Genomic DNA, 72,089 nt, shown 5'->3' on the forward strand with positions numbered 1-72,089 from the left:
TAAGCCTTGAACTTGTCAGAGAAAGGAAGTTATGATAAGAGTGACACACTTCAGAAATGGATGGAAAATTGATTTGGGAAAATGATCTGCTTACTATGATAGGAACAGAAGTTTGCATATGAACAGCATCATGAACAGTGTCATGAATTTGTCTTACAGATCATATTGAGGCAGCTGCCTGTTATAAATTGTGTTTAATCGGTAACGTTGAAATGGGAGATTTTTCTTGCAATTATGAATGTAGGGCTATGTGAGATTTATGAGAGTATTTCAGTTTTATAAGTAGAATCATCTAAACTGGAATTGCTGGGTCGTAGGAAACTCTAAGTTCAGTCTTTTGAGGAACCTCCATACTGCTTTCCAGAGTGATTGAACCAGTTCACATTCCCACCAACAATGTGTAGTAGGTTATCTTTTGGCCCCATCTCACCAGCATCTATTTTGTTAGTTTTCTTGATAGTGGCCATTCTAACTGGGTTAAGGTGAAATCTCAACATTGTTTTGATTGGCATTTCTTTCATGGCCAGATATGTTGAACATTTTTTCATGTGTCTGTTGGCTTCTTACTTCTTCCTCTGAGAAGTCTTTCTTTAAGTGTTTAGCCCATGTGTATTAATTGGGTTGTTGATGCTTTGAAGTTTATTTTTGAAGAGCTTAATTTTTTTTATAGCTAAGTATATTTTAGATAATGAGGCCCTTGTCTGATGCATAACTGGTAAAAAAAAAATCTTCTCCCATTCTGTAGAATACAAACAAAACCACACTAAAGTGACCAGCACAATCATGTTCACTGTAGCATTGCTTACTATTGCCAAGATGGGGAATCAATCCAGATGCCCTTCTGTGGATGAATGGATCAAGAAAATGCTACACAATGGAATTCTATTCTTCCATCAGAAAGAATGATATTGTACCATTCATAGGAAATGGAAAGATTTAGAAAAATTATATTAAGTGAAGTTCTGGGTTCAAACTCAGGCCCTGTGTGCTGTCCCTGCTTTTTTGCTCACGTCCAGAGCTCTAACACTTGAGCCTCAGCTCCATTTCTGACTTCCTTTGGCAGTTAATTGGAGATGAGTCTCAAGGACTTTCCTATCTGGCTTCAAACTGCAATTTGCTGATCTCAACCACCTGAGTAGTTAGGATTACAGGTGTGAGCAACCAGTACTTGGCTATAATTTATAATTTAAACTGCATTTGGTTAATTTCAACTCTGTTTAATAAATTTTACAATATATTGTTTTCTATTTATTTTGTTGTTTGTGTCTTGTTTTTCTAAACCTTAGTGGATTGATTTTTATAAAATACTCATTTTAATAACTAGGACTGATTCTACTGCATTTTGGGCTGTTTGGCTATTTCTGCTCATGATGTTAAGTTCTATTGTTCCTAAAATATTAACTAGCAACTATTCAATTTTTTTAGAAAATTGTTTGGGCAAATTCTATTCTGTCTAGTATGATGAATTTCTCCATAAAAGTCTGACTGTTCTTTTGACAGATATTTTGGAAAGCATTCAACCAGGGACCACTTTATGCTAAATTAAAACTACAATTTTCTAGAACACACAGCTGTTAGAAATTAGTTGAAAATATACATAAGAGCTGGCTCTTACAAGCAGGTCTTTCAAACAATAAAACAAAATAGCAATAATAATTAAAATAGCAAAACAGGTTTGGGAACAAATGCAACCTACAGAGTCCTGACAGTCAACTCAATTTTTACAAGTACCAGCCATTAAAATTTCCTTAGTGCCATGACTGATTTATATAATTTGATGAGATTGATTAAGAGAATTCTTCCCAATTTTGGTTCAGGGCAGCTAAAAGGGAAATATGATGAAATTACAGGACAAAAGAATCCACTGATTGGTTATGAAAAAAGTTAATGATTGATGTGAATTGCCAACAGAAATAATGGACTTTCAAAACATTGGTTTTGGAGAAATTATTAAAGTTTGGGTAGTTTCAATCTTGGAAATGAAATAAAATGAAATCTGTAAAATTCCACCGTTCATAGATAGATATGACTTAATTATTTACAGAAATATTGGAGTAAAGATACCAGTAAAATTCCATTATGCAAGATTGGGCAAGAAGGAAAGAATCTGAGTGAAGGTGGTGTTACTGAGAATACTGGGAGGCAATGATGAGAATCAAAGTAGAGTTTGAAAGAAAGGCATGAGCAAATCCTCTAATGCATCTCAATGGTTCTAATCCTCTAAATGCTTCTAATATTAGGAAGAAATCATTGCCATAGTCAGAGAGTCATGCCACCAACACCTCTGTACTACCAAGTTATTAAGATTACAGGAAAATGTGAGGTGCAGGGTGACTGCAACTCAGATACAAAGTTAATCTGAATCAAGGAATGATCTAGAGTTATCAAGGTAGGATCAGTTTTGCTTTTACCAATATCATTTTATGTAACACAAATCATGTTTATAATCTGTTTATAATCTGTAAAATGTTCACTAAAATATATAATCCAAACATATTTCAGTTTTCATGGCTATACTTTACACTGACTTAACCAGATTTTATCAAAACTAAATATATCTAAACCTTGTAAAACATAATGCAGGGCTATATATATTAATATGTTTATTCTAAAGTAAATAATTTTCTCATCTGCATAAATAAATCTTATAATTATTATTTTAACATCCTCCATTTTTCAAACTCTACTACAAAGCCATAGTAATCAAAACAGCTTGGTAGTGGCACAAGAACACACCTACCTCAGCACCAATGGAACAGAATTAAAAACCCAGAAATGAACCTACAGACCTATAGCCATCTAATCTTCAATAAGGGAGCTAAAAACAATAGAATGGAAGAAATTTTGTTGGCGAAATTGGTTAATCCCTTGTAGAAAACTAAAGCTAGATGCTTATATATCACCCCGCACCAGAATCAACTCCAAATGGATCAAAGACCTTGGAGTCAAAGCAGACACCCTGAAAACATTACAGGATGGAATAGGAGAAACCCTAGGTCTACTTGGCATAGGCTGAAATTTTCTTAATAAAGACCCAGAAACACAACAAATCAAAGAAAGGTTGGACAAATGGGATTGCATGAAGTTGCAGAGCTTCTGCATGGCAAAGGACATAGCTGGCAAGATCAATAGAAAGCCCACAGATTGGGAGAAGATCTTCACTAGCCATACAACAGAAAAGCGTCTCATATCTAAAATATACCTGGAACTCAAAAAATTAAATCCCCCAACAACAAATCCTCAAAGAAAAAACTGCCCAATAAAGACTTAAAAAGAAACTTCTCTGAAGAGGAAAGAAGGATGGCTAATAGACACATGAAGAAATGCTCAACCTCCCTAGCCATAAAAGAAATGCAGATCAAAACAACATTGAGATACCACCTCACCCCACTTAGAATGGCTATAATCAAGAACTCTAATAACAACAGATGCTGGAGGGGATGTGGACAGAAGGGAACCTTACTGCATTGTTGGTGGGTAAACTTGTTCCACCACTTTGGAAAGAAGTATGGAGGTTCCTCAAAAGACTCCACAAAGAGCTTCCCTATGACCCAGCAATCCCACTTTTGGGCATTGATCTGAATGATCACAAAGAAGACAATACTAAAGCTACCAGCACAACGATGTTTACTGCAGCATTATTTACCATAGCTAAGATATGGAACCAACCCAGATGCCCCTCAGTAGAGGAATGGATCAAGAAAATGTGGTATATATGCACAATGGAATCCTATGCCTCCATCAGAAAGAATGACATTGCCCCATTTTTTAGGAAATGGAAAGACTTGGAAAAAATTATATTAAGTGAAGTAAGCCCGGCCCAAAGAAACATAGGTCCCATCGTTTCCATTATTTGCAATAACTAGTATATGAATATGTTAATGTTAGGCGAAATGAACCCCAAGACAAGCACTCAAATGGTCTGTCTTTCTTGGTATTGTTTCTAACATATTTATAAGATGATTTCTTTGTTGCTTTGTATGTCCCTCCCCCACGGCATAACCACTGTTTTTCACTGTATTTGATGTTGGTATAATTTGTGGAGGGAAAGGGAAAAAAATTATTTAAATAGGGATATAGGTGGACCCATTGCAATAATGAGATGTACAAATCATTATGTTGAAAAATGAACTTTACAACTTTGGCGGGGGTGGGGGTGGGGGTGGGGGGGGACGGGGGGCAGAGATGGGATGGGAAGGGGAAACAAAGGAGGAGGCAACAATGCTTGATAAGAAATGTACTCATTTCCTTGTTCATGTAATTGTAACCCCTCTGTACGTTATTTTCACAATAAAAATTTTATTAATAAAAAAGATTAGGACATCTTTATGTATTTTCTTACCATGTAGCTTGGTGATAACACAGGAAATGATTTTTCATTATAACTTTAAAGATATCAGTCCTTACCAGTGTATTTAATATTTTCTTATTAAATATAGTTGTGAATTCTTTTCTGTACCTGTAGTCTAACTGTGGCTTGATTTCTATCTTTTCCTAAAATGGATTACTCTACCAGTTCATTTCAGTAAATTCAAACTTGAAGTTCTATACCTTTGGTTATACAATTTTAGGTATACAATTTAGGTATGTATGCCTGTTAGTAAAATCAGTTACTACCCAATCTGCCATCATGATAACAAAAGTTTCACCCTAAATGAATACTTTTCTTTATTAGTTTATCATCATCACAGTATGGAAAGTATGCCTTGGCTTTCTTGAGTAATGACCACATTAGAGAAAAAACTTGTGAAGACAATTAATGATCTTTGATTTTTACTCCCCATTCTCAAACACTGCTGGGTGTAACCATTGTTTAATATCTCTTACTTTATGCCTTTTTAAATCACTTCAAATTCCTGTAATTATTTTAAATATATATGGGATGTATACACATACACATAAACCACAGTTGATACACATAGAACTTACAATAAGTTCAGTCACCTCAATAAATCAATACATTATTCAATAATAATGTCAGAATATGAGATCTCCTTAATCTGTTCTTATAGATAATTTATTTGAATTAATTTAAGAAAAGCATCATAAGATTTGTCAGTGACAAATATATTTCTACGTTTTGTAAAGATATGTAAATGTGGGATTATGTATTATGTACTTTATACAAAGGTATTTTTTTTTTCACTTCTGACATGGTCCCTAAGCTCTTGCCTTTAAAGTTTCCCAAACTTCAATGCCATCATGAGCCACTTCCTGCCTGCCATGTCTGATAAAACCCACATCTCACAGAGTATATTAACTACATTCAAGGTTGGGAGTAATGAAGACTCCTATTTCAGCTGTTCCTAGCACTGCCTATAAAGAGTCCCATATGTATAATGTCTGAAAAAGTATTCAAAATTGGGGAAATGAGAACAAAATTTGGGAATGCATCATTTTTATTACTTAATGTCTGAGACTACCGAAAATCATGTTAGAGAAAATATTTAGTTTGTTGCTGTATTTATCATTAGATTAAACTTTGAGGAATGAAGTTACTAAATAATTTCTGTCCTAGAGAACATATTACTACAGAGGTTATATTTAATGGTAATGACAGACAATATTTAGTTTTCTAAACTACCCTATGACTCCTGGCAACTATAAATTTTCTAGCTTCTCAGATTATGAATTTTAACACATGCAATTACTGAAAAGTAACTAATTGATAAGCAATACATAGACATCTGAGTCAAATTTGGGATGTTGCTTCTCCTTAGTCCATCAATTTTTCAGGGTGACCTAAATGGGAAAACAAAACAGAACAAAACAAAAGAACCAAATAGATGATGCAGCTTATGAAGGAAGAATTCTATGTTCGACTTGAATCTTTCTTTTTTTTTTTTGATTTTTAATGCCCAGGCTGACTTTTGTGTGTGTGTGTGTGTGTGTGTGTGTGTGTGTGTGAAAATACTGTACAGAGGAGTTAAAATTACATGGGCAAGATAATGAGTACATTTCTTACCAAGCATTGTAGCCTCCTCCTTTGTTTCCCCTTCCCATCCCTTCCCATCCTCCTCCCGCCCCTCCACCCAATTCTCCCCCCACCCCCCGCCCCGACCCCGCACGAAAGTTGTAAAGTTCGTTTTCGACATAACGACTTGGACATCTCATTGTTGCAATGGGTCCACCTGTATCCCTATTTAAACGATTTGTTTTTCCCCTTCCCCTCCATCGACTTGCATCTTAAATCCTTTGTAAGCAGGATTACATTCCATGTACAAAATAGAAAGTGGCTGACAAAATAATCCTGGAGTTCTAATGTAAAATTGAAGTGGGGACATTGGGCCTGGCTGATGCCATTTTGGCCACATGGTGAATGGTAGGATCTGACTTCTGATCTTCCTGGTGGGAAAGGTGAAGCCCTCCACTCCCCACCTCCCAGTTGATGGGCATGCCTGACTCCCTGGAGGCATGGGTGGGGACTTGGATGATAGGTTACTAAACTTGTCAGTCTAGTGCTGGGACTTGAGTTTCTGGTGACCCTGCCCCCTGCCCCTCACACTGTTTAGGCCAAGACCAGCTCAGGTCCCATTGGGCCATACCTTATGTCTCCTGGTCCTCCAGCCTACATGTTGTCCCACTTTGGCCCTCCAATGGAGCTGAATCGGTATGTTGGTATTGTTTTTGTTCTTTCTTTCCTTTCCAGCTCTCATGGCTCAATTTACTAAGTGTTAAATGTATTTGCCGGCTACAGATATTTGAGGCATCTGCAGTTGCCAGCCTTTTTATAAAAACTCCAAATTAGACCCCTCAAAATGTGGCTTCTCTGTTTTCTTGTGGCTGGATTTGTATCTGATTTACAGTACAACAAAATGAAGTTGAAAGTGGAGAAGACCAAAGCGTCAAATTTATCCTAGGGCAAACAATTCAAATAAATCGAAAAGAAAGAGAAGGCTGTATGGGAAAGAAGTGGGGTAAATGTAAAATCAGGACTAGCATTCCATAGCAGAAAAGATTGTGAAAATGCTTCATCTACAGGAACTGGCTTTGGTATCTTCATGGAAATTTTGCAATGCAATTTTCTGGGGAAAATAGAAAGTCATTTGGTGATACTGAAGTTTGAAATCAGAGTTTTTGCACACTCAGCTTGCATGCCTGCACCCCTCCCCCCTTTTGCTTGTTATTTTGCAGATGGAATAGCATAGGCTTTTCTGCCTAGGCTGGCTTTGAAACTTGATCCTTCAGTTCTCAGGATCTCAAGTACTCAGAATTATAGATGTAAGTCACTAGTTCCTGGCTGAAAATAATTTATTTTAAAAAATCTCAATGTTCTAAATGTATTGTCTATGTCAATATCACTTTATGTATGTTTTTGCTGCCCTATAAATCCTTTAAAGTGGGAAAATAAGCAACAAATGTGCTCCTCAATTCCTAGTGAGATTTAGCATGAGAATAACTTCCTGTTAGGTTATGCTTGAAAGTATACGAAGAATTACACACCTCAGTTTTGTTTCTCCTAATGGAATAAAATGTGCACTTTTACATCTCTCTCTTGAGAGACTATTTTAGGATCACTGGAGAATTCTAGGATAAAAGAAACATCAACTTTTGTAGTTTTATTTTAAAGAAAACTTATTTTTGAAAGCATGAGAATTTCTTTTTCTTTTTTTTTTTAAGTTCATGCGAATTGCATTGCTTTGCTGTGGCGGAGTCCTGACCTGTTCCTGACTCATTCCCCCTCACCCCCAACCCACAGTCTTTTCTGCTTTCCTTTCATCTTCTTGTTTAAGTTGTATCTCCTGTTCAGGATTCGACCTGAAAATTTCAACACACTTTTCAGGTTTCCTTAAATCAAATATGGTTGCGATCAGATAACTAGAAGGTGGAGGAGCTAAAAAAAGGAGTAAAGGGCCATGGTGAAAAGAAAAGAACAGAAGCACAGTGAGACAGCCAGAGCAGGCAGCAGCAGACTGGAGAAAGTCTTCATGAAGTAAGGGGTTTGACTCATGAGCCACTGCTCAACTCCTTTTGTATTTACAGATCATTTGAATGAAGAAGTTTCTACTAATGAGGAACCTGTGTTTAAAGATTCCAATTCTACTTTCCAAATAAGAATTTTTTTGTCTCCATATTATAGAAATAGAAGGTCCCCTCACTCACTAGAGTGAGTTTCACATTAGATGACCTTCTCCCATTCATTTCTCTAAATTCCTACAGTAGACAAGTAGCTATTCATGTTTTAAACTGACTATGCATTTTCATTTCTTAGATTTTCTTCTTTAGTTTTTAATCTAGTAATCTTTAACAGTTTGATTTAATCTTTGTCATTTAATTAGAGAGGGAAGTAACGCATTTAAGCTTTGCTTTGTTTGCCCAATTTAAGGACTGACCCACCTACCTTCTCTGTTTGTTCAAATTCTCATTGAAAATCTGCTTCTAACCCCCCTCCAACCCCACAAGGGGTTCAGAAGGTGTCAATTCAGCTATTAATTAAAGATAAAGAATCTGATCTTTGTTTCACCTTGATAATCAGAGACTCTTTGGGAGGTCTATTAAAATTAGTTTTCAGTTGGTTGATTACAATAATATTGAGACAGGAAATTTTCTAATGCTATACTTAGAAATGGATCAGGAGACAGAAAAAAAATTCTCTTTATTGAAGGAAACAAAAGAACTTTAATCAGAGTTGTTTATTCTGTCCTCTGAATAATAACTTGGAACCTTTATCATTAATTAAACTTAGTTAATTCCATTTTTCTTAACTTTGGAATATGCTTTGGAAATCTAACTCTGAAAAGAGACTTGAAAACTACCATTATAGATACATGTTAAGTCATATTGAAGTAAGGAGGTCAGGTCTGGCTGGCTCCATATTGGCCACATGGTTAGATGATAGGGTCTAGCATCTTGTCTTCATGCTGGAGGAGAGAAATGTCACCTGTCTTCCAGGTGATGGGCATGCCCGGAATCTGGAGGTGGGGGGGAGGGCATTTGGCTGATAGGTTACTGAAAATGTAACCTATGCCTGGGACCAGGAATTTTCGGTGAGTCTGCCCCTCTGGTCCCAGATCAGCCTAGCAGCTGTTAGTCCATGCCACATGTCTCCGTGATCCTGTCCTGTGTCCTGTCTCCTGGCTCCTCTCTGGTCATCATGGTGTCTCAATTCAGTTCTCCATCAGAGCTGATTTGGCTTTGTTGGTATTGCTATTGTTCTTTCTTTCTCTGTAGCCATTTTCCTAGGTATGTTATCTTCATTTGGGGGCTGCAGGCCTTTATAACAATGGGCATCCTGCAGCCTGCTAACTGTATAAAGACTCCAATATTCGATATTCCAAAATGTGGCTTCTGGGATGATTCACCTTACAATAATATATGCTGTAAAACTAGACAGTAAACTTCAAAACAGAGGAGTCAGAATGATTAGAAAGTTGGTAAACAATGTGGGATCTATTTCTTTCTATTTCCTATGAAGAGGGTTGCTATCATGGTTAAAGTAAACTGCTTATCCAAAATATCAGTAAAACAACCACTGTAAACATAGGAAATTTCTCACAAAAAAATTAGCAGAAGTCCAATCAACCCATAAAAAGAACTCTTCACTAGTAATCAAGAAATTTAAACAAATAAAAATTACATTGAGATATCATCTTACAACAACAAGTTTGGCTATTAACTAAGACTAAAGATAAAAAATTGTTCATAATTGAGTATACAGAAAAGGATAACCTCAACATGTTGTCAGTAGGAATGTAAATCAGTAAGTCTCATTGAAAACAATATATAAATTCCACCTGAATGTGGAAGTTGCCCCAAACTTGAAATTTGAAATGCAATATGGCCCAGCAAGCCCAACAATGAGTACTTATACAAACAAAATGACATCAGTGTCCAGAGACACCAGACTTTCTGGCTCATTGCACCACTGTTCACGGCAGCTGAGATATGGAAACCACCTGTGTCCACTCACTGATGGAAGAATGAAGAAAATATATGTGTGTGTGTGTATGTGTGTGTGTGTATGTGTGTGTGTGTGTATGTGTGTGTGTGTGTGTGGGTGTGTATGCATATATATGCACAGAGAGAAAGATGGGGGAGATGACAGAGACAGAGTTTCTACTCATTTATTAAAAAGTATAAAAATCTATCATTTGTAAAAACTGGTAATCTTGAGAGAATTAAGCCAATAAACCAGGTAAATATGGACAAGTACCCCATGGATCTCATTCACATGTAAAAGTTGAGATTAAGTCAATGGTTATCAGAGGCTGTTGAAAGTAAAAGTAAGGGGAGAGTAGGAGGTAGGTCAATAAATAAAAGTTACTTCTAGAGTGACTATAGAAAGTTTCAAAAAGATTTCAGAACTTTTCTTGATACAGAAATGATCAAACATTTGAGAAAATAAATATTTTAACTTGATTTAAACATTATGTGATATATCCAATAAAGCAAAGTTTGGAGAAGAGATGATATAGAGTGATTAGAGTGATATAGAGTGATTAGGGGTGAATATCCTGATTAAGGAATGAAAGTATGATTTTCATTTAAATGGAAGAACTTTAGGGAAAAAAAGTCTTTTTCATACATCTTATAAAGCAACAAAGAGAGGGATAAAATGTAAAGAATAAAATTATGTGGCATTTCCAACAAAGTTTACAAAATATTAGAGATAAATGAAAAAAATTGACAGTTTAAAATATGATTTTTTATTCTCATATCAGTTACATAGAGATTTCATTGAAAACCAAGAATTGTTACTTGAGATTTATAAAATTATATTAGTTCTTTTCTTATATTTGATTATATAAAAACATTATATATTTTTAGCTAAGTTTTATGTCATCAGGAAAGGTGTACTTTTAAGAATGGTCTTCATAGGGCTGGGAAGGTGACTTAGTGGTAGAGTGCTTGCCTTGCATGCATGAGGTCCTGGGTTCAATTCCTCAGCACCACATAAAAGAATAAAAGCCGGAAGTGCTGCTGTGGCTCAAGCAGTAGAGTGCTAACCTTGAGCTGAAGAGCTGAGGGACAGTGCCCAGGCCCAGAGTTCAGGCACCATGACTGGACCCTAACCAAAAAAAAAAAAAAAAGAATGGTCTTCATAAATTAAGGGTGTTAGAAATAGAGACTTCATTTTAGCACAAGATGATTTCTACAGATATTTGCTGTGGAATTTTAAAGCAGATCTATGTGACATTTCTCTCCTGTGAGTTTTTTACTTTCATTTGTTTGCTTGGTTGTTTTCATAGCCTTTTTTATATTTCATTGTGTGCATCTCTGCACTTGTTGATAACACTTATTTATTCATTCAAATATGCCTAGCTAACAATGCCATAGAAAATTTAGCAATTTAAAAATAAATTTGTTTTATCATGAGAAGTTATGTCAGTAAAAAACAGTATATCGTTCAATTTTACATAATCAAAACTTATACTTGATTATTGCTATGGGCTTCTTGTTTAGCTTTCTCAGCCCCCCAGTGCTCTGGAAAAGGGATAAGCAGGCCATTCCAATGCTGTAATTTCATTAGAATTGATTGGAAATTTTATGCTACTTTCCTTTTGTTCTGATGGGCAAGCCCCTTGGCTGAATAAAAATTGTAACTTGGTACAAACCTGTACTGAACAGCTAATGCCTATTATATGAGGAGTAGTTGAAAAACTGTGAGAATAGCAGGTGCAAGAGACTGTGAAACATACTCTAAGACATACTGTAAGACATGCTCAGTGATCATGCCATTCACAAGAAAACTCACTTATGTTGCTTTCATCCTCACCAAAAGTCCTAATCATTCAGCTAAAAATGGCTCACCTATGAAACTGCAATGGCTAGAGTGGATTCTGCAAAGATTCCCTCCAAGATTTTGTGTTGTAATATTATTTTCGCATCCACCCTCCAAACTTTAAGTGCATTTTCTATCCAAGAAATCTTCAGTTGAATAAATATCCTCAGGTTATCTTTTACAAGATTATAATAGAATATTTACTTACATGTGTGAGCACAAAGGGAAATATTTTGAATTGGGAATACATATTTTTAATGCACTGATAAATGTTAAGATCCCTAAAGACAACTTTATCTACCAAACAACGAATGCAGTACTATAAACAATGTGTTTCATAAATTATTGAATTGGTAACCCATTGGTAATAGGCTAGTGACTTTTATTCGAACTCACAGACTTGATCATACATGTGTACAGGAACATATTTTTTATATATATCACAAATAATACTAAAGCAGTGTTGAAAGGAGTGCCATAATAAACTTCTATACTTTTAAATAACCAGCACAGTTACAAGAACCTATTAGTGAGTGACCTACTGGTTGTCATAATCTCTCAGAATCCTGCTCAGCCATTTATTTAACTGAACATAGCCTACATTGAAATGGTTTGTTTGTGATTTTTCAAAACTCACAAACCAGTCAGACATGAGAATAAAAAAAATGATAAAGCAAAAAACCTACAATGTTGATAATTCATAAAAATGGCCAAAGATACTTGAGAATTCATGCTATGTTGTGTGCGTTTTCAAAATAAAAGAATTTATACAGTTTATAGTGAAAATATTTTTTTTTAAAAAAAACATAAGGGTAACATGGGAAGGATGCCTTCTCCTTTGTTCTGGATAAGACAGAGAAGTCCACAAATGATCAACCGTTAGGAACACAAGCTTGATCAATGAATAAAATTCAAGTTTCAACATAGTCTCCTGGAGGTAACACAAGACTAAGTAATGGAAAAATCACAGAGTTAAATAAACTAATAGTAACAGAATGTGAATTGTACAGTAGTCTTTGACTTATTAAGTTAGTCTTATACCTGGCATGTATGATCACAGTTTCTGTGGATATAACCAAAATTTTGATGAAAATTATCTTTTATCCAACTACTAAATCCTTCTAATTTCAAATGTTGATTATTATTTTGAAAGAAAAATTTAAAGTAGGGAAAAAAGACACATAAGAGAAAACAGTTAAAGTTTATTTTTGCATATTCTACAGAAAAAGTCAAGTCATTGTTTATGTAAAATACATAATTAAATCTAATTTAACTAGTGCTTAGAGAAATGTAATCTTACTTCTTGAAGAAACACCTTCTTTCAGAAAGTTTACTCCATATTCAACTAATAAAGATAATAAAGATTCATCCAGGTATAAATTATTAAATGATTTCTTCACTGAATAATTAATATTATTTTAGTCATGAAATGGAAATAAAGAGCCACTTATGCTAATTGTATAGCTTGCAACTTTTTTCTTACCTTTCCTAGTTTTCACACAGCATTAAATATCACTTTACAGAAATTATATATTCCATCTTCTTTGATTTTCTGCAAAACTCTAGAAAAGTATAACTTAATTGTTTTAAAATATACTTGAAACACAAGCTCATATAAATAATTAATTAATATCGTTGTGGCCAGGTATAAAAAATTGGGATATGAAGGAAATTTTATATTTGCATGAACTAATCTTATCAGTTAAGAGCAATCAGAACAACTACATTGTCACCACTGGAAATTATTTATTAGAGCAATTGTCAAAGATAGGATAGATTTATTTGATGAAATCAGTGGGTAGCAAGTAACAAGAAATGTACTTATTACCTTATTTATGACTGTAACTAACCCCTCTGTACATTACCTTGACAATAAAAAAGTGTTTTTCAAAGAAACAAAAAAAATTACAAATGTAAATACTGTCCTATATAAGCAAGGTATAAAACTATGATAAAACATTTAAGGATTCATTGTGGTAAAACATTGTATCCTTATAATTAAAATATTTTATATTTATTGGGAAGAACTTCCTACTGCCTCCTTAAATATACTGTTTATTTGTTTAAATAAATATAATGTCTGCACTTTTTAAAAGTATTAATTTTCCAAGTTTTGATAGTCAACTCATCCTAAAATAAACTTAAAGAAATTGGAATCCATCCTTGTGCCATTCATCATATTTCCCTTCCCAGGATGGAAAATCACTTCCAATTCCTTTATATCTTTGCAGCATTTACTTACAGGGACACATTTAGACACAATATATATTTTCATTTCTCTGGTCAGATGCATAAATTTTGGCATACCCTATATACCTCTATTTTATATTTTTAGGAAACTTTATTATCATTTTATAAAGAATATCATCACTATTTTATAGTTTCATTCAATTTTTGTTGTATGCTTTTGTCATTCTTTTGTCTTCCCTTTCAGATTGTGAAGAACCTGAATTATGTTGTATTAATTTTTTCATAATATTTAATAGTTGTACAAAGGGGTTTCAGTTCAATATGGCAGTATATGAATAAGATGCATCTTGATCAGAAACTCTGAATACCTCACTATAGTTTGTTGACAAGCTGTACACAATTTGTTCCTTCCTTGATTTTGATCCACGTTACATCACTCCCCCTACAGCTGCAAGTGCAAAATCATTATTTCCATTTATAGGGCATCTTAAAAGCAGTGATTTTTAATTCTGATTCCATATTTAAATTTCTTTAGATACTAGATAAAATTCTCACATTGATACTTTTAAGAATTCTAATGGGAAAACATAATGTTGAATTCAATTTTCTGACTTTGTGTTTATGAGTTATATTAGTTCTCTATTGCTATTATAACAAGTAGTCGAAGAAAATCTAGTGGCTTAAGAGTTAAGAGCTGTAGCTCAGGAATAAAGCACTTACCTAACATGTACAAAGAAAGTTAAAAGGAAGAAAGGTCAAAAGTCAAGAGGAAGAAAGTCAAAAGTCTGATGTGGAATGAATGGGGCTATTCAGTAATTCCCTCTTGCAAAAGCTGAGCTTTAATATAAGAAAGTGAAAGTCCATGACCCAAGGCTGGCTACCTCTCTTTTGTTGAAGCTTTTGTTTGCTTGTTTTGCTCAAGGCAAATGCTCTACCACCTGAACCATAGTGCCAAACCCCAGGCTTTTTTGGTTACTAGGAGATAAAAGTTTCAGACTTTCCTGACATGACTGGCTTTGAACTATAATCCTCAGCCTCCTGACTGGCTAGGATTACAAGCTTGAACCACTGGCTCAACTTTCTGAATAGCTGATTGGAGTTACAGTGCCAAAATGTGTAATAATGTGTATAACCAATGCATTCTATTAATTTAAATCAGAAAAAAAGAAAGAAAGACAACATGAATCCCTTACTTCCTGGCCAAGGCACCAAATATCTTATCAGAATGTTTAGGGCAGCTTAACAACTTCAGTCTTAGTTTTTGGCAAGAGAAGAATTGAGGCAAGGTGCACTATAATAACAAAAGCGATGATAGACAGGTATATTAAAAGAGAAATGTAATAGAACCAGAGCATGTGATATGCACGTGTCATAGGAAAATGATCAGTGGAGCTTATGTCTGACAGCTGGGTCCATCTTCAGACATCTTCCTTGTTACAGAGTTTGGCATTGAATTAAACAGTGATAATTAGATGGCTTACTGCTTGTTGGGTCTCCTTTCTGTTTTCTATAATATTGTGGCAACAGATTTAGTGTCTCTTCCTTATTTCCTCATTCTTTTGTAGCCCCCTTCTTAGTAGTCAAGCAGGTTTTGGTTTATCAGCTTCTCCTGGCATTCACAAGCTGTAGAGGCCACAGTTCCCTGACTGGCTGCTTGAATACAAACTCATTTCAATTCCATCTCATTTATTACTAGTTGTACTGTTTATTTGAACTTATACATGGCTTCAAGTCTACACTGTAGCAGAGGATGGGGCTGGCAGCAACTCTCTTCTTTTTAAGGCCATTTGCCTTTAGAGCCTTCATTAAGGAATCCTCCAGGTAAATGAGGAAGTTCATCCACAATTATCAGGCATTGTTGCCACCTATTCCTGACCTTCATCACAGAGTTCAATTCACTGCACAGTAGGAAAGAACATTTCTGAGCTTCAAGTCACAGAAGGGGCCTGAATCCAAGTAACTTAGTAACTGCCACTACATGGATTTTTCTTGGTTCAGTGAATACTATTTTCTTTACATATATTGGCAAAGACATTACCAAATTTCTCACCTGGAACAGTCATCTATAGATCTGACCAGAATTTCAGAGTAAATCAATATGATAAATGCACACACAAGAATCAGGACATTTTATATCGTGATTTTTATTGATCTTCATTTCTCCTTAGTCTAGAATTTAAATAGCCCCAGGAGGATGGGATTTAGCTTAGAAAATGAACCAAAAGGGCCAGAATTCTTTTTATAAGAAAAATGTTCAAAATAAACTGAACAACAATGAATAATTAGCCATCAATGTCTTATTTTTGTCAAGGTTTGTAAATACTGTTTGAATATGATGTGAATTGCTTTCTCTAATTGTAATTAATTTTTCTGTGGATTCTCTGGAATGCTTCTTCACAATGGAAGCTTTGGAATGGAAATACACTTGCATGCCAACATGTTTGCCCAGCTGTGCTGTAATTATCTTAAATAGGAGCTGATGGAGGAGAAACAAACAAAGAAAGACTTTGTCCCCAACCCCAGACATTGAAAACAAGACTAGCCAAAGAAAAAATGACATGGGGAATGAAAACATAACTCATTCCAAGTTGACTAAGTAGGCTGCTCATGTTTGAGTGAGATTTTTATGTTATAGATAACTCTAGGTTAAAGCTTGAAATAAAACTTACAGAGAATTTCAAATGACCTTATCTTAATTTCTTTGATGGTCTAGATAGATAGATAGATAGATAGATAGATAGATAGATAGATAGATAGATATGGGAATTGAAAATAATTGTAAAGTTTATTTTAAATATTTGCCCGAAATAGCTGAGTTTTTAAGAGATGTATTGAAGTAGGCCCTGAGAGGAGACTCGAACTGGTACAGCTTCTTTCCAGGCTTTGCCTTTGTTTTAGGGATTTTAGGAAAAAAACTCTAAACAGGTTAACTGGACCTTGGCTCCAACCAGCCCAGTTCCTGGAATGGAAAGAATTCCTCTAGGTCCCCCTCCCCTCAACAACCCAACCCACCTTGATTGTTCTGTGAAGGACTGACCAATAAAAGAGATAGGTTGTAATTTGGCTCATACTGGTGACATCAGGAGCTTACCGTAAACTCCGCCTTTTTCACGTGCTTATGGTAAACTCCACTAAACTCCTCCTTTGTGTATGCTTACCTTAAGCTCCGCCTTACCCACTGAATTTGTGAGTCATTTAACCAAAAGTGATAGGCTGGTTTAAACAGCCATTATGTGACAAACTATAACCTCATTGGCCACCTGCGTGTAGTCTAGTATGACTGCAATCTTGTGGGTGTGTGACAATCTCATTGGTCACCTGTGTGACCTGGTTTGATCGCGTGAATTTTGCCTTTAAAAACCTAAGTAAGTGGGCCGCTCGGGGTCACAGTATCAGCTCCTGAGACTGTGCTGTGGCCCTGACGGGTCAGTGTAGGAACCTTCTCAATAAAGTTGCTTCTTTATTAACAACTTTGTTGCAGTGGGCTCTGTCACTCAGGATGACTAGGTGGGCTTGCCTGCCTGAGTAGGGGTCTTCCTACTACAGTATATATTTTCAAATGGTGTAGCTATCTTGCTTCTGTCATGAAACTGACAAGAAGACTCATCTGACAACTTTTTTGAACTCTTTCAGTGCTTGCAGGGTTAATTTCCTGGAATGCAGTCATGTTTGACTGGCAGAATATGGGAGAAATGATAAATGAAGTTTACATTTGTGATTGACAAACACAAGAAAACCTTAAGCTATGTACTTCAGGGTGATGCTATGCTTCTGCCTTCTGCCTTAATAAATAGCTGAAGGGCCAGGACCATCTGTATATTTCACAGAAGATAAACTCAATCCACTCTTTTGATGCCATTAAGTTAGCTAAACCAGATGATAAAGAAGTAACAATTACATTGGAAGCCTTGACAAGAATCATATGTGAGAGATGAAATACATAAAATTTCAAGGGGCTTCAACATTTTAAGGTAGATGGGATGTGCAAGGAATATCTCTAAACTAAAGGACAAATTATTGCACCTTATACCTTCAGCCCTAAGATAGTAATGAAGATCATTGTGTGTTATCAAAGAAGTGTACTACATCCTTGAGAACATGAGAATGCTATTCTAGCTGGTAACTGGATGAGCTGAACTGAACATAAACCACTGTTACCTAACAGACACTGATAAACAATCAAGAGAAGCTGAATAGGGCTATAATCATCAATTCATATTTGATATTGTTGCTCAGACACCTGGGGGTAAGTGGTAGTTTTTTCAACAGATAATTTTGGAACAATAGACATGTATTTAAAGATGTATGGCAGCCATTTCTTCAAACATCCACACAAAAATTCATTTAAAATTGATCATACCTTTAAACATAAAACTTTAAATTATTACAACTTGTAACCCAGACATTAGTAGCTCTTGCCTACAATTCTAAATATTCAGTAGGCTGAAAACTGAGAATGGTTATTGAAAGCTAGCCTACACAGGAAAGTCTGTGAGACTTTTGTCTTCAAATAACCACCAAAAAACCAGACATGGAGCTCAAGGACTAAAGCACCAACTTTGAAAAAAAAGATAAGCAAGAACATGAGGCTCGAGTTCAAGCCTCAGTACACACACACACACACACACACACAACATGCACACATTATAAGGAAAATATGGAAGATAACCTTTAGTTAACTATAGATTTATGTATATAAAACATAAAACCAAAACCATAAAAGAAAACCAAATTATTTACATATTATAAGAGTGAAAAACAAATACTCCTCAAAACAACATTTAATAAAATGAAAAGGTAAACCACACAATGAGATGAATATTTGCAATGATCATATCAAACAAACAAATAATATCCAGAATATATGAAAAAGATCTGTAGTTATTTACATAGGCAACCAACACAATAAAAGATGAATTAATATGGATATATGACATATAAATCTTTCAGTAAGGTATACAAATACTCTATACCTATACATAGGTATATACATATATATATATATAATTTAGTTTTTTAATTCTAGGAGAGAAATGGAAATAAAGATAAAACGAAGCAGCACATCTTTAAGAATAATTCAGACTTATAGTTGATGTCAGCATCAAATATTGGCAAAGATGAAAAGTACTTGGAATCTCACATAGTGTTAAAGGAGATGCAAGATGTTAAGACACTTTTATGCACATGCATATGAACCATTGATTTTCTTTTACTTTTTGAAACAAGAGAAGCAAAGCCATGCATGACTGCAACATCTGTTCATGAATGCCTCTGGCTTCTGCATTGTATTTCGTGCTAGTACTAGGACTTGAACTTAGGGATTCATGTTCTCACTTGGCTTTCTTTTTTATCCCCGATTAAGGCTGGCACTCTACCATTTGAGCCACATCTCTACTTCTGGCTTTTAGTTGGTTAATTGAAGGTAAGAATCTTATAGGTTTTTTTGTCTGGTATGGCTATGGGGCGGGGCAACCAATCTTGAGATCTCATCATCCTGAGTTGTTAAGGTTATAAGGAAGAATCACTAGTATCAGGCTAATAGCTACATTTTTTAAAACTGGAAATGGAAAGTACCCATATATTTACTGGAATAGTTGTTATAGAAAGAATTATAATTCAAGGCTAGCACAGGTAAAAACTTAACAAGACCCTATATCAAACACAGGCCAAGTGTGGTACCTTTATCACAGTTTTCAGGAAGTAGAGGTAGGAGGATGGATGTATGAAGCAAGCCTTTGGCTGGGAGTACAAGAGTTTCCGTAAAAAATCTGCTAGAACAGGGCTGGGAAGGTGGCTCAGTGGTAGAGTGCTTGCCTTGCATGCATGAGGCCCTGGGTTCAATAAGCAAAAAGAAAAAAGCCAGTAGTGGCGCTGTGGCTCAAGTGGTAGAGAGCTAGCCTTGAGCTGAAGAGCTGAGGGACAGCGCCCAGGCCCAGAGTAGAGTTCAGGCCCCATGACCGGAACAAAAAAAAAAAAAATTTAAAAATTTTAAAAATCTGCTAGAACAAATACTATTTTCATCAGGACTCAAGTTCCTGACAAGACTAAAGCCCTAATTTCAAAGCCCTAGGATTATTAATTGTTTTTAGGTTACTATATTAATTATTGTAACATACTGATATAATTAAATACTAATCAACATAAAACCAAACTACTATGTGCAACAGCATGAAAATGCAAGAAAACATCATGCTTAAAATGTCAGACAAGAAAAGAAGCACATATTCTATGATAGGTGTTACATCACTAATGAAAAATTCTAGTACAGAAAAATCTAGTACAAAAAAATAGAATGCAACCTGGTGGTGGCTGGAGTCGGGAGTGGACATGGGAATACTGACTCTAAATTGGCAACAGAGGACATTTGCGACTGACAGAAATGTTTTCTTTTGATAGGTATCTGTGATTATCTGGAGACTCTTTAGAGACTAAAATCAAAGTGATTGCATTTGAATTTGTGTCAATTATACAAGAGTAAATTATTTAATATGAAAATAGAGCAAATGTATTTGAAAATGAATACAGAAAAGACTTAAAATGAGAAAATGATCCAAAAAAAGCATAATAGAGAAGGAAAATTTTTTCTTCACGCATATATTTAGGTTTTTTAACTTTTTAAGAAACAACTGGAAATTAATATTAAGATATCTTCTGAAGTTTGGGGGAGGGTGCAGAGCTTGAGAAAAATAGGATGAAAAAGTGCAGTAGTGCTCACTGGAAAATGATGATATTGAACTATACAATTCATGAATGGAATTGGGAGGGAGGGACTAGGAGAGAATGAGGGAACAGAGAACACTTTAGGAAAGTAAATGTACTCATTACCTGACTCATGTAATTGTAATCCAGTTTTAATTGACCTCTTTAATAACAATAAAGTAAATTAATTTTTTAAAAAAGTGCAATCCTTGCTGGGTGCTGGCGGCTCACGTCTGTAATCCTAGCTACTCAGGAGGCTGACATCTGAGGATCATAGGTCAAAGCCAGCCCAGGCAGAAAAGTCTATGAAACTTTCACCTCCAATTAACCACCAAAAATACAGAAGTACAGCTGTGGTTCAAGTGATAGAGTGCCAGTTTTGTGCAAAAGCTATAGGATAGTGTTCGGGTCCTGAGTTCAAGACCCAGTACCAACATAATCAATCAAACAAACAAAGACAGAACACAAAAATGTTAACAGCTTCAAAATGTGTGAGTGAGAGCAGGAAAGAATAGAGAGCAAATTCACAATTTTAATTTTGAATTACAATTGATAATTCTAATTGGTGACTTCTGTTAACATTTAGATATTTAACAAATATTTCGGAATTTTATTTAAAACATGTTTTTTTCAACAATCTCATGTGAAATGAAAATAAATGAATGTGTAAAATTCCAAAATATTAATATTTGTATGATTCACATTAAGGAATACTTAGAGAAAGCTGGGTGGTGGTGGCTCACTTCTGTAATCTTAGCTACTCTAAAGGCTAAGATCTGAGAATTGCATTCGAAGCCTCATCCTCGGGAGGATGTCTAGAGACTCTTATTTCTAACCAGTCAAAAGCCAAAAGTGGAAGTGTTGCTCAAGTGGTAGAACAACAGCCTTCAACAAAAATGGTAAGGGACAACACCCAAGCCCTAAATTCAATACCTAATCCTGGTGTACTCACACACCCAAAAAAGGTCAAAAGGAAATGAAGGAAAGGAGGAGGAATGAAGGAAAGGAAGGAGGAGAAGGAGAAAGAAGAAGAGGAGAAGGAAGAAGAAATAATATTGATATACTAAGAGAAAGATACTAACTAATTCCTATATTAGAAAATTTTTAAAAAATTAAGAAAAACAATTGCTTTAGGAGTCTCAGTTTTCACATTAAGAAACAATATTAAGTGCATGTATGTAAACTTAATTACATGGAAGTGATGGGATAATTTGGTTGTAAATTAAAACTCTAAGTTCAATAAAAAATAAGAGAAAACAATTCAGTTAAAGCCTGCTTCCTTGAAAAGATTAATAAAAATGATAGATCTATGACTAGACAGACAAAAGAAAGAGAAAAGAAAACTTATTAAGACTATGAAGTTTCCAGAAAATATTGAAAACAATAACATGAAAATATGCTGCATCCTCAAAATTAATATCGTATGACAATTTCTCAAAAGATAAAACCTAACAAAGTATATTTATGTAATTACATAGCACTAATACCCTTATATTTATTTAAACATATAGCTACAGATTATACCTTTCCTACAATGAAAAATGCAGATCCATATTATTTTGATAGTGGGTTAGTGATATTTATTCTGCACAAATTAAAAAATTGGATAGACAATATTCCAATCTCATTTTTCAAGGAAATAGAAGAGGCAATCCAAAAATTCATATGGAACAATAAAAGACCTCAAATAGCAATAATGCTCCAAAACAGAATGATCAGTGCTGGAGGAATATCAATACCAAATTTCAAATTCTACTGCAAAGGCATAGTAATCAAAACAGCTTGGTACTGGCACAAGAACAGACCTCAGCACCAATGGAATAGAATTAAAAACCCAGAAATGAATGAACGCACACACCTATAGCCATCTAATCTTTGATAAGGGAGCTAAAAAATAGAATGGAAGAAAGACACTAAATGGTGCTGGCAAAATTGATTAATCACCTGTAGAAAATTAAAGTTAGATCCTTATATATCACCCGGCACCAGAATCAACTACAAATGGATCACAGACCTTGGAGTCAAAGCAGACACCCTGAAAACATTATAGGATGGAATAGGAGAAACCTTAGGTCTCCTTGGCACAGGCCGAAATTTTCTTAACAGAGACCCAGAAACATAACAAATCAAAGAAAGGTTGGACAAATGGTATTGCATGAAGTTGCAGAGCTTCTGCATGCAAAGGACATAGCTAGGAAGATCACTAGAAAGCCCATGGATTGGGAGATCTTCACTAGCCATACAATGAACAAGGGTCTCATATCTAAAACATAGCTGGAACTCAAAAAATTAAATCCCTCAACAACAAATCCTCAAAGAAACAACTTCCTGATAAATAAGTGGGCTAAAGAGAAACTAAAGAGGAGCTTCTCTGAAGAGGAAATAATAATGGCCAGTAGACATATGAAGAAATGCTCAACCTCTCTAGCCATAAAAGAAATGAAAATCAAAACACATTGAGATTCCATCTCACCCCAGTGAGGCAGTGACCACTTGTTGCGTGTTTAAACTAAACCTAAGATCAGCAAATTCTGTCTTGCAGAGCAACATGTGGTGGTAATCCAAACACCTGGTTGGTTGTGTGCCTTTATAAGCCCTGCAAATGTTTAGTCGGTGCTCTCCTCCTAGGCTCCACTGTGTCGGAATGTAGGACAAGGCCAGAGCTGCAGCCCATCTAAATAAAACCTTAAAACAGCTGTAAAATCTGACTCTTGGTGTTCTTCTTGGTGGGGGGGTCCTACGACCTGGGCACAATAATCACAAACAAGACATACTAAAGCTACCAGCACAACTATGTTTATTGCTGTATTATTTACCATAGCTAAAATATGGAACCAACCCAGATGCCCATCAGTAGATGAATGGATCAAGAAAATGTGGTATATATACACAATGGAATTCTATGCCTCCATCAGAAAGAATGACATTGCCCCATTTGTTAGGAAATGGAAAGACTTGAAGAAAATTATATTAAGTGAAATAAGCCAGGCCCAAAGAAACATAGGTCCTATGATTTTCCTTATTTGCAATAACTAGTATATGTCTGGGACCTGCAGAAAAGCTCAGATAAGATGATATTAAGTGAAATGAACCCCAAGATAGGAACACAAGTGGTTTTTTCTTCCTTGCTATTGTTTCTAACGTTATTTATAATGTACCATGTGATTTTTTTGTTGCTTTGTATGTCTCTCCCCCATGGTATAACCCCTGTTTTCACTGTATTTGATGTTGGTATAATTTGGGGAGGGGAAGGGAAAAAACAAAATATTTAAATAGGGATACAGGTTGATCGAAAATGAACTTTTCCATTTAGGGGGGTTGGGAGGGTGGGAGATGGGGGTGTAGTTGAGGAGGTAGGAGGGACGGGATGGTAGCCGAAAAACAAAGGAGGAGGGAACAATGCTTGATAAGTAATTTACTCGTTACCTTGCTCAAGTAACTGTAACCCTGTACAGTATTTTCACAATAAAAAAAACTTGTTAAAAAAATTTGGATAGAAACTGCCAAATGCACATCATGAAGCTAACATCACTAGCAAACACTAGGCAAAGATACTCTAAGTAAAGAAAAATGAGAATCATAATTCCTCATAAATATAAAGTATACAATGCCCATATAAAAGTTTGTAAATAAAAAATTTTAAATGTCTCCATGATAGTTTATACGAGGATTACAAGGACATATCAATATTTGATAGTTTCTGTGTGACTGGATGCTTTTCAGCTAAAATCTTAATATTTCTATTCTAACTCATATTGAAGGTCTTAGACATGTAATAAGACATGAAAAGGAAAAGTATCATTTAAATTAGAAAGTAAGAGTAAATTTTTCTCTTGGAGACAATATAATTATCTTGTAGACAATCCAGACTACGTACAATTGTCTGCAAAGTATTTAACAAGATTGTAAGATAAAGAGTATAATACTTAATAATAATTGTGTTAATGCACTTTGACATTTAGAAGTAATGCTTCCAGTGTCATAAGAAATCAAATACTTATAAAAATTATGAAATGCCAGTTAAATTAATGGAGAGAAAAGGTACTTCATATTAGAGTTAATACTGCTTTAGTCATCTTTTCCAAGATTAATATACAATAAAAATACAGTTACAATATCAGGAGAATTTATTTGGATGCCTAAACGAACTTCTGCTCAAATGTGTATAAGAAAAATATAACTTTAGGGCTGGGAAAGTGGCTCAGTGGTAGAGTGCTTGCCTTGCATCATGCATGAAGCCCTGGGTTTTATTCCTCAGTACCACAAAGCAGAAAGAAAGCTGGAAGTGACGCTGTGGCTCAAGTGGTGGAGCGCTAGCCTTGAGCTGAAAAGCTGAGGAACAGCACCCAAGCCCAGAGTTCAGGCCCCATGACCAGCAATATAAATAATAAGTAGAAAAAGAAAAATATAAGTTTAAAATAAAAAACAAGTTGTTGAATCATCATTATTCAAATTGCCTTTAATAAATATTGCAGAGCAATTTAATATAGTCTTTTATAGAAGTGGGACTACCACATTGTTAAATGCAATTGGTTCTTATATATTTACATATATATGTAAATGAAATATATATCAACACATAGTTTAATATTCATGTGGAAGTTTATATGAAATGAATAACAGTTTGCAAGTTAAAGACAGAAAGTTATAAAATTTGAAATATCATACCCCCCCACAATTTCATCTTATACCCACATAATTCCCTTCCCTATTTCACTATATATGGCATGTCAGTGTTAGTAATGTGGGAATTTCTTGAGAATACAAAGTTGTCATTTGTTCTCTTCTTTCAGAAGTCTAGTTTATATATAATCCAGTGTTGATACTAATGATCAATAAATACTTGTTATTTGGTCAGTTGATTTGCCTTAAACAAATAACCACATTTCTTTGTACAAATGTGAATTTCCTTCTAATTTAAGGATATTCTAAAATATAAAGAAGGGATTAACTATTATATTAGCGAACATTTAGCAGGAGAGCAGAAGGTAAAAGTTAGGTGTGAGTGAGTCATACTTCTAGCTCACGGTGTGAGTGTTAATTGAATGTTATTGCTAATATTACACGAATAACAGTGAAGTCTCGTTAAGTGAAGAAACAAAGTGATTATGGAAGTCAAAACAGTGAATTAACACAGGCAGGCAATGAAAGATCTTGTTAGCACACTGAAATATTTTCACAGAAATAAAATTGAACAAAAAAAGTCCAAAACAATGAGGCAAAACATTCTTAAGAGTTTGACACCAGGAAATGGGAATGGGCAAAGTGTGGGGGTCAGGAACAGAAGGAGGAAAGATGAGCAAATACAGTCATTACATTCAATGTACATTATGTAAAAAATGAACTATGAAATGTACTGGTAGGGATGGAGAGCAAAAATGGGAGAATGAAGGAAGGGGTGTCTTGACCAAGAAGCATTGTACTCATAACCTGACTTATGGAATTGTAACCCCTTTGTACAATTACTTAGTAAATAACAATAACTAAAAGATAAAATTATCCCAAGGGAGAAGGAAAAAAGAAGGCTCAACTTATATTTAAAGAGAAGTTGAAGTCAAAAGGTGAATATAATCTTCAATATTGGATACGTTCATGCTCCTAAAGACAATTATCAATTCTGTGTTTTCACTGAGAGATTCCCAATTTGGTAAGTTTTGAAAATTTTGACTCAAAATTATTAATTTTTTTGTTACATTCTTGGGGATTGAACTCAGAGGTTAGGTGGTGTCTTTGAGCTTTTTGGTTAAGCTCTAATAATTGAGACACAGCTCAACATCTGGCTTTTTGGTGGTTAACTGGAGAAAGGCTCACTGACCTTACTGCTTGGGCTGATTTTGATCTTCAATAGTCAATCTCACGTGTGAGAATTATACTGGTAACTGGCTATTTAAAACTTTCTTGACAGATCTTACATGGAACTAGTTTAATGTTCAAAATAAGTTTTAATTTGGATTGCTCTCATGCTTTTGATAAAAATTAAACAGGTAATGTACAATTTATAATAATGGTCTCATATGGGGATGTAATAGTGAACTTCCCCTGGTAAAACTAACATAAGCTAATAAAATATGAAAATAAAGTAAAATAATAAGCTAGTCTCTAAATTTTTTTTTCATTATGTGGACTATTTCTGATTCCTATCTGTTCTGTCATGTGCAGTGTCTTCATAATACAGGTAGGTAGTTGACTGCATTTTAGTTATATTGGAAAAATACTTTCGCTTTTCATTAAAAAAACTTGCCCTAACCCACTTATGAATTTAGTAGTCTATTAAAAAGGTAAAAGCCAGCTGGGTGCTGGTGGTTCATGCCTGTAATCACAGCTAGTCAGGAGGCTGAGATCTGAGGATTGCGGTTCAAATCCAGCCCCAGCAGGAAAGTCCGTGAGACTATTATCTCCAATAAACAACCAGAAAACTGGAAGTGACGCTGTGGCCCAAGTGGTAGAGAGCTAGCCTTGAGCTGAAGAACTGAGGGACAGTGCCCAGGCCCAGAGTTCAAGCCCCACGACCGACCAAAAAAAGAAAGAAAAAGGTAAAAGGCTAGACTGGCTATGTTCTTTGGCCAGTGCAAAAATCTTGTAATGATTTGATAGCAATGATGATAACATGAAGCATAATAGAATATCAATAATGATAAGACTGCTCTTCATGGTTGAGGAAGTGGTTGAGTTTAGCAAAATCTAATATGCTCCATTTCTTTCTTTGTTTCTTTCATTCTCTCCTTCGTCTTGTTCTTGCTTTCATTATTGTAAAATAAGTTGAAGATTGCTATAAATGATTATAACATAAAAATATCTAAATAGCAATTGATGGAATACAAGAAAGGGAATATAAAAATAGTTCTACTATTAAAATGCCCTGGAGCTAATCTCCTTTAATATGTATCATGATAGAAACACTAACGAGTTTCATTCATCATCATGCTCTAGGTCTGTACTTATCTTTTCATTAACTCAAAGTAGTTGAAATGATACCTGTTTGATTTGGTCAGGAATAAAGGAAGAAAGGAAGGAGGAGAGGAAGGCAGAAGGGAGAGAGGGAGAGAAGGAAGAAAGGAAGGAAAGAAGGAAGGAAAAGATAGAAAAGAAATGTCTTTTAAAAATCTGATAGCTTTAGTGTGGTCTTGTTTGTGAACATTTGGGTAAATGGCCAAAAGTGGGATTGCTGGGTCATAGGGGAGCTCTATGTGGAGTCTTTTGAGGAACTTCCATACGACTATGTTTATTGCAGCATTATTTACCATAGCTAAGATATGGAACCAACCCAGATGCCCCTCAGTAGATGAATGGATCAAGAAAATGTGGTATATATACACAATGGAATTCTATGCCTCCATCAGAAAGAATGACATTGCCCCATTTGTTAGGAAATGGAAAGACTTGGAAAAATTTATATTAAGTGAAGTAAGCCAGGCCCAAAGAAACATAGGTCCCATGGTTTCTTTTATTTGCAATAACTAGTAAATGTCTAAGTCAAGCAGAAAAGGTTAGATAAGTTGATGTTAGGGGAATGAACCCCAAGATAAGTATTCAAATGTTTTTTTTTCCTTTCATGCAATTGTTTCTAACATATTTATAAGATGATTTCTTTGTAACTTTGTATGTCCCTCCCCCATGGTATAACCCATACTTTCACTGTATTTGATGTTGGTATAATTTGTGGAGGGGAAGGGAAAAAACAAATCGTTTAACTAGGGATACAGGTGGACCCATTGCAACAATGAGATGTACAAGTCATTATGACGAAAAACAAACTTTACAACTTTGGTGGGAGGATCGGGTCGGGTAGCGGGGAAGTATGGGAAGGGATGGGAAGGAGAAACAAAGAGGAGGCAACAATGCTTGATAAGAAATGTACTCGTTATCTTGCCCATGTAATTGTAACTCCTCTGTATGGTATTCTCACAATAAAAAAAAAAAAATAAAAAAAAATCTAATATTCAGCCAGGCAACAGTGGCTCATGCCTGTAATCCTAGTTACTCAGGAGACTGAGATCTGAGGATCGTGGTTCAAAGCCAGCCCGGGCAGGAAATTCCTAGAAAACCGTAAGTGGCACTGTGGTTCAAGTGGTAGAGCACTCGTCTTGAGCTGAAGAGTGCAAGGACAGCGCCCAATCCCAGATGGTTCAAGCCCCACAACTGAACAACAACAACAAAAATCTGATATTCTATAAACATCATATGATTACAAGTGAAATAAATAAGCTTGATCCTATCCCTATATTACAAGTCCCTATAAGGACTACATGCTGTCTAATTAATCTTATGACTGTCATTACTCATTTACTCTTTTATATATAACTGTCACAGAATGCTGTTATGATTCAAGAAAAGAGTCTTTAAGCATAAATTTACTCTAAGTGCAAACAAAGCCCCTTACATGCGTATTTAAATGTTTTTAGATTCTTTTTTGGATAACGTTTTTTTTTTTGTGATTGGTTTTTGAACACTCCGTGAGAAAGAAAGAATATCAGCAATAAAACATGCGTACATATTTATGTATATGTATATGTGCGCATGGGTGTGTGTGTACAGATCATATTTTCTTTTGTAGTACCTATGGGAGCAGACATAACTAGCTTTCCATCCAACATTAATTTACCCTATCATTTGCTCAAATTTATCAAATACTAAATATTTTGGAGCCAACCCTAAATTGTTCAGAAAATAGCCTCATGTTTCCTAATATCTTAGTAATTACAACCTCCATCAAACAAACTCTTCAAATAAGATGAAACAATACACAGTATGGAGAAACAAAAACCTTCAGTACAAATCTTTTGTCTATTTCTTCTTGCATTCCTCAGAGAAACATTGTCTTGCATATTTGAAGAGAAATTAAATGCAGAAATCCTGGGTTCCAATTTTAGTCGTTTTTTGTACCTCTGGATTTCTTCTCCTTCTTCTTCTTTTCTTCCTCTTCTTCTTCTTCTCTTCCTCTTCCTCTTCTTCTTCTTCTTCTTCTTCTTCTTCTTCTTCTTCTTCTTCTTCTTCTTCTTCTTCTTCTTCTTCTTCTTTTTCTTCTTCTTCTTCTTCTTCTTCTTCTTTTCTTCTTCTCCTCCTCCTCCTCCTCCTCCTCCTCCTCCTCCTCCTCCCCCTCCCCCTCCCCATTCCCCTCCCCATTCCCCTCCCCCTTCTGTTCGTTGTGGGGCTTGAACTCTGGCCTAGGTGCTGTCCCTCACTTCTTCAGCTCCAGGCTAGCACTTTCCCACTTGAGCCACAATTCCATTTGTGGCTTTTGTTGGTAAATTGCAGATAAAAGTCTCACACACTTTTGTGTCTGGGCTGGCTTTGAAATTTGATCTTCAGCTCTCAGCCTCTAAGTAGTCATGATTGCAGGTGTGAACCATCTGCTCTCTCCATTTTAAAGATCTATACAAAGCCAGGTGCCGGTGACTCATAACTGTACTCCTCCCTACTCAGGAGGCTGAGATCTGAGGATCACAATTCAAAGCCAGCCTAGAGAGGAAAGTTCATGAGACTCATCTCTAATTAACCACCAAAAGGCTATGAGTAGAACTGTGGCTCCAAGTGGAAGAGCTCTATGAACAAAAAAAAGAAAAAAAGGGCTGGGAAGGTGGCTCAGTGGTAGAGCGCTTGCCTTGCATGCGTGAGGCTCTGGGTTCGATTCCTCAGCACCACATAAGCAAAAAGAAAAAAAGCCGGAAGTGATGCTGTGGCTCAAGTGGTAGAGTGCTAGCCTTGAGCTGAAGAGCTGAGGGATAGCGCCCAGTACCAGAGTTCAGGCCCACGACCAGACCCCCCCCCCAAAAAAAAAATCTCAGGGACCTGAATTCTAGCCCTAGAATCTCTCTCTCTCTCTCTCTCTCTCTCTCTCTCTCTCTCTCTCTCTCTCTCTCTCTCTCTGTCTGTCTCTCTCTGTCTCTCTCGCACACATACACACACACAAACACACACACACTCATGCAATTTCCTCAAAACTTTGAAATATCTACATTTAATCATGTGGCTAGATCCTGGTATTAGGATCTCTTCTTAATGGACTCTTAATTTCTTCCTGTCCCTCCTGTATTCTTCCCTTTCTCCCTTTATCTTTCCTACTCTCCCCTCCCAGGTTTCCTTCTTCCTTCTTTTCCTCTGCTCTCCAGGCCTGCCTTCTCTTTATTTGTGCACATGTGTGCACATGCTTATGCATGTTGTTGTTACACTTTTCAAATAATATCTGAGAATTTTGTAGGATGTAGTGACAATCTACTTTTTTTTTTCTAATACTCCTGTTCTTTGCTACATGGCAAAATTTCTCCTTTCTCTCTCTCCATTTAAGGATTACCCAGTGATCCTTCTGATTAAATATTTTGTTGGCTGGAAGGTTAGTGCTGTCAACCCCTCTGTACAGTATTTTCACAATAAAAATAATTAAAATTTAAAAAATTTAAAAAGGTACAAATTCTAATTGTAAAAAACAAAAAGTTGGTGACAATAAATGAGATGAACCAGGAGAACATGTCTATGGTGTCCTTTTACTAGGAATTTCATAAACAGATAGACTTATTTGGGATTTGGAGAAGTCTAAGGATCTCCATTGCTCCTGCATTACAATAGAGCACTTTGCATGAGGAGTTCTATAGTTAAATTTAGAAATATTTTAGTTTGCTTTTTATACTAGTTTTAGTCCTTTTTACAATTGAGAATGAGACATTGAACTAATTAAAGTCACCTCAGGTCCAGTACCTTGTCCACATGAGAGAAACCATTATGGAGAAATACTTGATGAGGTTTTTATTAGACATGACTTTTCTTATTTCTAAATCACAACATTTGAGTTAAAACTAAGTAAGACAGAATGTTTATGTTTTTCTTCACTGCCCTAATGAGTGTTCTACGCTATTTGTTGTCCACAAGAAAGCACTGTTATCCAATTAGGAAAGTTTACAGAATACAAGGCTTATCATTATTCTGCACATAATTGAGTCATGCATCTCCTACTATCACCAGTGTTTTATCTCCGTTGGAGATGCTCATTATCATGCATAGCTTTTGCTTTTTTGGCAGAATGGAGAATGTCCTTTGGGGGTTGAACCTCAAAGTAACTTGACATCCTCATTAACTTTTATGTCAGCTATGTTATTGAGTACCTTTATATGGAGGAGTTGGTGCAAATTTTTATGGTTTCTTTCCTCATCCAGTCAAGAGACACAAACATGTTATCCTTGACTACAGTAAATTAGAAGAAAACCAAAAGAACTTATCTACATTTTGAAAGTATTTTAGTGTACACTGAGCAATGATCTTTTCAATTATAAGCCAAAAGGCTTACATGAAAATATAATATTTCACATACTTATTTTGTTTTGTTCTTTCAGGGAATTAGATCCCAAAATGTATTTTAGTGATTTGCCAAGATTACTTTTCTTATTTTATAGCTATAGTTGAAGCATCTATAGTAAATAAACGATTTACCGAAATTGGAAACAAAATTAAAACCACAGTTTTTTCTAAACCAGCTGTGTTTAACAACACATATATATTAAATGTGTATTTAATATATGTTAAATATATGCTAAAGTGTTTTAACCTATATGAGTGTCATATAGATTGAGTAAACAAAGTTGTCCCAATTTTTACTTATTTTCCCAACCATTTTCTCATTTACTGTAATTGATTTTTCTCATGTATGTAGTTGAACATGATACTCTTCAGTTTAAAATGCATTATGCTTATGTACAAGACAAAGGGCATCAAAATCAAAATCAGTGGCAAAAGGGAATAAACAGGAAAAAATGGAAAGAAGAAAAGCAAAGAACTGCAGCTGTATAATAAACCTTTGTCTTGTACACCTGATTTGGGAGGGGAATGGGAAGCACAGAACGGGAAACAAAGAGTGAACCAATTCAACAGTGATACTCACTGGACACTATGCTGGAAATGAACTTCACAACTTCGAGAGAGAATAAACTGGGGAGAATGGGAGTGGTAGTGACCCTGCTCAATACCTGACTCATGTAATTACCCTTATAATAAAATTTTAAGAAAAGATGCAATACTCTTTATCACCTGTATTTGTGTTTCAAATTTTTAGATAATTAGAATCTTTCCACAACCTACCACTAACATGCAACTACTACATAGCAACTACATTATCATGCCCTTAGTTAACATAAATGTACACCCTGCATTACATACTATTTTTTAAGATTATGTGTTTGCTTGCCCAAATGGTTTTTAGAAAACTTGACTGTCATTCCATATATGACTTTACATTCTCTAGTATTTATGATTGTGGTTTTCAAATGGTGAAGTACTCACTGAGCATGTGTTTTCATTGTAAGACTTTGGACACATTTTATTTATGTTAAATTACAGTCTGGAAAATAATCTGTTTTACTTCTTTCCACCATAATAGATGACATTTGTGAGGGTTATAAATGTGGTCTGTAGGTCCTTTTTCTGGGGGTGTTCTCAGTTTATGCTATCAGGGAATGGAGTAGAAGTCTCATTCATAACCAAAGGATCATTGGTATGTGTGATAGGGAATTAGGAAGCTATTGTGGCTTTCATTTGGTATAGTTAGCTATGTAATTCTAGATGAATTACTAGACTTAGGAAAAGTCTTTATAAGATAGGCTAACTTCATTAACCACAGAGTTTAGAAATGTATTTTCTGACTATGGAATAGAAAGATATGCAATGTGTATACATATAAGAATCCTTCTTTCATTATGGGGAATTAAGGTATGCATTGCAGTTTCACAGTATAATCATTTTTCTTAGAGCATAAATTACTTTTAAATTAAAATCATTCAGATCTGTTACATTCATTCTTGAGCATTAAGATAGCATAAGAGTTATTTTCACATTTTTTAATTTTTAATTTTATTGTAAAGATGCTTATGTAAAGAGTGGTTACAGTTACAGGAGTAAGGTAATTAGTACATTTCTTGTCGAACATTGTTACCTCCTCCTTTTCTCCTATTATCCCTCCCCCATTTCTCTGCCCCCACCCCCTGAAGTTGTAAAGTTCATTTCCAATATACTGTCTGATACATTTTAAAGTCATTTTTTTCTTGGTTCTTTGGCTCCATAAACTCTCTGGATACACTTATTTTGCAAATAGAAAATACTTTACTTTCTTATTGCTGTTCATTTTTCTGACTATTTTGGTCTCATAATGACTTTTTCTTGCCCCAATCTTTCAATCATGGCCACACCATATGACATAAAAACCATCAACCCCTTAGCTTCTTGATTCGTAAAGGAATTAAATTAATTTCTATATTCTCTCCTTTAAAAGAAATAGAATTAATCTTGTTTCCTCTTCCTGAGTCTTATTATGAATGAACTGAGTATAGAAAATTATAGACACTTGTAAGTTACTAATTTTATAAATTTTATATATCCACATACATGTTGACATGGGTACATACTATTTATATTAAATATTATTTGTTTAAGATGTAGAAATTAAACAAATCTACCTAAGACTATCATTATACATTGATAAATATAACAAGTAAAGTAATTGTTTCTTTTCAATTTTCCTATATATAGTCAATATGTATAGAATTCACTAACAGAATTTGGAAGATAATAGCTACAGTTATTATTAGTAGTAGTAGTAATAGTATTCTATAATTATAGTTTTAAGAGAACCAATGTTTCTCTAAAAGTGTGATTTTAAACATATATTAAATTATATGAATAAATCATTATTTCTCTGAATGTTATACGATATATGGATATTTGAATAAGAATAAGTACTGCAATGAAACTAGAATGTTTTACTCTATAGAAAGTAAATTTTCAAAGAATTTTCAAAGAACCAAAGACTCCTACAACTCCAAAAGAAAACATTTGGTGTAAAATGAGACTGTTTTGATCTCAGCTAAGTGTTCTTTTTACATTAGCTAGATAGAAAATTAACGTGTCACTTCTTGACAGGAATAGAATACCAGTGGAGAAAATAAAATTTTTTACATTTCTCAATTTTTGAAATTAAATTTTAAGTTCAGCTTTCAAAGTTACTTTTCAAATTCTGTTTTCATGAATATCTTAAATACATGCTCCATCAGAAGATATTTTAATCTCCCTGTAATCATTCAATTACCTCATCAATCTAATGCAGACAGTGCTTATTTTCAATGGTAATTTTATTCAGTGTTTTGCAGTCCAAACATACTGAAAATGCATTAAAACATGAATGTAGAACAGTCAGTGAAAAGCGGCTGAATCAGATGAAATTTATAAGGAAGTGACAACTTCAGTATTCAATTTATTTATTCAATAAGAGTGCAATTGGCAGGTAAAGAGAGAAATGATATGTTACAGTTAGCTTCTCAGTTCACATCTTTGCCCTCTGACAAAGGCCCTACACTGCATAGAACAATACTCCCCCTTTTCTGAGCCTCTTCCCAAAGGTTCAAAAGTTGTGCATCATAATATTACTGGTAACCTTATGAAAATGCTACAATCCACATTTTTCAGTTAAAGACACTAAGTAATGGAAAGGTTGAAGTTACTAGAAATTTAGCACAGCTAATGACCTCAATTCTTGCATCCAGTGTAAGAAGCATTCAAGCAAGACATGCACATAAATAAAAGTGATAAGAAAGTTTATTAGGTAACAAACATGACAGGGAAAGAGATTGAATGTCACAGCCATGCTGCAAGAAGACCACACCTTTGTGCATCTTTGGCCTCCTGTGGGTTTCAGGTCTGAGCATTAGCTTCAAGTAGAAAATAATCAGAGGCAAAGATATGCATCGTTTAAGAATATTGATCACAGGTGGGACCTGGCCAGCCATTATCTCAGTACTGGTTTTGCTAGAGAAGTTGTTATTGCTGCCATCACTTGAAGAGAACACTCTGGTTCCCATGAGATGATTTCTCCCACACCGGGATGCAATCTGATATTGTTCGTGATAATCCTCACTTGGGAGTGATCTGTCCTGCAAGATTCCGCTGTTTCTTGAGTAGTTTTACTCTTTGCAATATGGATGTTATCAATCATTTCTGTCTTTCCTGGCACTCAAGGGGTAGAGAAGGCCTTAGAACAATGTCAACACAAAATAGAGCAGATATTCAAGGAGGAAAATTTTTTTTAATATTTTTATTTAACATTTAACAAAGCCCTTTATGAATACAGTGCATCTTGATCAATGTCACGCTTTCAACATTGTCATTCACACCTCACAACCCACCTGTTCCCTTACTTAATTTTGTTACATATTTAAATCTTTGCCATTTAACTAAGCAGTTTATGTACACAATGTGTCTTGATCTGTCACTTCAACATCTTCACCTCACTTTGACCCACCTTTGACCACCTCTGACCCACCCTTATATTTCTCAATTCTGTTGTATATACAATGAGTTCTTACTGACATTCCCACTCCTCTTCCCCTTACTATTCTACCCTTCTCCCCTCTTACTTTTGTTTTTGTTTTGTCTGTCATGGGGCTTGAACTCTGGGCCTGGACACTGACCCTGAGCTCTTTAGCTCAAGGCATGCACTCTACCACTTGAGCCACAGTGCCACTTCCGGTTTTCTAGTGGTTTTACTGGAGATAAGAATCTCAAGGACTTTCCTGCCTGGGCTGGCTTTAAACCACAATCCTCAGATCTCAGCCTCCTGAGGTAGCTAGATTACAGGTATGAGCCTCTTGTTTATTTTGTTGGGTTTTGACTTAGTCTTTTCAAAGAATGATAGTATTTGTACTCTCTCTAGAGTGTATTATACTTCAATTAATTCCTTTGTTACACCTTGTTACCACTCAGTGTGTTTACGAGTAGATTGATAAGTAAATTCTAACTTCCACAATTGAGGGAAACTATGCAACCTGTGTTTCTCAGGGACTGGCTTATTTTGCTTATTAGAATTTTTTCCAAGTCTTTCCCTTTCCTTATGATTGGTACAATACTATCATTTCTGATGGATAAGTAGAATTCCACATTTTCATGATCCTTTTGTCCTCTGAGGGACATCTAAGATGATTCCATATCATGGTTATATACTTTTTAAGTATATGTTACTAATACACTTTCAACAGACTGGGAGATGGTTGTCTCTAAGGTGAGAACTACAGAATTAACCATTGGGATTTGAATGCTTATTGAGATTATTCATGAGTTAGGACATTTAATGGCATTTTAGGTTGCATTTGTATTTCCCCATTGATCATGGCTAACAGCTACTATCAATAGTGTTAAATGCAGATAGTGATTTAGCCATCAGCCAAGATAAATCCTGCTTGCACTATGATTTATTCTATCTGTTGCCATCCTTGGCAAGAGCAAAAAATGGTAGTCTTATAACAACGATGGTATTTCCTCAAGCAAAACAGTAAGGGAGACTAGATCTTTGCTATTAACAATGATAAACTTACTGGTGATAATCAGAATTTAGAATATATAAGGAGATAAACGAATTTTCGAAGAAAGGAAATTAAAATGAAGACAAACTTTTGTATTTTTTTACATAGATTCTCCTTAGATATTATGATCTCTGAGTTAAATATGAAGAAGAGAACAAGGAAGATGTTGTATGGCTCTCTTACGATCAATTACAGTTCCTCTATATTACTGACTGGTTATATAAAAGGAGAATATGAATCTCCCCATTTTTACAGATCTTGGTAGAAATGAGCAATTTCAACTACATAAAATTAATGTTTTATAGGACAAAAAAGGTGAAATGTCAGTGATTTTAAAAGATTTTCCAAATAGATATGTAAATCTACTTGTGTATTCTATTTCTCTTGTTCTGTTTTTATTGCTATTCCACTCATACCTATTTGATGCTGTTTATATCTGTCTTTTAAGGCACCATTGCTTCAAGTTCATTCACAGTACAGAAATATCTTTAATATTTCCTAGATTATCTCTGATGGGGTAAGTTCTAGGTAATTTTTTTTCCCACTAACATGTTATAGAGAGGAATTGGAAGAGGAAAAAAATATCTCTACCCTTCTGGGGTTTTATACCTGGAATTACATGTTAGTTGGATCAAAAATGAATATAAAATCAATTGATGTTCTCATAAGAAAAATGAAGATACAAGTTCACTGGTAAAGTGAAACACATACATTGACTTAGACAGAGCCATACCTTACGAAAATACAGCTCAATTATGTGACAAGACTAATGGAAGATAAACGTTATCTTAAGAGAGACTGCACAGACTTCTCAGTCGCAACTTCCTGTCCTTGATATGAATGGTACTTTCGTTTTCACATCTTTCACGAGGCAGTTTCACTTCTTGCTTATGAGAAAAATTAGATGTTAAGAATAAAGAACATAAAGGAAACGGGAAGGAAATGGGAAGGCTGATAGTGCCATTCATGAGTATACCAAATACTAGAATTTAGGAATACAACTCCTGTTATGTGTAGAGTGATAACATTTGGTAGTGCAAAGGGATAAAAATATTAATAAGAAAGATGGAACTAGTGGCTCACATCTGGTATTTTTGACTACTCAGGAGGTTGATATCTGAAAATCATGGTTTAAACCTAGCCAGAATAGGGAAGTTCTGAAGTTGGGAGACTGAGTCACAGCCATCCTGGTGCCAAGCTGGGTGATGGGAGTTGTTTACATAGCCATCCTGGAGCCTAGCCAAGATGGGGGGCGGGGCTATCCACCCAGCTCCACAGCCTAGAGGTGAGATAAGCCATCCCTCAAATTGTGGGTAGAGCCAGGAGGGCCCTGCTTTGAGGGACTATGTAGAAACATTGTGTTGTTTAACCCCAGGGAGCCCTGCTCCTTGTGCTGTGTTTGTGTATGGTTTGCTGAGGCTTGGTCTCCACTCATAAACATGTGGCTGTTGTCTTTAAAAGCTTGATGCAAGTTATGTTATGGGCTGTAGGTCTTTGTAACAATTGGCTGCTTGCAGACCTCTAGCACTCCAATAAAGACTCCAAAATTCTACCTCTCAAGATGTGGCTTCTTTACTTTTTTCATGACTGGATTTATATATCTGATTTAAGGTATAACAGTTCATGAGACTCTTATTTCCAATTAATGATCAAAAAGCTGCAAATCGAGCCATGATTCAAGTGGTAAAGTTGCTAACCTTGAGTGCAGAAGCTCAGAGATGGTGCCCAGGCCTTGAGCTCAAGCCCCAGTACTCGTATAAAATAACAGAAAGGGAAAAGGAAAGGAAAAGGAAAGCAGAGAAAGGAAAGCAAAGGAAATAAAAGCAAAGGAAGGTTGAGGAAAGGAAAGCAAGAGGGAGAGAAAGAAAGCAAGAAAGAAAGGGAGAGAAAAGGAAGAGCAAAAGAAAGGCAGAAAGAAAGAAAGGCAGAAAGAAAGGAAGGAAGGAAAGAAGGAAGCAAGGAAGGAAGGAGAAAAGAAAGAAGGAGAAAAAAGAAGAAGGAAAGTAGGAAGGGACAGAGGGAGGGAAGCAAGGAAGAAAGGAAGAAAGGAAGAAAGAAATTAGAAAGATAGAGGAAGAATAATCACAAAAATAGTTTACAAGTAAGAGGAAAGAGGCTCAGTGGTAGAGTGCTTGCCTCACATACATGAAGCCCTGGGTTCGATTCCTCAGCACCACATAAGCAGAAAAAAGTCAGAAGTGGGGCTGTGGCTCAATTGGTAGAACGCTAACCTTGAGCTGAAGAGCTGAGGGACAACTCCCAGGCCCAGAGTTAAGGCCCCATGAAGGACAAAACAAAAACAAAAACAACAAAAAACAAGAAAGTAAAGGAAAAGTAAAAAAAAAATTAAAACTTTATAAAGATACAAAATGCTGGTTGTCTGTGACTCAACAAACTGAAATCCAAGCAACTCAGGAGGCAAAAGCAACTCACATTTGAAGCCAGCCAGGTAGACAAATCCAACAGATTCATATCTAATTGGCAAAAGTTATAAATGGGGGTTTGGCTCAAGTGGTAGAGCATCAGCCTAAAATTCAAATAGGAGCATGTGACCCTGATTTCAAGACTCAGTGGCTGATGTGCATGCAGTCTATATGCACACACATACACACACGGGGGGGTGGGGGGAGGAGAGAGAGAGAGAGAGAGAGAGAGAGACCTAAAAAAGTGAAAAACTTAAAAGCTCAAAGAGAAGAGAAAAATAACTCCAGGGTATTTTCCCCCTTTGTTGAGGAGACAGACATATGCATCCCTATTGAGTTCTATCAACAAAAAAGGATCCATTTTTTTTTTCCAACTGCTGATAGTATCTGTGAGAGCTTTCTGTCCTGATCAGGACTCAGCTTGTGGGTCTCTTGTCTTCTGAGCCGGTTCCTGCTTCTCTGGTGGGTCCTGCACTCCAGCTACATCCGTGGTGCCCTTGGGAGATGGACAGAGTTGAGCGGGTTTGGGTTAGCCTCTTTCCTGGTGGGTTTGCTCACCTAGGTGTATGAGCTTCATTCAGCAGGTAGCTCGCCTGACTCACATGATGCTTCCTATTAGAGGCGGTGGGAACTGAAGAAGGAAAACCCCACCACTGTGGTGGTGGAGAAATGGACCCCTTTCCGTCAAGCTCAGTCTTCATTTGCTGGAGCAAGTTGTTTATGTATTTATTTTTTTCTCCTTTCTTTTAGATTTAAGATTCAGTCATTTTGATTTCCACGAGCCATCGTGTGATTCACTGGCATCTTCCCAGATCTTGTTTATTTCTCTGCTTTTCCTTAAGCCACAAACCCTGTTATTTGTGGTGCTTTCCTGGAGACACAGGAAACGTCGCTGCTAGATATGTGCTGAAATAATGCATCCCTTTGAAGCATGTGTACCTCACTATGAACTGTTGAGTCACCTGGGTTCTGTTTATTTTGCAGGACCAGGACTGGAACCCAGTGTCTGATGGTTATGGTCAAAGGCTGGTGCTCAATGATCCTCTCTTCCAGGCCCTGTTTGTTGAATGATCTCATCTGCTTTAATGGAAACTGATAATTACTTCTCCAAAGTCTTGTATCACTTTATTTTCCCAGAAGCATTGTTATGTGTCCATTTATTCACCAAAATGGAGTCATCTTTGAGATAATCATATGTGATATTGTGCTTTAATTTTGTTCATTTCTGTGGTAGGTAATGAGTATCTTTTCCGATGTTTTTGACCATTTGGATGTCTGTTTTATGAAGTTCCTGTTCAAGAGTTCAGTCCATTATTTTTATTATGCCATCTTTCTTTTTGAAATCTTTATATGCCTAAATAAAAGTATTTTGCTGTATAATCACATTACATACATTTTATTCTATTATGTAACTTTATTTTTAAATACTGATAGCTTTTGATAAGTAAATGTCTTTTAGTTCTGTGTGTGTGTGTGTGTGTGTGTGTGTGTGTGTGTGTGTGTGTGTGTGTGTGTTATTTTGTGTTTAGGACACGAATAGCATATAGTTTCATTTAATGGATAAACTCAATTTAGAAAAAAATGATAAAATTTCTAACAACGATTCATCAGTAAAAACATTCCATATAAAACTTATGTATATATACAAAGCTCATTTATGGTCTTATTTTAAACATGCTTTACTCTCCATGGATTTATATTATACATGAATTTTCAGAAATTAATTCATGTTACAGTGTAATATTTATGAGTGATCACTAATTACCCACTATAATTATGAATGAAATAATTAGACTTCTAGTGCTTTGTTTTAAAATACATACATATATATAATTTTACATAAACCTTTCAAGAGGTAAGGAAACAGATTCAATGATATATATTTTTTTTCAGTTGATTTTTTTTGTTTGTTGTGGGGCTTGAACTCTGGGCCTGGGTGTTGTCCCTCAGCTCTTCTGTTCAAAGCAAGTGCTCTATTGCTTGATTCACAGTGCACTTCCAGTTTTCTGGTGGTTAATTGAAGATAAGGGTTTTACCAACTTTCCTGCCTGGGCTGTCTTTGAACTGTGATCCTCAGATCCCAGCCTTCTGAGTAGCTGGGATTATAGGCATGAGCTGCTGCAGTTAGGAAATCACTTTTATTTATGTGGTTTTACTTCATGGTCTGGAAACTAAAACAAATTGTATTTGTAGCAACATAGGTAAAATAGATAATAGGTAATTCTTCCTATGGACTGGGGAACCTTTATCAATAGAAAAAAATATCATTTTTTAAATTGATAGGCATTACTGAATCTACAAATAAAGAGAGTAAGTTACTAGCCTACTTTATAGAAAGGATATATTTCATGCTTGGGAACACAACACTATTTAAACTTCTCATAAGCAAAACTGGCTACATTTCTTGATTTAACAGTTAATTACACAGCAGCTAATTATTAAGCCTCATAATAAGCGATGCAGAAAAACCACAGTTTATACCCTCTGAAAATGCAAATAAGCACTAAACATTTTTTTAATTTACTTCTGTTTTAAATATTCACATGTTAGTTGATTATCTGATCTCTATCCATTATGCTTCTCTACATTACTACACAGTAAAATAGAAATGAAATTTCTCCTGATGTACTAATTAACCATGAATAAAGTCTGTCATCATAAACTTCCTGGAAGCTTCTTGACATGGGTCCAGCAACAAAGAGCAATAACATCCCAAATCCCAGACTGCTCAGGCATTTAAAAAATGTAAATTGGTTTTACACTTAGGTTTGGAAATTTATAAGTTGTTCCTGAAAAATACATTCAGTGACTGGCGTAGCTACTGTGAGTTAGACAGAATCTTATCTATTTCTGAAGTCAAAGATTCTGTATAATAGATTCATTAAACAAGAAATCAGTAAAGTAAATAATGAGGGTAGTTTGGTTATGAAAGTCTGCTCAATTTTCATATCCCTCTTTGTGCCTTGCAGACTGTGGTGTTTCATCTTCAAAGAATCTATATTTTGTTAACATTTCAGTCTTGAAGTAATGCATTTCTCTTCCCACTGATAATGTGGTTAATATATAACTTAGGCATTATAGAAATTAACACTGCTTGTTTCGCATATGGCTCAAATTAACATTTGTTTTTGACTTTGTCATTTAGCACTTATTGAGATAATTTCCCTGTAATCCTTAAGAGAAAAAAATAACTTGTAAGGTTTACATGTGTTAACAAACATGTTTCTTTACCAGAGACTCAGGATGAGAAGGCTGCGGTTGGTGTTCTGGTGAAGTTGGTGCTGCTCCTCCTGTGTTTTCATAACAGTGTCTGTCATTTGCAAACATCAGAATTGGGAAGGGAAGGAGAATGCTCTGGCTGTAGGCACAGCCAACTTGACATACAGCTAAATCCCTATTTACACTTGATGTCCATGAAGAGGCCAGCATCACCTGTGTGCAGTGAGAACCATAAAGATATAAATGGACAGTTGGGAAGAAATGAAAAAGCTACCCAGAATCAGACATGAGAGGGTCAGAGGAGTCCAAACCCAAAAGTACAAATTCTAGTCCTTCTTAGGGCCATATTAAAGCATGTGATAGGAAGGTTAAGAAAATGGCTGTCAGTTACCACTATCCCTGGCTTAAACAGCTATCTTACTGTAGTCTACATTTGTGATTTTGAACACATCTTGACCCTCTGTGAATATAATAATAACTTCTATTGGCCCGGTGTGTGATGACTCGTGTTTGTAATCCTAGCTCCTTTGGAGCTGAGATCTGAGGATCGATTCAAAGCCAATCTCAGGCAGGAGAGTCCATGAGACTTTTATCTTTAATTAACCATGCAAAAGCCTGAAGTGGAGCTTTGGCTCAAGTGGTAGAGTGCTAGCCTTGAGCAAAACCAAAACCAAAATCAAATGAAAAAAAAAAAAACACCTCAGGGACAGCTCCCATGCCTAGAGTTCAAGCCCAGTATTAGTACAATAATCTTGATGATGGTGATGAGGTGGTGATGATGGTGATGATGATGACAATATCTATTGTTTAAATTTGTTGCTAGGTTTGTGGACAATTTATAATTAATACTTGACATAGTGCCTTGATAAATACTCTTGTTAATACAATTCTGCATCTGTACTAATAGTGTCTATTAGTGTTATTAGTGCTATTATTAGTGTTATTTAGCTAGTGTTATTAGTGTTATTATTAGTGTTATTTATTTGGTTTAATGAAAATTGTTACATGCTTTAAAATTTCCCAGATATTATAAAGTTAGATGAGGCCAGAATTCACTTGTTTATCATAAATTTTTCTCTTACTTTTCTCTCTTCTCTTCTCTTCTCTTCCTTACTATCTTGTCATTCTCTATGCTGTAACTATCCCATTGTTGTAATAGTTTTGCTGGTAAAATTATGTGTAGAGAAATATTTAAAACTCACTACAATAGGTGTAAATATTGTTGACTGAATAAATTTCACTTTAATTGAATAAATTAGAAAGGCCTTAAAATTTTATAAATTTGTATTATCTAGACAGGAGAGTTATAATGAGCAATTTCCACAGTATCTGAAGAAAAATGAGAAAGCTTTCATAACATGTTATATTAGGTTCCTAGGCTTACCATAAAATAATGTCACTAGCTTGGTAACTTAAAGCCACATATTTTTCTAAGCTCTGGAGGCTAGAAGTATGAAATCTTCGTGTCATCAATTCTGTTCTTTCTGGAAAGACTACAGAAAACTCTTTCCTTGACTACTCTTAGCTTTCCAGGTCTCTCCTTAACCCATTGCCATTATTTTCTTTAGACTGAATAATGCATATGTAGAAGACTCAAAAGGGAAAGATAAGACTTCTGTAATAGACAAAGGGCTTTTGAGTTTGCTTTCTTTTTAATTCTTGGATTATATCTTTATTTCTTTCCTCACAAAAAGCGGGAAAATTAAATGATTTGGTAATCATACCTAAAGTCAAGAAGCAACAACTATTTGATTGTTTTTCTTTTTTGTCGGTTGTGGGGCCTGAACTCTGGGCTTGCCCACGTGCAATTCAGCTGAAGGTGAGTGCTCTACAGCTTGAGCCACACTTCTAGTGGTGTATTGGAGATAAGAGTCTCATGGACTTTCCTGCTGGGCTGGCTTTGAAACGTGATCCTTAGATCACAGTCTCCCCAGTAGCTAGGTTTCTTTTAATGCCTTCCTGAGGCTTTTGAGAGAAAAGACTGTGAGCACAAAGTGTAGAAAAAACTTAGAAAGACAAAAACAAAATGTAATTAAGTATGAGGAAGAATAAACACAACTTTGTAATATTAGAAATGTGAGATACTAATGTGCATTTTTGGTAAATAAATACAAAAGAATACATTCTGGCCCAATATCTGATTGAAGATGAAATAGAAAGATATTTTTTAAAATAAAAGAAACTTAATAAATAGTAAAGAGCCAAAAGGAACCAGATATGTCTTAGTGAGATAGAGATTTTTTTTGAGGTACCTTTACTAACTTTCCCCTGATCATCCTTAAAATTCTGACCCTCTAACTTAGCCTCCTCTGGAGACCTCCGTGACCTGCACAGCAATGATACCATAACAACTTTCAACACATCTGACAAATCCAAATTCTTCATTGTACCAAGACCTTTTGCTTCAAAGCAACTGTTGCTGTAAGAATTTTCTTACTGAATCACCTATCAAGTGCTCATTCTATACGGCTGGCATTTCTTCAGCTTGTTTCTGATTGTTTCTGCTGCTCTGCACCAGAAGAATTAACCGATACAAAGTGAAATCTTTAGGAAACTTCTCTTGAGAAAAATTAGTTTTTCACACTTCAGATTTGCCTTCCTCTTTTGTACAGTCCCAGTGATTTTTATCTCTAGTGAAAAACATGTGTGTTTTTTGAAATGCAAAACAGTTCCTGTGCTATTAATTTTTAAAATCATTGGCTAAGTATTCTCTCAATATATATTGATCTCTGCTTCATACCAGACACTTCAGATATGTTATTTCTTCTCTCATATGAAAATTGTGTCTGTTGGCCAGTCTTTTGAACTTATATTATGATTCTTTAGTTAGACGACACACTGTCTGCATTCATGATGGTCAGATTTTAGCAAGAAATTATGTCATCTAATGAGGTCGTTCATAGAGCTCAGGGGATAGGTCTAAAACAATATTGCCATTTTTACTGAAGCTTAATGTAATCTTTATAGCAAGATATTGTGTATCCCTTCTGCATTGCAAAACAGAGCATATTCACGTTGAAGCTGACTCTCATAACAGCTAACTTCAAGGTTAAACAGAATGCTGGTGCATAAGAAGTAGCAGAACCAAAACGTCCAAGGCCCTGCTTTTTTTTTTCAAAAGTACTTTAAAAAGGAAAATTTGTTTGTATTTTTATTTACATTTAATATTTTTGTCATATTGTTAGGGGTCAGTCATTTTTAATCATCTCAAATGACCAAACCAGCCTTCAGAGCATTCTGTCCTTCTGACTACTTGTGGTGTGACCATGTTCATTATAATCTCAAAGGACAAAAAAAAACCCTTATTTAAAAAAAAAGCAGAAACAACAACAACAAAAAATCTTATTCCAAGCATTCCAGTAACATTTTTTTGTGTATGTACTATAGTAGTTGGTTTGTATGAGATGATTAAAAAGGCCAAAGATTTTTTTGTCTATGAAGTTGCTGTTTATTTATTTATTTATTTATTGGCTTGTTTGATGTATGGGTGAAACAATGTTGTCCAACAATAAACTGGAATTTTATTTTGCTGAGTTGTTCTAACAACAAAAATAAATAAAATGAGGTAGCAGAAACATTTATGGACTGATTCTTGAAGAAAGTATACTTCACAGAGAATGAACTGCTGACCTGTGTTCTCATTGAGAACAGAGAGAAAGATCAATTGCTAACAACTAATTAGACTTTCTTGGGTATTTTCCATGGAATGATAAATGATCACAGAGGTGACTAAGGTTCAGAAGAATGAAATACCTTTAATATTGGCATCTCACAAACACAAAAGCATTTGGAATTAGAATATTACCGAAAGGTCAGAAGTTTAAATGAATGTCTAAACTTTATCATATCTGGAGGAAAACATCAGATGGTTCAAATTTAGTGCTATCTGATTTCAAATACATCAGTGAAGAAGTTTAGCAAAATCATGATCCGTATTTTTTTGTATTAGTCACTAGAGTCCAAGGAAACACGGTTGTGATTAATTAAATGTGAGTACTTCATTTTGGTATAAAATGTTTAAGGCTAAATATAGATGGGAGGAGACAGCTGAGCTGAGCAATATCGGCTCATTAATATCCTCTGATCTGCCTTGGTCCTTTAATCTGCCTTGGTCTTCTAATCTGCCTTGGTCCTTTAATCTGCCTTTTGGAATCTCATTGAGCTCTGGAATTCTATGGATTTCACCATTAGAATAGAGTTTGAAGTGATCCTTGTTTGTACCCAGATCTTAACAAATTTTTGTTACTTTTGTTTCACTGTTTTCCTCTCTAAAAAAGCACAATATGGAGTGACTTAACATACATTGTGTGCATATATGAACATATGAAAGATGAAATTCCCTTGTACAACTGAGTGATGATAAAGAAATAATAAACCTCCATTTTTTATCTCTACATCCTAAAGAAAGTGTCTTGTTCAATACATAATTTCTAAAGGAGTAAATATACTAGTAAATTTGCTAGGGAGGAGTTGCTAAAGCAAACTCTATCACTGTATATTGAACCATTTACTCATCTAGACAATTATTAAAACATAGAGCTAACTCAAGTAGCATTTTGCATTTTATTTTATTGAAATGCCTTTTAAAAACCCTAAAAATTTGTTTGTTGTCAGGAAAAGAATATACAATAATAATCTAGAAGAATAATGATTATTCATGTGGCTATTGATTAAATGTACCATATTGTCTGACTAAAGTATAAGGTAATCAGAAAGAGAACAGATTAGTCTTATCAAATATTAATCTAAATTTTTTTTAGGAGAAGACTTTGGCTTTAAAAAGGACTAATATATTAAATTAAATTTTGTCACTGTTCCAGATCAGAAACTAAATAGCTTTCTAAATTATACACTAATAAATGTTTTAAAACTATTTTAACTTTTGGTTTGGGCTTTTTACTTCTTAATTACCCAGGATATCCTTGCTACCTTTTCTGTCATATCAGCTCACTTGAATTCTCTAACTTAGGATAAAATACTTTGAATAATAAAATTAAGCTATTTAAAGACTTTCTTGGTTATTGTAATACATAGCTTTTATACCTTTTTTAAGCATCCTAAAGTAGATTTAAGTTGACACCTAATATTTCAATCATACATATATATACACACACACATATATGCATAAAAACAGACATTATATGTATATGTGTGTATCACACACACACACACACACACACACACACACACACACACACACACACACATTCCTCTCCCTTTGAATGTGCTCTGGATTTAGCACATTGCTTCAAACAAATACAGAAAAAGTAATAAAGTCTCACTTTCAAGATTCAGTTGCTGAAAGTAGACTTTTTCTGTTAGTCTCTTTAGATTCCATTTCTCTCTCTTTCCCTGTCATTTTCTCTCTTTCCCTCTCTCAACTTACCAGGCTTTGAAGAGTATAATCATAAACATTTTGCTTGTGAGCTTAGGAGTAAGCACTTCAGTAGACTGTAACTTTGTTCCATCAGCATCTTGACTACATCCTTATCAGGCAGCCTGACATACAGGACTCAGACAGAGCCATACCAGACACTTATCTCACATAAGTTATGAAATAAAACATATGTATTCTCTGAAATTAATACATTTTTCCTTGGGTTTTTATGCATTAGTCTATAACTACATCACCGCATGCTTAGGCATCTGATTAGTATCTGATTGTGGGATCAGTTCTTACTCTCAAAATGTATTTCATAATTCTTAGAAATACCAAAATTACATTAAATTCCAATGAGACTATGTACAAAGTTGAATATCCTTTCCACGATAAAATCTCCACTACCTATATCAGTGAGTGGTGCAGAGGTAACTGACAAAAATTCATCAAGGGTTAAAAGTTTGGGTTTAAGTAGATTATTATGGTCCACTAACTAAAATTCATTCTTTTACTTAAAAAAAATATGGACCTTGTTATACATTGCAGCAATTGTTCATTTGTAAACTTTACAAGACTGAAATAAGCATATTTGGAAAGAATGATAACTAATCATGATCTTGGTCATCTTGATTGGATTGAGAGACACCTAGGGGATTAGTGAAAGAGATTTCTTTGTGTGCCTTCCAGGTGTATTCAGAGAGGAATTGCTAAGGTGGTTTGAGGAGGGAGGTTCTTATGCTGCTTGCAGGCACCTGGATCCAGCTGGGTTCAAAGGAGAGAGAAGGACAAAGCAGGAAACTTATTAGTGCAGTCAGTTTCTTTCTGTACGTCCTGGTCACTGTCGTGTGAGCTTCTCTAGCCTGTCACATCGGTCAAGCCATGATCGACTCATGCTCTGAAGCCATGAGCTAAAACAAGTTCTCTACCCTTTCCGGTGTTTGATTAGATCTTTTAACAGTCTTTCTATCTACGTGTGACCTAAGGTAGAATTACACTTTGAGTTTAATTAATTAAATGCCCATTGCTTCCTGGAAGAGGTTACTTGATTGTCGATACATTTTTACATTCTCTTGAACCTAATTGTGCTGACATTGGAGATGAATGTGTGATAGCTTGGCTATTGAAGTGACTGCCCTGAGTAGCAGGAATTGCCAACTCACAGTGGATGTATTGGGAGAATAAAACACAAACTACTCTTGTAATAAACCATGGTCATTATAGTAAACCAGCTCAATCAGTTTTAACCTGATTATATCAAATAAGTCCTGGGGAATTCCAAACTTAAGTCCTTTTGTTCAATAAACATCTTCTGTTTTAGATTTTTGCATTGTAACTGAAAGATTATAAAAGAAAGGACCATAAAGGAAAGACTTTAGGCAGACCATTGGTCATTCTAAGCTATCAAATATGAAATTGTTTTCTGAAAGCTAGTAAGAAACTGAGTAAGAAACTGACTAGAATCTGAAAAAAATACCTACCACCTCTACATTCACTGACAAGTTTACTAATACACCATTGTATGATGGTGAATATATTATTACTCAAAATACTGGAAATTAGACTAAGCTATGATTATGATGAATACTAAAACATAACATACTATTCTAAATTCTGATGACATTAGACTGGATATATCATCAATATTTTAAAAATACATCATGGCCATTCATTATCTGAAGAACAAAATCACCATATTTGGCCTGGTGTTGCAGCAGTATCCCAATTCATCATCTACATTGTTGTTTTTCTTGAACATGACCTTTGCACATCTGTATTGCATATCCAATTGCATATCCCATCTTTAAATGCATAAAGCACAACTTCAACTGTATTCACATGTCTAGTTGCAGTCCCAGCCCACCTGATCCTTTCATAATAAAACTCATTGAAGTAGTCTATTCTATTGTTCTCACTTCACCCCACTTTTCCTTTCTTGAACTTGCAAACTGTCCTTGTGGATGTTGCATGTTTTCTTTAAAATCTGCTTCATTCTCAATATTCTAAGTTAATGACAGCCACATTTTCTATTGATCAGAGGTCCATTTGGTGTCATTCGTTATTGCTTTATTTTGTGCATTTCTCATGCCTACTGCATCAGTAATTGTGGAGCTCTGTCTTTAAAGTAAATAGAAAATTCAATCAATTTTCCATTGCTTCCTTTGTTGTTACTTTAGCCCAAGCTATTTTTTGTCTCTTGCTTGGAGTTTGGCAATACCATTCTAGCTGGTGGCTTTGATCCTAGCATCTTTCCTACCACATATTTGCAATTAAATAATCAGAATAACTTTGTCTAAAAAGGATTTTGAGCACTGTAGACACAGTCTAAAATCTTCCTGTGGCTTCTCATATCATTCACAATGAAGGCCTTCTGAGTTCAGTGTACTGCAAGACTACCTAGTTGATACCTTTATAACTATCTCATTGAATCTCACTCTGGACCCTTATATATTCTACTTGAGCCATATTGCTCTTATTCCTGCTTTAAGAACATACCAGGAACCCTATTGCTTTGAGGTCTTTTTATTTTCTATGTTTTCTTTCTATAATGTTCTTTTCTAATACCAATATAGCCTATTATTTCATTAATTTTATTTCTTTATGTTATAATCCATCTTTTCAGTGGGATTTGCTCTGTCCATTTTATGTAAATTTGAACTTTTCATTACCACATTAACACTTTCTTTTTATTCCTTCTAAACTGTCATTATTAAGTAGTTGTACAAAGTGGTTACAGTTCAATGTCAGGTTACGAATTTACTGCTTCCTGACAATATGACCTCCTACTTTATTCTCCCTTATATTCTCCCTTCCATAGATACCCACAAGTTATATAGTTCATTTTTTGCATAGTGTACGTTGAATACAATGAGAACATTTGCTCAGTCTTCCTCCCATTAACAATGCTCCTCTTTCCCCATTAACAGTGGAGCATTAACAAATTCTATTCATCTTTTCAATGCTGTTTTTCATCTTACAACTTAAAATTATCCAGATTCTTGTATATTATTATACAAATTTTATACAATTATTGTAACTTTATATAATATCTATCTCCAAAAATATTATGTAAGCTTGGTGAATTCAGAAACTTTGTATACTATAACTATTAAATTATATAGTGTTCAAATATTCTTGAAATGTCAGCTTTTAGAGAACATAAGGACTCTGAATATGAGCTAAAGGAAAAGAGGTAGGTTTTGTTGCCAGACAGAGACTACTGTTATGTTTCTATTATTACCTACCATCAATTGCTTTGCAATTTAATAATGTTACTGAATGAAGATAAGAATCATTCCCTTTATTACAAAACACCTCACTAAACCTGTTGTGATTAATATTATTTAATATCACTAATGAACTATACCAATGGTTCACAATTTAAAGGGAGGAACTTGTAATATACTGCTAAAATGCTGATAAATTTAAAGCTTTTACCTTTTGTCTCTCTCAGATTACTCTTTTCTTTTAATTAATATGCTGCTAGTTCCTATGAGAGTGGAAGACATTACACTAGGTTCTAAGGAAAAGGTGGTAAATGAGATGGAGTTTACTCACAGATGATTACTCACAGGGGAAGCAAATATACATCACAGGGTTCTTGCTAACTTGGAAGAAGTCTCTGTCATTGAACAGTCTTGGGCATAAAGCATTGCTGGGAAATGCCAATGCACCGAGAGTCTGAGGATAGACTCTCTACCTTGTGTAAAGTAGAAACTACAAACAGCTTTCACTGAGGAAGCTGGTTCTCGCATTTAGATATCACAAAACTTTATGTTTTTCTTTTTAACCAAGTCATTTTTAACATTGCAAGTGTTGTTCTTACACATCATATATATATATATATATATATATATATATATATATATATATATAAAATCCCTGCTTTTTTTTTTGTCGGTTGTGGAACTCTGGGCCTGGGTGCTGTCCCTCAGCTCTTCAGCTCAAGGCTAATGCCCTACCACTTTAGCCACAGCACCACTTCTGGTGCTGAGGAATCAAACCCAGGGCCTCATGTATGCGAGGCAAGCGCCACTGAGCCAACCTCCCAGCTCTTACCCCTGAGCCTAAAATAAAGCCTGTAACAATAAACTTTCTGAAGTCTATTTGTCATGTGACATTTTGCAATCTTCTACCAAAAAAGGCCAAAACCTTGATAGAAAGTCTGTCCCTTACATTTCTCATTTCATCAATGAGAATTGTGACTTGAGTATAGGAATAAGAAAAGTAAGCTTTTGAGTGTTTTATGTTAACATTTCCTGAAGAGCAACATAGGTTGTTATTAAAATTGAGTGTTTACTTTGTCCATGATAAGTGATTCTGTGAAGATTTTGTGACCACCTTCCATCAAATTATTGCATCTGCTGTCCTAGATTTAATACATAACAGGTGACATTCTGAGGGCATGCCACAACAGAGATAGGTATCAATAGTGGTTCATAGATCTAAGGAAAAACAAAGAAGGACATATGAATTTAAAATCACCCTCAGAGATGGAAATAATAAGGAACAAACAGATGGCTAAATCTCTTCATTTAACACAGATTGCACTCAGCCTGCTACCAGTGCCCAGGTAACTAGTGATCACACTGTCCTCATTTTAAATACATCATTATCAGTATTAAAATACTTAATGGAAAGATCAAGGCCATTGGTTGATCTCCTTTTTTCTTTTTCTCTCTAATCAAGAAACTGTTAAGAGGCACTAGATAAGGATATAATTTGAACAGATTAAAACTCTGGCCATCACTTTAATATTAAAATACAAATGAAATTCTTTCAGAGCAAAAAGGGAGAGAATTGTGCCAGAGAATTGTGATCATTTTTGATTAATTTTGACTTCAAGGTCTTTTTTCCATATCTGTTTATGATATAACTTCCAGACTGAATCTTTCAAAACATAATTCTTATGTTTATTACCCCTTCAAAGTGTCTTCTAATTTTATAGCCAAAGACAGCAATCCAATTACTGCTGTCACTCTTCTGCTTTCCTCAGCCATTTCTCACCAGTTTTCTTCTTATAACTCAGTATCTCTAGCCTGTCCTAAGACATAAACTTTCAAAGCAATCATCATATTATTATTTTAAAAAATTCTTATGTTGGATCTTCTCAAGGTGCTATTTGGTAAAATATAATGCTTTTTCATTTATATTCTTTTTCTGTCATTATAAGATTCATTGCATTGAGTTTTATAGCCCATTCCAAGAAAACAGTCTAAAAGCTCTTGTGTAGTAACTTCAAAGTCTTTCTTTTACTCTTCACAATGTTTATTGACAGGCATATGTTCCTCATCCCTATGAACCTGCAGTTCAATAAATTTAGGATATCCATTAACCAAACCAGACGTTAATGGTAAAATTATTTTGACTCAGATTACAATATTTCTCACATACCTCTGATTTGCTATCATCATAAAACTCATTTATGAGGATTATAAAAGTGACTCCCTGATGAATTATGTAATACTTTCACTTACTAGTCTGGAAAAGCCCATTCATATTCATTTTCTTTGCTCTCTTGAACCAAGATACTTCTTCTTAATATTGTTATCGAATATTACATAATATTTGGTAAAAATCCACATTTGGTACATAATACATGTATAATTACATAATACATTAGGCACCTTAAGATTTTACTTTTGTGATGCACTTTCTAAAAATTTCCTAAACTTTGTATCCCCCAAACAAAACACTTTTTAGAGAATATTCATAGTTCTTCATATAGAAAGATTTTTGTGGTGGGTGTAATCTTGTGGTTTTGGGGTATTTTTATCCCTTTCCCTGGGAAAGGAAGCTACATACCACAGAGACTCACAGGATTGCTGAGATAAGAACTCAATGAGAATTCCCCAGAGCATGTTCCTGTCACAATTGGTGGTGTGACCTTACTGAATAACATGACATCATCCTAATGCTCACCCAAATAATTCCAGAATAAATTTGTTTCCTTAGAATTGCAAAATAGTATCACATCCACCTATCTTTAGCAAAATTGAACCTAAGTTGATCCTCTCGTGGATAAGAAGAGATTTCTTACTAGCTGATATTTTTTCTCTTTTAATTATTTTATTTTTTCCTCTCTTATTTTATTTCATTTTGAGATTTCCATATATTCACACAATGCACTTTTAACAAGTTTATATCCTCATCATATTTCCTTTTCTCTCATTCCTCTTCTTTCACTTTTCTAATAGTGTTTGGTGCATGTCATTATGTTTTCTTCAGGTATATACTTGTAGTGTTCTCTTAAACTCTTAGCTTAATACAGGGTTCAATATATGGAACTGGGATGGATCCTGGTGACTCACACCTGCTATCTTAACTACTTAGGAGACAGATCTGAGAGATGATGGTTAAAGACAGCTTGGGCAGAAAAGTCTGTGAGATTCTTATCTAGAATTAATCAGCAAAACTGGAAGTGTAGCCTTGGATCAAGTGGTACAGTGCCTGCCTTGAGAGAAAGCTAAGAGTCAATATCCAGGCCTTGAGTTTAAGACCCAATACCAACACACACACACACACACACACACACACACACACACACACACACACACACACACACACACACATTTCTGTCACTACATGAAAGTTGTACGTAGTATAGTGTTATAGAGAAATTTCTAGAAAAATTATGAGTATAAGAGTTAGTGTGCAGTTCATAGATGTATAAGGTTGAAATGAGTATTTTTTATTGATAAGTTGAGTGTTATTGATTTTTTTTTTTTGGGTCCGGTCGTGGGGCCTGAACTCTGGGCCTGAACTCTGTCCCTCAGCTCTTCAGCTCAAGGCTAGCGCTCTACCACTTGAGCCACAGCACCAGTTCCGGCTTTTTTCTTTTTGCTTATGTGGTGCTGAGGAATCGAACCCAGTGCCTCTGGCATGCAAGGCAAGCGCTCTACCACTGAGCCACCTTCCCAGCCCGAGTGTTATTGATTTTTGGAGGACCATGCAGAATATATAATTTTGCATACATGAAAATTAGCCTAAAGTGTGCTATTAGCTAAAAATGTTCAGGAAAATCAATTAAATAATGACTGATGTTGATATTTTAATATATTTGAACCTATTTGAGACTAAATAAGAACATATGATATGCTTTGTTAATTTTGTTTAGATCACTTTATCTATACTTGGATATATGTTTAAAAGAAGGAAAGAAACTAACAAATGAGGAAAGCTTTAATACATAAAAAAAGAAAGCAGAATGGTAATATTTTTGGAAAACACTCTTATACTTTATATTTGAAAAAAGTGGCAATATAATTGAATAAGTGAAGACTGTTAGAATTGGACAGCCACCTTAGTGAACTTAATGTACTATTATATGGAAGACATTCTGCATTACAGACAAAGCCTCACACATTGAGTATTTTTCTTTTTCAGCTTTTATATTGATGGTAATGTTCAGTTCACTGCCTTGAAAGTTTCCAGGATATGGCTCAGGCTGTGAGAAATCCACACAGACCCTGAAAATGCAAGGAAATGTAAGGAAAAGAGGAGGGCAAATGACAGGATTAGTCATGAAGCCAGCAACAGAGATAGTTCCAACCACACAGAACAGATCAGAGCTCATCAATGGTGACCCAGAAAGTAAACACCCAGAAATGCCTTGGGAAGTGGGAGATAATTACTCTCAACTGATTACAGCCTCTAATCTGCCAATCCAAATTGTATCCAGATAGCATGTCAAGTATCAGATTAATGATGGTCAAGGCATGTGAAAAAGCAACAAAAAACAGCTTATGAAGAAGAAAACAGAATGGATTGAGAGCTAACATGGATGTTAGAATCACAGACAAAGGCATTATCAAAACTATATAACAACCAGGTGCCGGTGACTCACTCCTGTAAACCCAGCTACTCAGGAGGCTGAGCTCTGAGGATCACAGTTCACAGCCAGCCCTGGGAGGAAAGTCTATGAGACTCTTATCTCCAATAAACCACTAGAAAACCGGAAGTGGCACTGTGACTCAAGTGGTAGAGTGCTCACTTTGAGGAAGAGTGCAGGGACAGTTACCAGGCCCAGAGTTTTAACCCCAAGACCGACAAGAAACAACAAAAACTATACAACAGCTGGGCACCTGTGGCTTACACCTGTAATCCTAGCTACTAAGGAGGCTGAGATTTGAGGATTATGGTCCAAAGCCAGCCTGGGCCGCAAAGTTCGTGAGACTCCGATCTCCAATTAACCACTAGAAAACTGGAAGTGGTGCTGTGGCTCTAGTGGTAGAGTGGAGGCTGGGAAGGTGGCTCAGTGGTAGAGTGCTTGCCTTGCTTGCATGAGGTCCTGGGTTTGATTCCTCAGCACCACATAATCAGGAAAACCAAAGTGACACTGTGGCTCAAGTAGCAGAGTGCTATTTCAGCCTTGAGCTCAAAAGCTGAGGGACAGCACCCAGGCCCAGAGTTCAGGCCCTACAACCAACAAACGAAACAAAACAAATGAACAAAATCAAGTAGTAGAGTGCTTGCCTCGAGCTGAAGAGCTCAAGGACAGCATCCTGGACCAGAGTTCAAGACCAACAGCCCACAAAAACAAAACAAAACAAAAAAACAACTATACAACATGTATCCCATATGTTCAAACAGTGAAGCAAATAAGTAAAATTTGTGAAAAAAGTCTGTTAGGCAAGAATAATATAAAGAATACACTGATGATATCAGTGACAACTGAGGTACTGCAGAAGAAAGGTTTATTGAAGACATATTGACAGAAATATATAAATTATCACCCAGGAAAAAGAATTATAATATAAAGAATGCAAATGATCTGTGGGAAAACATCAACAGCCTAATAAATATGCAATCTGAGACCTGCAAAGCAGGAAATGGTTTATAAGGGTTAAAAATGCAGAAAAGTCCCCATGAGACTTTTATCTCCAATTAACTACCCCCAAACCAGAATTGTCACCATTGCTCAAATTGAAGAGCACTAGCCTTGAGCACAAAGAGGCTCAGGGACAGCACACCGGCCCTCAGTTCAAGCCCCACAAAGGACCAAAAAAAAAAAAAAAAAAAGTACTGAATGAGGTCCTTGTAACTCAAGTCTGTAATCATGTTTATTCAAGAGACTGAAATCTGATGATCATGATTTGAAACCAGCCTGGGCAAGAAAGTCCATGAAAATCTTATCTCCAATTAATTGCCAAAGGGCTGGCAGTGGAGCTGTGATTCCAGCAGTTGAGTGCTAGCTGTGAGCAAAATAGCCCAGGCTCAAGTTTCCAGGCACTGAATTCAAGCCCAAGGACTGGCACACACACACACACACACACACACACACACACACACACACACACACACACACACACACACACACACACACATATCTACAAGTAAACAAACTGTATGTTAAAAGACAAAAAATACAAGAGGACATGTTAAATTGTCTCTAGACATTCACACAGTGAGACCAAAGGAGGATATTCTTAGGAGAGGATCACAAAGGCTCAACAGCTATGTGCATATGATCATATATAATAATATTTATTGAACTGAACTCCAAGAGGAACAAGAGGGTTTTGTTTGTTTGTTTTGCTCTTTTTCTTCCTTCATTTTGTTTTCTGTACCTTTTATTAGTTTATTTTGGGAAGGGTAAGGCCGGGAGCTCAGAAAAGGGAGAAAGGGTGAGCAAATGCAGCAGTAAAACTCACCAGACATGATACTGAAAATGAACTATACAACTTTTAGGTGGGGAAGGGAGGGAAAACTGAGAGAGAGCAAGGGAAGGGGTGACACAGTTCAAAAACAATGTACTCGCTACCTGCCTTACATAACTGCAACTCCTGTGTATATCACCTTTACAATAAAACAATTATATAAATATATTTTTAAAGAATATATATTTAAACTACTGAAAATTTTCGTTTGATTGAAAATATAGAACAATAGTCTTACAACAACCCCATGACCCCAAAGCCAAAGAAAATGAAGAGAACTATCAAAGGCACACTACACTTCCATTGCTCAAAACCAGTGATAAAGACATAATCTTAAAAGGAGCCAGTGGGGAAAATAAAAGGCCAAGGATCTTATCACAAATTAGATAAATAATTTATTCCCTATAAAGAATCTCTCAAGAAATTAAAAAGACCTAGACTGAGAGAAAATAATGACTAATCATGTAACTGAGAACTTTTTTGTATCCCAGATACTCAAAACACTCTCAAAAATAATAAAATATACAACCAAAAATGAGCAAAAATGAAACATATGGAGAAAGAAGTAAAAAGGTACTAACATTGTTACTCACTAGGAAGCTGAAAAATAGTCACAACTGGTAACCGTATATGCACATTAGAATGCCTAAAAGTAAAAATGAACACTAGTGTTATTAACACCAACAAATGTTGCCATGTGGCAAACAAAACTTTTATACTCTGGTGGTGAGACTGTAAAATATAGAAATCACTTTCCAAAATGGATTAGCAATTTCTTGCCAAATTAAACATATAACCCAGTTATTCTCTATCCAGTTATTCTAATATAAAGTGAAAAAAAAGCATGTGTGTGAAACAAAAGCCAAGCAAATATTATGGGCTTAATATTGCACCAAAATGAAAATATTTATAGTTTGAATTGATATAATATCAGATGTAATATGAAGAGATTCATCTATGTAGAGAGCAGACCAGATTCTTCCTCAGGGGTAGGACAGAGTGAGTCACTGTGTAGCTACAAGAAGACTTTGGGCATTGGTGAAGTACGTGGCATAATGATTATATCAGAGGTTTTACATTGGTTTACATTTTACATTTTACATTGGTTTACATTTTTTGGGGGGGGTCCGGTCGTGGGGCCTGAACTCTGGGCCTGGGCGCTGTCCCTCAGCTCTTCAGCTCAAGGCTAGCACTCTACCAGATGAGCCACAGCACCACTTCTGGCTTTTTTTCTTTTTGCTTATGTGGTGCTGGGGAATCGAACCCAGGGCCTCATGCATGCAAGGCAAGCACTCTACCACTGAGCCACCTTCCCAGCACTGGTTTACATTTTTTGTACATCATACTCAGTTCTCTTCAGTTAGTTTATTTCAATTGTACCTCAATTAAACCTGAAAAAAAAGGTGTTCCTATTAGATTTCATATTGGTTCTTCTTAACCTCAAAAGGCATAGACATATTTAGAGTTCTCTGAAAGCACATTGTGAATTGTGTCTCTGTATAGTTTGTCTATTTTCAATTAACTCCAGTTTTTTAAAATAAATTTCTGATGGATTCAGAGTAATGTTTGAAAAAATACCTCAGCCTCCTGAGTAGCTAAGATTATAGCTGTGAGCCACCTGCTATGTTGCTGTTTTTTTTTTTAAATTGGATTGCAGCAGTTGTGAAAGCAAGGAAAATCTAATGACAGTCCCTGCTTGTGTTGTGCTTACTGTATTGGCCATGGGGTTTGGAGGAGGGAACTTACGTCTTCGATGGGCTTGAATTTTCCCCAAACACATCACTAGCAAAGCAGATTAGTGTTGATTACTGAATATTGCTCATACTAACTATCTTGTTAGTGTTCCCGCAACTCTAGCGCCAAGGAAAAGAGAATTTAATGTTTTCATGTGTTTTATTTTAATTGAATCAACTGTGGGAATGGAATATATTTTCCTTTTTACATTGAGAGTAAATTGTTGCCTTGGTTCCAAGTCACTCTTTGGTGACCAAACAGATCTCTTGATTTAGATTTATTGTATTTCTACTTCCATGTGGGGAAATTTTGCAGTCAGTATTGTTTGAGGCATTAGCTAGTGAACCCTTTCACTGGCTGACAGCTCATTAAGCCACTGAAAAAAGTGAAGTGACTCCATCACTCTCTTTCTGAATACACTGGTGATATTTAATGTGCATTAGGCTGAGAGAGAGGAAATGTAACTGCGGTTTCTAAGAACTAACTTCTCATTACAGTGACAAAATGTTTCATGCTTCTTCATGTGGATGTGACTGAATGAAAGAAAAGAGAACATGGTAATCTCCTCATCACCCACCAGCCAGATTAAATCATCAAACATGCCCCTGGAGATGTTCTCACAGCAATGTGTGAGATCCATCTTTCAAAACAAATATAGAGAGGCAAGTATTTCAAAATTAGTGCTACTGTGGGGCCTGGAATTTTATCAGCAGCCACTTTGAAGCCACTGTATGTAATTGCGTGAGAGATTTCTGCTTTGGTCCAAACATTTCCTTCCTGGGTGGAAAGCGATTCAACGCCAAGCTGGACTCAGAAACACTGCTCCACACAGCACTTTGCTCCTTCCTTGATCTTCAGTAGAGTCCTGACTTTGAGTGTCAGTTTGTTCTTCTGTCATACTTAAGTGTTAAGAAATAGGAAGAGTACAAGCTACCCTTGGTCTCTTATCGCACAGAGTTGCAAGAATAAAAGGATTTACATAAGCAACAACTTTATTCTCTCATATGCAAAAGAGCCAAAGTTGTGCAGTGTAGAGTAGGCAAAGTGATTTTGTGATATTTGCAATTTGGCTTGTGTCTCTGGAAAAAACTCTGGGGAGCATCATTTCTGGTAGAAGGGAATGAAGAAAGGAAGACAAGTGTGTCCATATGTAATCAATATTTCTGAGATTTTCCCATCAGCCACAGTGTGGTTGAAAGGCATCCTTGGCTGCACAGGAGCCTAAGAAGCTGGGAAGCCATGTTCCAACCAAAATTTAGAAAAATTGTTTTTAAAAATAGTACTAGGGCATGCATATTGGGGCCTTAATATTAAGATAAATTGTTATTGTGAGAAATTATAAGACTGCATTCAAGGCATATCGAATCAATTAATACACAGACATTTTTATTAATGAAATACATTATTCAATCACTTTCTACAAGTAGACTCTCTCATAAGAATAAATGTAGAGAAGGGTTCCATGTCCTCACTGAAGTTTTCAAATACAACAGCCGTGTGTTCATTTCTATCCACTAAAGCAGAGGTCTAAATTGAAGCACTTGGAAACTCAGCTTTCACAGTCAGCAACAACCATGGCAAAGTAGAAAAAGAGCACTGATATAAGTTTATCTTCAATGATATTAAAGTGTTTTTATTAGTGAAGGAGTAAAACATTTGATTTGATTTAATTTGATTTTTGCTATCTAGTTTAATATATAGAACTGTGTATTATAAACATAAGATTTTTTAAAATAAGAAAAGACTTGTATGGGATTTGAGCAAGTTTGTTTTTCTCTTAATAATAAATTTACATAGAGCTTAAAAATTAAGCAAAAAGAACAAATAACCCAATTGAAGAGTGGCCAAATGATTTGAACAGTACTCAAAAGAAGAAATAGAAATGGCTAATAAATACATGAAGAAATGTTTAACCATGAAGGAAATTCAATTCAATGATATCCTAGGCTTCCATCTCACCCCAGTCAGAGTGACCACTGTTAAGTAAAATGATTGCTGTGAGCCTGTAATCCTAGCTGCTCAAGAGGCTGAGATCTGAGTATCATTGGTCAAAGCCAAGCAGGAAAGAGGAAAGTTCATAAAGTTCTAATCTCTCATTACCCACTCAAAAGCAGGAAGTAGATCTGTGGATTAAATGGTACAGTATCAGCCTTGATTGCAAAAGCTCAGAGATAGAGCCTAGAACCTGAGTCCAAATCCAGTACACACACACACACACACACACACACACACACACACACACACACACACACACACACACACTCACACACACACACTCTCTCACACACACACACACACACACACACACACACACACACACACACAGACTATAATGAATCCCATCAGACGCTGTTTGACAAAGAAGGGGAAAGAAGGAGATGAGATACTGGCATATAGTGGAGAATGTGAATTTGTTCAAAATGCACTGTGTACATGTTTGAAAATATCACAATGGACCCCATCATATTACTAATTAATGTATGCTAATTCAAAGATTTTCTTTAAAAGACAAACAATATAAGCCAGGCCCAAAGAAACATAGGCCCCATGGTTTCCCTTATTTGCAATACCAGTATATGTCTGAAAGAAACAGAAAAGGTCAGGTAAGTTGATGTTAGGGAAATGAACCCCAAGATAAGGACTCAAATGGTTTTTCATTTTTGCTATTGTTTCTAACATATTTATAAGATATTTCTTTGTTGCTTTGTATGTCCCTCCCCCACAATATAAACCCTGTTTTCACTGTATTTGATGTAGGTATAATTTGTGGAGGGGAAGGTGGACCCATTGCAACAACGAGATGTACAAGACATTATGTCAAAAAACAATACAACTTTGGCAGAGCGGGGGTGGGGGGATATTAAGGGGAAATAAAGGAGGAGGCAACAATGCTTGATAAGTAATGAATTCATTATCTTGCCCATGTAATTGTAACTCCTCTATACAGTATTTTCACACTAAAAAATAAAAGATGTACTTAGCATTTTCCCACTTGAAAAAAAAAGACAAACAATATGAATAAGTTCATACAACTGTACATTCTTTAAATCTGTAACTACTAACACTTAAAACATTATTTTGTTTAGATTCTGTCTTAATGGTCCTTTTGGATTAGTAAAGAGTAAAACAAAATTAAAAATAAAATAATTAAATTAACATTTTACAGATAAATTTATAAATAAAATTAAAATTTGTCTTTGTATTCTTTGCAGCAATATGACCACTGTTGTCATGATTTGTGTGTTTTTATAACTATGCTTTACATATATCTATATGTATTTTGTGACATTTCTGTACACATATATTCATAAACATATATTTCTGCATATGTCCTCCACAAATGCCTTGTCTGGCAATAATGGGTTGTATATGAGATTCCTTCCTATCTTGTACATACATCAACCTCACATATTTTGATATAGAAAAATGGTCTGATACATTGTGTTTACTATTCTACTGATGGTAATTCAGGTCATTTCCAAACTTTTTACTAAATGTACTCTATTAAATAGCTTGCCTGTGTGCACTTGGTGACATATACATATCATTTCATGGAGTTTGTATGTAAGAGGATTACTATACTGTAATGTGTGTTTAGCTGCTTATTTAGGTATTAACACATTGCTCTCCAATCTATACTTAAAAGTTACAGTTATTATATAACTTTACTATTTTCATATGGCCAGAGTTATGTTTTTTATAAGTTTAAGAAATATTGAGTACTTATTATCTTAATTTGCTATCTTCTGAGTTTTGCCAGTATAACCTTATGCTCTCTTTATGTAACATTATTTTTTTCTTCTGTTTCTGTAGATTTAAAAGTGATTTTGTTTTCTTATATTGGCTTGTAGATAGTGAAGATGGTAAATGATATAAGACTGCTATTTTGTATAGCTGTTCCAAGTATGCTTGTCATTCTGTACTTGTTCTATAAATACTGATTTGAAATGATTTGAAAGTTATATTTTTGTCTCTTGGAAGACTTTTTTTTTCTTTTTTTAAAATTTTTTATTGTGATGGGAGACTTTTTCTATGTATATTATGTATGCACAATTGTTTTTCAAAGAATTTTTTCTTTTTTAAAGTTTATTTTTGTATGTTTGTTATTGTAAAATACTGTAAAAAGGGGTTACAGTTACATGAGCAAGGTAATGAGTACATTTCCTATTGAGCATTGTTGCCTCCTTTGTTTTCCCCCAACTGCCCTCTTCCTACCTCCACAACTACCACCCCCCCCCCCCCCCCGCTGCCTCCAAAGTTGTAAGGGTCTTTGTCAACATAGTTTTTGTACATCTCACTGTAATTTTTTTAAAGAAGTACTCAGGAAATTGACACAGGAGCTTCATGAGTTTCAGTCAGCACAGACTATATGAGACCTATCTCAAAAGACTTTTTTCCTACCTTCCAAGGCTATAAAGTGTTTTTCAACTTAAAACAAATTTAAAAATCTCTTTTTAGTGATTTAGATTTTATGCCATCTGGAATTTTTCTTTTGTGTATGAGGTGTGAAAAAGCAGTCTAATTTTGTTTTTCCATATGGAGACCTAATTACTTTAATACTATTTATTGACTGGAAACATTTTTTCAGTTTCTTCCCCTTTTCACTGCAATTCATACTGTTATCTCTTTCCTTCAATACACACATCACAATTTAGGGATTGCATTATAAAGTGAAATTTTAGATCAAGTCAAGCTCATTGATTTTAAGGTCTAGTCCATTCCAGCAATGGTGAGTGGAACCCAGGGCATCAAGAAAACTACTTCACTACTTGAACTTTGATCCTAATCCTTCCTATTGCATTTTGCTTTTGAGATAGGGTCTTTCTAATTTTGCCAGGATTTTCCCAAAACTTGCGATCCTCCTAATTCTACCTCCTGAATGAATAGCTGAGATCACAGGCATGTGCACCATGCCTGACCATTTCTATACTTTTTTCTTCTTTTTTTTTTTCTGTAACTTCTACTTTGAAGTCTGTTTAATTCTTGATCTTCCCTTTTCCTTTTAATTTGATTTTTCTTCTCCTTATTAACTTTCTTTTCTTCTTTTACATAATAATAATGTAAAATTTTCTAACAGTAGATATCAACTAAAATACTAGGAAAGCTAATAGCTCTTCCCTCCAAAGCTCTCATGAAACCATGGCTGGTTACATTCCAATGAGATCGAGTCTTGTCAACTTTTCTGCACCAGCTAGCTGGACCCATCACCTTCCCTATCCCCAGCTCCCATGTCTCTAGGATGACAAGTGCACACAACTATGATCTTCTACCACCAGGAAGGGGTTTAGAATACTTTTCTTCCCAGGTTGGCTTTGAATGTGATCTTCTTGATCTCAGCCTTCCAAATAACTTTGAATATAGGAAAAACTAAAATTATTTCCATTGGAAATGTAGTTTATCTGACATAGTTACAAACTATAGCTAAGATAATTCCATGATGTCCATGAGAAATCACTATGCATATTAAATAAACTGAGATCTGATTATCCTTTTAGAATTAAGCAAGTCTTGACTCATTGGAATTTTTTAATTAAATGGAAAAAAAAGAGGAATAAAAGTATATACTCTTGCTAGACATTAGTCTTTAAGGCTTAATGACTTACCTAGTAATAGTTTAAATTTTATATTAGTTTCTTGTTTTATATTTTATTTGTTTTTGATGTATTAGAAATAATTCAGATAAGTAAAAAGTCCTTGGCAAATGTAAATGACTGAAATGTTTTTACAACTTAACTCCCCTTCATGAACTTTTGAAAAGCACAAAGCAGTACCAGACATATTGTGATGCTATTTTATTTGAAGGAAGTATGATTCAGATATATAAATCCACCTGAGCATGTTAAGAATGTGATGATGGAGATAGTACTATTGAATGGATGAATCTTGGCTCCCATCATAGTTAGCTAAAACCTAATAACAAAAAGTGATGGGGATGGGAGGTAAGGGGCTTTAGGTCTTGAAGGTGGAGCTTTTATGAGTAATGTAGGATCCCCTAGAAAAGAGACTCAAAGTATTCTCTCACCTCTTGAGCTATGTGAGAAGAAATGTGTCAGCTTCCTGACCAGATACCAAATTTGCCATCACTTTGATTTTGGGCTTCCCAGTTTTCAGAACTGAGGCAAACAGGGTTCTGTTTGATCTAAACAAAACAGATTTCTGTTGTTTCTTATGCTACTCTGTTATCGCACTTCAAATGTATGAAAACAACTACGCTCTGTAAGATTATTTGGTCTTCATTGAAGACATATTTATAATGCATTAGACATGAAAATAGGATACATATTTCTACAAGAAATATGCATTATAAATAATGTTGTAGGTATATAATTCAGCCTGGGATAGACCTATAGTTATAAATATATTACTAATGAAAACAGCAATGCAAGATGGAGTATGACAAAAAGTTACCAAAAATAGAACTGATGTTGGACAAATTATCTGATCTTGAAGATCCTGGAGTAACTAACAATGAAAATAAATTTATTCTGTAACTTAAAATATTTAAAATAATGCTGGGCACTAGTGGATCATAACTGAAACCTTGGATACTCAGGAGACTAAGATGTGAGGACTTGTGGTTTGAGACCAGCCTGGGCAGCAAAGCCTACAAGAGGGGCTGGAAAGATGGCTCAGTGGTAGAGTGCTTGCCTTGCATGCATGAGGCCCTCGGTTCGATTCCTTACCACCACATAAGCAGAAAAAAGCTGGAAGTGGGGCTGAGGCTCAAGTGGTAGAGCGCTGGTCTACAGCTGAAAAGCTGGGGGACAGCGCCCAGGCCCAGAGTTCAGGCCCCACAATGGACCAAAAAAAAAAGAAAGAAAGAAAGAAAGAAAAGCTTATAAGACTCTATCTCCAATTAACCAGTAAAGTACCATACTTGGAGGCATGGTTTTATATAGTAGAGCACCAGCCATGAACAATGCAGCCATGAACAATGTTCAAGCATCAGTACTGGAGCAAAAGAAAATGTAGGGAAAATTTTTGTTTCCAATTTTCACCCTTTTCTATATAAATGTAAATTAACAATAACATAGTGGAAGTGAATATTGAGGTCTCCAGAATATTTCAAAGAGAAAAGCAAAGCAAACAAAAACCCATCCACAACTTTAACTTTAATTGCTTAAGTATTTCAAATCAAGGAAATTTTGTTTTCTTTTCAAACCTACAGTATTTTTCTAATCTTGGCTTGTTCTGGAAGGGAGCATATTACTTGCTTTCTTTGTAAACCTGCTTTCAATAATTTGATTAGTTGAGTATGCACACTAGCAAAGACAGACACACCAATTATCTGTAAGTGAATGGCATTAGGGGTTGTAATTCTTCAGTTTAGTCTTTAGGATCAGCCTATTCAGACTCTTCCTCAGTAGCAACATTGCAGTCAAGAGAGGTTCCTCCTGCTCTTTACTAAAATTATTTCACTGCTACAAAAGAGATAAATGGTGAAGTCATCAGTGAACAATTTTTTTAATTAAAAAATAAAGCAAATGAGAAACCACCACAGCCTTCAGGAAACACACATTTACTTGATTAGTTGAGAATCCTGAGTTTGTGAAGTTTTCTATTAAAGGAAATGGCAACAAACTCAAATATATACCTATATTATCCACAAATGTATTTTAGGTAATTATTAGTAGCTGGAGAGTATTTCCATAGTCTTGGGTATATTATTTAAACAACTATATCTAAGAGTACCCAAGTTTTCTGTTTATAAATAGTCAGTTAGGAAAAACAGTTCATGTTCAGAAAATAATGATAATAATGTACACCATTCTTACCAAAGTATATCAACGTTGAGATTTCTCAAGTTATTTCCTTTATTTCCTCTCCTTTTTTATAAATGTATACTCCACACTTTTTAATAATGGCTGAACATGGAATGCACACATAGTCATGTTAAGCAGGACAATTATACCTCTCATTAGAAACAGCTTAATGGTGAGAAAAAGTGAGTTAGGACCCAGAGGCTGGACCTTTGCAATCTTCAGTCATGCTCTGCCTTAATTATGCATCTATACATCTGCAGAGCACATGGGCAGCAAAGATGGCGCTGAGAGAGTAGAGTGGGCAGAGCCCAATTCACCTTCTCAGTGCCTAACCAGCCTGTGAAGGCTTAGGTGCATGATAGGGTGTGACCTTGACAGTGATTGGTTCCTCTTCCTCCCCTGCCATGCCACCCGCCCTTTTTGGCTTTAAAAAGGGCTGCTCTCTGTTAATAAACGAGTTTTCTACTTGCTGGATTTGGCTGCCAGCTGTGTCTGATTGTCTCCCGGGCTGAGGGAGGCTGGGGAACGGGCGAGTGCACTTACCTTTCCTCGGACCCCGTCCATCTTTCATGGGATGGACGAAGACCCAACATACATCCAGAAAAGCACACTTACTTCAGAGATTACTATGAGTCTTCCTACACTGAGGTATTTGTAGCCATGAAAGAATGAACTGCACAGGAGAGATCAGATCAGAGCTCATGGACACACTTTTGGAGATATTTCCAGATCAAGTCAGGCAGGCTAGCAGTAATTCAATGCAGTTTTGTTTCTAAATAGAAATCCATATTCACTCACATATTAGCGTACAAGAATGCATTCAAAAAAGTTAATAAATTACAAAACAAGGCTGTTATTTCCAGACAAGTTATTCTCCAAGTAGCTGGAAATGCCAACTGTCAGTTGATGGTCTCAGCCCTACATTACCCAGAGATTCACATTTGTAACAGAATGTGATTTGATCATTGTCAGCTGTGGATTCAACTTGGATAAAATCAGTACTGGCTATTCTTTCCCATTTTTAAAAATATTTTTAAAAATTTTCTTTAAGTAGTTGTACAAAGCAGTTGCCATTCAACAGAGCAGATTATGAATACACTGCCTTTTGATCAATTTCATCCCTTATAACATTCTCACCCATACTTTTTGCCCTACCTCTTCTCTCACTTTTCTTGATTTTAGGTTGTGTACTGATTTCTTTCCCATTTAGCAAAGCAATCTATGTATACATTGCATCTTGATTTACACCATCCCTTCAACATCTTCACCGCCCCCTTCCACCTACCCTTTCCCTTCTTTTTCTAAGTTCTGTGTGTGGCATATACAATGAATTCTTGCCTGCATTGTACTAATTTCCCCCATTCATTCTTCTACCCATCTCCTCTTTACCCAACCCCTCGTAAATACCCATTTCCTCATACTTACTTTGTTGGTCTCTGACTTGGTCTTTCTAAAGGATTAATATTATTTGTGTTCTCCATAGGTTCAATTATACTGCAGTTAATTCATTTATAACCATTTGGGTGCCACCCAATATGCTTACTTCTAGATTTATAGGCACATTCTAGTTCCCACTAAACAACCTGTGCTTCTAGGGTCCAGCTTATGTAACTTAATACAGTTTTGTTTCAAGTTTTTCCATTTCTATACAAATGATACAATGTTACCCTTCCTAGATCAGTAGAATTCCTAGACCAACCAAGTTCCATTATGGCACATTTTCTTGATCCATTCATCCACTGAGGGGCATATGGGCTGCTTTCATATCTTGGATATGGTAAACAATGCTGCAAGAAAACATCTTTCTCATTTGTTAAAGAAGCCAATCACTTCCATTTGTTACTTTACAGAAGATGTAAAATTTTTAGACTAAAGAAATATTTAAAGATATTTGACTATTGGTAAATTAGACTATAAATAATATATTTATTTTTCAATTTGCTGATATTGAGCTAGAATTTAAATAAAAGGGATGTTTTTGAAAACTGTTGAAAAAATAAATGCTTATGTCTAATTAGATTTTAGTACCTTTCAGTTTATAATTTAGAAAAGTAACTTACAGCTATCATCTGTTGCCGTTTTTCATGTCTTTACCATTTTTTCCTCCCTCCCTTCCTTTCTTGTTTCACCTTCCTCCTTACTTCATTCACTTCTTCCCTGCCTCTGTCCTTTCCTTTTTTCTTCCTTGCACCTCACTTCCTCCTTCCTTTTCCTCAGTTTAATCTGAGATCATTACTGTGGGCTGATCATCTCACAATAGTTTAGGAGCAAATCTGTAAGAGTTTCTGAGTGAGAGTTTCACTGAGCTCACTGAGGATGGATTCATGTGTATAATTCCAGCTACTCCAGAGGCAGAGATTGTGAGAACTGAGGTTAAAGGCCAGCCAGAGAAAAGGGGCAACAAGACTCAACAAATAAGCTGAGCTCGATAAGACATGAATGTAATCACAGTTCGTTGGAAGGTGTGAATGGAAAGAGGGCAAAATATGAGACTCTATTTGAAAACAACTGCAAAACAAAAAGGGCTGTGTGTATGGTTCAGGTGGTAGAGCTTGCAAGCAACAAGTTCTGGGTTCAAACTCCAGTACTTTCAAAAACTAAAATAAGTAGCTTAGCACAGATGGCTCATGTCTATATCCTAGCTATTCACAAGGTTGAGATCTGAGGAGTACTATTTAAAACCAGCCCAGGCTGGAAAATCTGTGAGAAAGGTATCTGTAATTAAGCTCTACTGTGGTAGAGTGCTAACCTTGAGTCAAAGAGCTCAGGGATAGAGCCCAGTTTCAGGCCCCAAGACTAGCACAAAAAATAATAAATAATAAACAAGAAGCCAGGTCCTGGTGGCTCATGCCTGTAATCCTAGTTACTCAAAAGGCTCAGACAGGAAAATTCCAGTTCCAAGCCAGCTGGGCAGGAAAGCTTGTGAGCTTCTTATCTTCAAGTAATCACCAAGAAATTGCCAAAGTGGAGATGCGGCTCAAATACTAGAGAGCTAACCTTGAGCAAAAAAGCTAAGGAACAGTACCAAGACAGTGAGATCAAGCCCCAGGACTGGCACACACATACACACATTAAAATAAAAAACAAATCTAAAATCCACACACATATATGTTCCTGCATGTGCGCGCACACACACACATACACACACACACACCAGAATAAAGTGTTATCACAATCAGTAATGTGACTGCTGAACATGGATGCCTTTTTAGCAGAATTGCAAGTACAGCCTGGTTTCGCCAAGAGACTGCAAAAACACCAGACAGAGCAAATCACTAAATACATGGTGGAAGATGGAATCTGCATATTGAGGAAATGAGATATAAACATGGAAAGGAAGAAAGAACACATGGTAACGTTTGACTAGATTTGGAAGTAGCAATGTACTCTCATATTTTACAATTACCAAATTATAGGTGGAGAGAAAAGATACAAATGAAGATTCATGTGTATGCATGTATGTAGATAGATAATCCTTACATTTATTATTCTACAGTAATATTATAATGTAACAGTAAGCAGTGAGCAAACTACAGGAGAGAATCATAGCTTTTTATGTACTAAACTTAAATAGAACCAAGATTCCTTAGAGAAATGTCCAATCTCATGGCTGAAGTGGGGAAAAGATGAGTCTGAACAGTGTTGTCATGAATGAAAATGACAGAACTTTCAATCAAGTATGTCACTAAGGCCCAGGATGCTTTATACCAGTAAAATTAGGGAAAATTGAAGCTTCAAAATGAATAATCACAACAGATCACAGTCATTGAATGAAAACAAATCTATGTTCATATGTATATATAAAAGGGAATAAGGCAAAATTTCTTTCATATCTTCTATAACATATGTAAAAGAAATGCTAGAGCTGGGCGTGGTGGCTCACATCTGTAATTCTAGCTACTCAGGAGGCTGAGATCTCAGGATCATGGTTCAAAACTGGCCTGGGCAGGAAAGGCTGTGAGTAAACCACTCAGGAAACCAGAAGTGGTGCTGTAGCTCAAATGATAGAGTGCTAGCTTTGAGCTAAAGAGCTGAGGGACAGTGCCCAGGCCCAGAATTCAAGCCTCGTGTCCAACAACAGCAACAACAAAAAAGAAATGCTAGACATTTTGTAAGAATCTTTGCGAAAACTTTATAATAGCAATTAATTGGGCTAAGAAGCACCAGTCAATGCTACAACAAAATGACAATCGGCATCTACATAATCTCAAATCATCAGTACATCAACTATTTCTTAATTACATGGAAAAAATTCGACCTTATAATGAAGAATTACTTGACATTAACATAATAAAATAATCCAGTTTATCATCTCTCATAATGGGATGAGTCAATATTCAGTGTCATCTATTAAGATTCAATGAGAAGCTGTGTATTTGTAATAGTTCTAATCAAAACTGTATAACTTGTGTCTGATCATTAGACACCAGAGTAAGTCAAGTGGAATAACATTGCATAATATTACTGATTATAAAAAAGGTGTCCAAGCATAAAACACTAGGACAAATACCAGAAGATTTATAAATTAAATACTAAATTGGCAAGACAGTTGTTTACAGCATTTGAGACTACATGTCTCTAAAGAAACTGGAACAATTTCTAAGCTAGGAATGTTAGTATTTTCCTTACTGTAAATCTTACAATATTTAAGTAACTTTTATTACAACAGGAAATGAAACACCATAGCCCTTGTCACCTGGTTTTACTACTACAAGGGAAGTGCAACTCGCGTGCAAACTTGTCAACCTTTCACTGGAGAGAAGGAGGTCAGTGAGGCTGTGCTAATTACTCAAGATGCTGACAAATCACCAGGACGATTTTAAATACTTCTTGTCGTTCTGTGCTTACCTATTCATGACTGGTAACAACCACTTTATGGATTGGCATGAGTGTGTATGAGTCAGAGATGGAGTGAGAATGAGTTGGAAGAAAAGAAAAATGCTAGTGAGACAGAGTATTATCAACAACACTT

The sequence above is a fragment of the Dipodomys merriami genome, unplaced genomic scaffold (assembly GCF_024711535.1).
Source record: "Dipodomys merriami isolate MVZ:Mamm:240054 unplaced genomic scaffold, mDipMer1.0.p SCAF_438, whole genome shotgun sequence".
In the NCBI taxonomy this organism is placed as follows: domain Eukaryota; kingdom Metazoa; phylum Chordata; class Mammalia; order Rodentia; family Heteromyidae; genus Dipodomys; species Dipodomys merriami.